The 72,089-nt window shown below is 33.6% G+C and overlaps 2 protein-coding genes, 1 long non-coding RNA gene and 2 pseudogenes across 3 annotated transcripts; all 5 read left to right on the plus strand.

The window, feature by feature from the left end:
• Positions 1-4,602: 4,602 nt before the first annotated feature.
• Positions 4,603-7,484, plus strand: LOC120137432 (subtilisin-like protease SBT5.6; the record flags this gene model as incomplete). Its single annotated transcript, XM_039153181.1, has 8 exons — positions 4,603-4,789; positions 4,908-5,084; positions 5,195-5,306; positions 5,409-5,970; positions 6,044-6,138; positions 6,212-6,563; positions 6,651-6,864; positions 6,952-7,484. Coding segments are annotated over 8 exons (2,232 nt in total), but the record flags the coding sequence as incomplete, so codon positions are not given.
• An 11,562-nt stretch (positions 7,485-19,046) lies between these two features.
• Positions 19,047-21,780, plus strand: LOC120137433 (annotated as a pseudogene).
• Positions 21,781-31,843: 10,063 nt separating this feature from the next.
• On the plus strand, positions 31,844-41,210 carry LOC120137434 (annotated as a pseudogene).
• A 1,554-nt stretch (positions 41,211-42,764) lies between these two features.
• Positions 42,765-56,698, plus strand: LOC120137453. The gene is made up of 3 exons (XR_005517431.1): positions 42,765-42,775; positions 50,369-50,370; positions 56,617-56,698. It is a non-coding gene; the product is annotated as an uncharacterized LOC120137453 (long non-coding RNA).
• A 7,396-nt stretch (positions 56,699-64,094) lies between these two features.
• On the plus strand, positions 64,095-64,679 carry LOC120137450. Its single transcript, XM_039153190.1, has one exon. It carries the CDS (start codon positions 64,150-64,152, stop codon positions 64,573-64,575), a length of 426 nt encoding a protein of 141 aa, XP_039009121.1. The 5' UTR covers positions 64,095-64,149; the 3' UTR covers positions 64,576-64,679.
• The last annotated feature ends 7,410 nt before the right edge of the window (positions 64,680-72,089 follow it).

Consider the following 72,089-nt stretch of genomic DNA (forward strand, 5'->3'; position numbering starts at 1 on the left):
GCGAACCCGTTTGAAGAGATGTCTGAGTTCCATACTCCCTAGAGAAAGAGGGAGCGAACCCGTGTGAAGATATTCGAGTTCTATACTCCCTAAAGAAAGAGGGAGCGAACCCGTTTGAAGATGCTCGAGTTCTATACTCCCTAGAGAAAGGGGGAGCGAACCCGTTTGAAGAATATGTTCGAGTTCCATACTCCCTGAAGAAAGAGGGAGCGAACCCGTTTTCAGAAGATTGTTCGAGTTCTATACTTCCTGGAGAAAGAGCGAAGCGAACCCGTAAGAAGAAGATCTTCGAGTTCTATACTCCCTGAAGAAAGAGGGAGCGAGCCCGTTTTCAGAAGATCATTCGAGTTCTATACTTCCTGAAAGAAAGAGGGAGCAAACCCGTTTCCAAAAGATTATTCGAGTTCTATACTCCTTAAAGAAAAAGGGAATTCGCTTACAGAAGATTATTCAAGTTCTATACTCCCTAGAGAAAGAGGGAGCAAACCTGTAAGAAGAAGATGTTCGAGTTCCATAATCCCTAGAGAAATAGGGAGTAGACCCGATTGTTGAAGTTTGTTCGAGTCTTATACTCTCTGAAAGAATAGGGAGCAGACACGATTGTTGAAGATTATTTGAGTCTCATACTCTCTGAAAGAATAGGGAGTAGACACGATTGTTGAAGATTGTTCGAGTCTCATACTCTCTGAAGGAATAGGGAGCATACACGTTTTCAAAAGATTTTCGAGTTCTATACTCCCTGGAGAAAGAGGGAACGAACCCGATTGTTGAAGATTGTGGGTCTTATACTCTCTGAAGAAATAGGGGGCAGACGCAATCGTTGAAGATTGTTCGAGTCTTATACTCTCTGAAGAAATAGGGGACAGATGCGATTGATGAAGATTGTGGGTCTTATACTCTCCGAAGAAAAAAGGGGGCAGACGCAATCATTGAAGATTGTTCGGATCTTATACTCTCTGAAGAAATAGGGGGCAGATGCGATTGATGAAGATTATGGGTCTTATACTCTCTGAAGAAATAGGGGGCAGACGCAATCGTTGAAGATTGTTCGAGTCTTATACTCTCTGAAGAAATAGGGGGCATACAAGTTTGTTGAAGATGATTCAAGTCTTATACCCTCTGAAGAAATAGGGAGCGAACCCATTTTTCTGAAGATTTATTGAATTCTATACTCCCTGAAAAGAATAAGGAGCAAGTACGCTGATTGAAGATTAATCGAGTCCTATACTCTCTGAAAGAATAGGGAGTAGACGTTTTTTTCCAAAGATTTTCAAGTCTCACTTACCCCGAAGGAGGAGTGAAGGAGATCTCTTATCAAATTTTGAAACAAGAAGATGGAATTGGACAAAAACGCCCAAGTACAATATGAGTCGTCCGAGCCATTTTAAGCTTTAAGAAGAAAGTGGAGCAAACCATCAGATCATCAGATGTAGACGGAAACTAAAGATTCTCGGGTACGAAGAAGCGGAACAATCAATTAAAAGGGTTTGTGCTCATGAGATGAAGACAAAAGTCAAGAAGAAGACTGGAGAAGGGAAATGACGTTGCAATCAGACAAAATTAGGTCATTATTTTTGTCTTTGCCACGTTCTTGTGTTCACACCAACGAGCAAAGAGGGGCAGCTGTAATACCCTAATTTTGTCCGGGCCATTTAAATTCATTTGAAGACGATCGAGAATTAAGTTGAATATGTTTGTGCTCGATGATGAATTATTTCAAAAGATAAATCACGAAAGTTTACGTTTGAAAGCTTGAGGTGTTTAATTGGACTAAGTCGTAGGTTCATTTTGGAAATTAAGGCACAATTTGAAATTTAATCCCAAATACAAATTTAAGTGTCTAAAGACCATTTACGTCTTTGAAGTCCAATTACAAGCCAAAACAAGCCAAATTAAATGAAAGTTCGAGATTCAAGTCCAACAGCAGTCTCAAAATGAAAACCCATTACACCATACTCGACCCATTTGGCACCATTTCCAGCTCTAACACGGTGCTATTGCTGCCCACGTGAAGACATTGGGAACCACAAAACCAAGCTGCCCACATGAAATACCCAATAGCTTGGTTCCCATGGAAGACCATACATATCAGCCAATATGCCCGAGCACCCCAACGAGAAGTCCTCGAGGCTATCAACAGCCCATACTGCTGAAGCTCCACTGCCCATGCCAACACCAAACCTGAGCAGAACAGCTCGGTTCCCCACTTCTGTCACCCACGCTCAGCCGACAGCACGATCACCAAGCCAACCGAGAAGCACCCATGCTGCTCCACTCACCCCGAGCAACGCCAAGGCTCGGCTCCCCATCACTACTGCCCATGAAACAGTTGGGGCACAAGGGACAACATCGAACAGACCCATGCTCTGGCACCTGGGAAACCAAAATTCACAGAATCAATCACAGAGGGGGAGTAAAAAACCAGAAACCACGATACAAAAAGGAGGGAAGCACTAGCGCCGTTCAAAAAAGACCCACTCGTGTTTGTCGGCCATTCACGGAAGCACTACCGCCGTTTACTTTGCTCGAGCGATTCATTTTTGTTTTAAAAGGAGAATCAGAGTGGGATAACCAGCGGCCATTATCAACGAGAGACCCCTAGAATCTATGGGCCATCACCAAAAGAAAAAGGGAACAACATCAGTTATCAGCCATCACCAAACACAACCAAAAAAAAGGTCAAAAAAAAACTTAGCCATTACCAGTAACCCCAAAAACATTCGAGCAACAATACCCTCATCAAACAGAAAGCAAAGCAAGGAAAGAAGCAAACAAAACTTTTACCTTCTTTGTCGTTTGGGGCCCGAATCATAGCCGGTCGTCCAAGGTAACCGTCCTGAACCTTAGGTCCGTGCTTGGTTGAGGGTTTTGTGAGGTCTCGGTGAGGATCGGGTTTAGGGTTTAAGAGGTTAGAAGAGTGAGAAAAGGGTTTACCTGAGCGTTTCTCGTCAGGATAGTTTAGTGGTGGCAGCCACGGCGGCTGCCACGGTTGGGTTTGCTGAGGGTTTCGACCAAGGAAAGCAGAGAGAAGCGAGAGACCATGGTGGTTGTGGAGGCTAGGGTTTCGTTTGGTTTCGTTTGAGAGGAAATCTAAGAGATTTGTTTAAGGCGGCGGTGGCCGTGGTGGCCAGGGAAGTCGTCTGGTCAAGCTGGGGTTGAGAGGCGAGAGAGATAGAGAGAACGGCTGGGGGGGGTTTTCATCTGTTTAGGTTGAGAAGAAATGAGACTAGGGTTAGGGGTATACCCTGATGTCTCGTACGCCAAAACGGCGTCGTCCCGTTTAGTTCCAAAACGGCGTCGTATTGACCTCCGGGGAAGTATTCTGTGTTTTGCTTTGGGGGTAACTGTGTGCAAGCCATTTCAGTTTCAACCTGTTACATTTTTGTCCCTAAACCGAGCTTTATGGGAATTTTAATCTTACCTCCTGGTTTCCGGATTATTTTATTTTGGTCCCGTATCATGTTATGGCCATTTTCTTTCCGTTTTTGCATTGGATATGTAATTTGAGGAGCTTTCAATTTGATCCTATGCAATATTTTGGTTATATTCTGTTTGCAGTACCCAGAAATGAAAATGTTATGAAAAGGTTGTTGTTATTTATTCTTTATGTTTTAGTCCTTTTAATATTTTATGCATGATTGTTAGGTTAATTTAGATTTATTTTAAAATATATGCATGTATATATTATTTTAAGCATGTTGTTCATACGCACGTAGGTGTAGTTTATTTTTATGAGCATGTTTGAATTCGTTCACTTTAATCGCATATTTAATTATTTTTTGCATTAACATCACTTTGTATAATTTTTGCATGATATCCTCATATGCATAACTTGACATTATTGCATAATCGGAATTAAGGGTAATGCCCTTTTAATCTAAAATTATCAGAATGGCTTTCCTTAACTTACAGGAAAGTTGTTTTGACGATTTTAAATTAAAATGGTATCCCGTCAGTAACGCCTAATTAAATTTGGATATGTCATTGTAAAATTTGGGAGCGAAAGAAAAGGAAATATTCGACTATTTAAACTTTTCGAGAAAAGGTCGTTAGAACTGAACTAAAGATCCGGTCTCGATATTTTTAAATAATCGAATATTCTTTATCTTTCTAATGACTTGGTAATTTTAAATTAAATCTATTTTGTTGCTTTGAATGTTGCAAATTTGCATGTTTGTTGTTTAAAGGGATCATTAATCAAATTAAATTTGAACTTGCGAAATTCGTTGCAAAGAAATTAATTAATCAACTAGGTACCGATTTAGGGCGTTGTGGGGGTGCTAATCCTTCCCCACGCGTAACCGACTCCCGAACTTGGATTTTGGTAACGTAGACCGTAAATTTGTCGTTTTAATTAAAATTAATTTTTATTTAAAATGACAACATCTTTGGGTGCCCAATCACACCCTAATCAAAGATTGGTGGCGACTCCTCGAACCATATATTTTGACCGTAAAGGAATTTCCAATTTCTCGAAACGAGAGGTTTTCTAAAATTGCATTGTTTTTAATTAAAATTCGATTGCAAAGATAAATAATTAAAAATGACGCGGTTTTCCAAAATCACCCTCGCCACCGTATAAAAATCGTTTCGACAATATATATAGTATATTTTGGTGAACATGACGGAACAAAAACACTTCACGAAATTGAAGAATTTCATCTTTCATATCTGCTTTCTGTGAAAGAGTCTGAGAATGATGCTAAAAGTTCACTTCTCTATAGCTACAAAAACAACATCAATGGTTTTGCGGCTAAGCTTACTCGGAATGAAGCCTCAAAGCTCTCTAGTAATTATTTTACTCTTAATATTTGTTGAATAAGTCTCAAGTAGTTGGATCGAAATGTAAATCTTAGTTTAGAATTTATGATTGAAGTACTAATAATGATTCTTTATTTTTTTAATAGAAATGGAGGAGATAATATCAGTTATTCCTTCACATGGAAAATACCAAACTCAGACTACAAGATCATGGGATTTCGTGGGATTAAATGACTATTCATGGAGTGGAACTCAAATGGGAGGAAATTTAAGGTTAAATGCTCAATATGGTCAAAATCAAATTATTGGTTTTATTGATAGTGGTAATCCGTCTAACTCTAAACTTTGATTTATACAATTTCCTTATTATTTATATCTGATTTATTATTTGACATTGTTATATGTTTAATGTTTTGGGTCATTTTTGATTTAGGTGTGTGGCCAGAATCACCAAGCTTCATTGATGAAGGAATGGATCCTGTCCCATCAAGATGGAAAGGTATCTGCACAGAAGTAGATGCTTTCAACGCAATCCACTGCAATAAGTGAGTGAAGTTTGTGATAATGGTATCATTGTACAATTGATAAAATATTTGTGTCGTCGCAGAAATCATTGTACAATTAATAAAATATTTGTGTTGTCGCAGAAAAATAATCGGAGCTCGATACTTCACCAATGGTTTTACCAGCTTGTATGGCAAAGTTAACTCGACGGAAGACTATATTTCGGCGCGAGATGCCGACGGCCACGGATCCCACACGGCCTCCATTGCAGCGGGTCGACGAGTCAAGTATGCCGCTGGCATCGGAGGGGTTGCAAGGGGTACAGCCTCAGGAGGTGCTCCTTTGGCCCGCATTGCCGTTCACAAGGCATGTTGGGCAATCCCTGGTAAGCCAAAGTCCGACGGCAACGTATGTGTGCCCGAGGATATCCTTGCGGCCTTTGACGCGGCCATAGGTGATGGTGTCGACGTACTTAGTGTCTCCATCGGCCTCCCCCAACAAAAATCTTTCGACCAAGATGTCATGGCTATCGGATCGTTGCATGCTTTAAGTCGCAACATCATCACTGTATGCGCTGCCGGGAACAGTGGTCCTAACCCATCAACGTTGTCAAATGTAGCTCCGTGGATCATAACTGTTGGTGCTAGCTCCATCGACCGACGATTTTACTCGCCCGTCTATCTCGGAAATGGCGTAGAAATCCCCGTAAGATCCGATCTGATCATACAATATAATTATCATAAATCATAAATTCATGAACCTTTTTTTTTGTTTGTAGGGATATAGCATGTCACAGAACACAAGGAATGTCATGTATCCATTAGTTTACGCAAGCGATGCAGCTCTCCCTGGTGTGTCTACCGACTCTGCAGGGTAAGTATATTTTCATCTCCTCTCGCTTTTGGTTTTGTAATATTGAATAAGATCCACTATTGTTTTACTCTAGGTACTGTCTAGCTGGTTCACTTGACCCTTTCAAGGTGAATGGGAAGATTGTGGTGTGTTTCACCGGAAGTGGACTAAATATAGATAAAGGCATTGAAGTGAGCAAAGCCGGCGGCGTCGGTATGATATTAGCTAACTCCAAATCCGATGGAGATAAACTATCTTTCGACATTCATTTCGTTCCCACAACTGAAGTTATATACGACAGTGGCGTTCAAATTCTCCAATACATCTATTCCACAATGTATCCTACTGCAACTATCGTGCCGGTTCAATCACGAACTTACAAAGCGCCTTTAGTGGCACCGTTCTCTAGTCGTGGTCCAAACCTTATTGATCCCTATATTCTCAAAGTAATTTGTGAATCATAGAATATATTTATATATAATCAACTTTGTATATTGTTTGACTTGATTTCTGGTATTTTTTTTTGGTGACAGCCTGATATTATCGCTCCGGGATTTCAGATTCTAGCAGCATGGAGTCTGGCATCATCTCCTACAAAGCTTCCATATGATCAAAGACATGTGAAATATAATATATTTTCAGGAACTTCCATGGCTTGTCCTCATGTTTCCGGTGTGGTTACACTTCTCAGAGCAGTACATCCCGACTGGAGCATTTCAGCTATAAAATCTGCTCTCATGACTACCGGTAATTAAAGATATTTTAGAAATTAATTTTTAAATCAAATTGTGATTGTCTTATTATTAAATTGAAATTTTATCATTTTTTATGCAGCTACATTGACGGACAATTCTAATAACACCATTGAAGATTTTAGAACCTATATTGCTGCAAATCCCTTTGATTTTGGGGCCGGTAATTTTCGACCTGTACTAGCAGCGGATCCTGGTCTTGTCTACGATGCCTCGTATGAAGATTATCTTCTATATCTATGTGCTGTTAGCCCCGGACTTCTAAGCAAAGAAACTTTGAGAAGTTTTTGTCCGAGTCAAGCTTATTCACTTGACCTCAATTATCCGTCAGTTGTGGTTGCCAACCTTTACGATCCTGTGACAGTATCGAGAACAGTTACCAACGCATGCAACTGTCAGAGTAAATACACTGCTAGCTGGTATCTACCTGCAGGGATTGGAATTATAGTTAATCCAGATGTGTTGTATTTTGACTATATCGGCCAAAAGCAAAAGTTCACAGTAACATTTTTTCGAACTGATAATTCAGTGACCAACCAGTATGTGTATGGCTGGTTCATGTGGAATGATGGACTTCATTATGTGAGAAGTGTTTTTGCTGTTTTTGTGTCCTAGTGAACAGCCAATATTTCTAAGTTTTATTAGATTCGTTTTAGGTTTTGAGGAGTCTTTTTGATTTTTAATAAATATATTTATTTATGGTTTCATATTAATATATATTTTATTTTATTCTGTATAAATATATATATATATATATATATGGATCTTTTACCATCTCTACAGAGGAAATGAAACAAAATATATCGATGTATCAATATATATTGTATTAATATAATCATTACGACTAACTAAAAATAATTTAATGAAAAAATAAATAAGAATTATCATTATTAGAAGCAATGTTTATTGAAGTTATTACCATTATTTGGAAAATGAATAACTGAGATTTAAAGTGAAAACTGATTATTTTAATCAATAAAATTGTTTAAATATCATTTAAATTTAATTCCTATAATATTATCTCATTAATGTTATTTTTAATAATATGTAGTGATTACAAAATCATAACTTTTTAGCTATCTATACCTTATAAAATAAGGTGCGCATATGTGATGAACAATTATTAATCTTGAATGATTATAAATAATTATTAGAAAGGTTTGATTTAGATGTATAACTAGTGACCATCTATTTTTTTTCCATTTATTAGAAGGGTGACACCATTTTTCCTTCAAACCTATATCATTTAAGTTTTAAATTCTAATGTGGATAAATTGATTTTAATAATTAAAAAATTATTGTTATTTATCAAGTACGATGATTACAAAAATATATGAGTTATCATTCTCTAATGATTGAATATTTTTCAAATAAATATTATCTTTATTCATCATAAATCAATAAAGAAAATTTAAACTCTAAATTTTTTTTACTATTAAGTCTACTATAATATTAAATAAATTCACTTGGATTTTTTTGTTGCCCTCCAATTCTAAGGTCTTGCTCTGACTAAACTGGATCGACCCGTGTTGCACATCTGATTTTGGTAGGTGAGTCTCTCAGCGGAGATTTTCTTCATAAAAAGGAATTTGAACATGAGACATTGCTAAACGATATCAAACTACTTACTACCTGAACCAACATCTGTCGGTAAGTTCACTTGGATCTTTTAATCAAATATATTATGCGATTAATAAATGTTAATCCTAATTAGTAAAGCAAATAAGCAATAAATTAGGTGTAAAAAGTTACACAATGTAAAGCCGTGAGCCGCAAGAAAAAGATTATAGCTGCGTTGTTTTAGCCTTTTTGGCGGCCGACTCAATACTTAAACAATCAGAAACAAACACACACAAGCCACCACCCAGATTCAAAATCATTTAATCAACCAAATAAACAAATATTTATAACATTAAAGTAAACAATAAAACACTATTATTACTGTATTTTAGAAATATTTATTTGACTTATTTATCACTAATTCTGTCATACTTTATTTTTTATTTACAATCCAATCACTAGATCGAACGAGAATTTAAAATAATAACTTAAACAAAAATATATAAGAAATAGAAGGTTTAATTATGATTTTAATTTCTTCGATCTTCTCACATTAGAAATTACCAATTAAATATTGTTTGATAATAATATGTGAATGATATATTGAATAATATTTTTAATGGAAACTTTTATTATAATTATTTAATAATGTTATTATAAAATATTTATTTTAGGCAAAAATGCATCATACGTCCATGTACTTTTGAAGGAAAAAAACAATACGGCTCTTGTACTTTTTCCACTCAATATGGCATTCTTACTCAGAAAAAAAAAACATTGTGACCCTTTGACCAACTTTTTTTGTCGTTGACCTTTACAGTGCTGATGCGGCAGTTTAAGGTGCTAACATGACAGTCTACGATGCTAACATGACAGTCTACGGTGCTGAAATGACAGTTTAGGGTGACAGATTAATGTGGTAGTTGAGATGATAGATTGACTAAATTGGTAACTCAAACATGACAGATGAACTGTCATGTCAGCACCAGGGACCATCACGTCAGCATCATGAACTGGCACCCTGGTATTGTAACAACCAACGACTAAAAACGTTGGTTAAAGGATCACATTGGGTTTGTTTTTTAATTTGGAGAGCCACATTGAGAGAAAATAATACGAGAGACAAGTTGATTTTTTTCAAAAGTACAGGGACCTCTGATGTCTTTTTGCCTTTATTAATGATAAAAATTAAATAACTATTTAGATTAAATTAAAAGTTTATAGTTTATATAAAACCTAAAATTATATTTAAAAATTGAAAATGTTAATTATTAGGGGTGTTCAAAACCGGTCGCGTACACGAAATACTGTGTACTCGATTCATTTTTTTTAAATTTTTTAAATTATATTATTTTTAATTATATATATATAATTCTAAAATTTAAAGTTATATAATATATAAATCACACATAAAATTCAAATTACATAATTGCAAAAAATAATAAAATAAAAATATAATTAAATTTCAAGTGTTTCCAAGTTAAAAAAAAAAAATTAGAATGTTATGGTAGGAAATTTAAGAAATTAGGAATTTAGAATGTGATGGTGAAATAATTTGAAAATTATGAATAAACATTTAATATAAAATAAAAATTATATATATATAATACTGAGTATTGGATCGGCGGGTACCCGGTTAAGTAACATTTGGTAACTCAAGCCCGACCCGAAAACCCAAAAAATTTAACGGGTCGAGTACCCGAGTCGAAAAATCGTGTATTTTCAAAATAAATTCCAATTCGGCTAAATCTCCGTTGAAGCATGATATGAAGGATAAAAACCATAACTGGTATGATATGCAAAATATTCGACAAAAGCAGAAGCAAAAGATGAATATATCGATGATGATTTCTTGGACTTTACAAATTTCGCCTTGAGTTGTTCCCATCTTCTGGTGTCGTTAAATATGATTTTGCATTTGCTTCACAATTTTGGAGGTAGAGAGAAATGTCAAAATCAAGGCCAACATACGTAATCTCGTACTGCATAGGGACCGATAATTGACGATAATATCATTTCTCAATGTAGACAACATGCTTCCTCGACTAATTATCTTATGCTTCCCACACATACCAATACCATGGAGCACGTGAATATCAAATATTTGCTTAGGAATATGTTGATGAGATGCAAATTGTCGCAACACTCTATCTACGACATGCATCTCGATAATCGAAAAGTGTAGCAAAGGCGTAACAGCACATAAAAACTCTGATCCTTCAAAAAAATCTCGGTGGCAATAACCGGTACATTTTAACGTTAGAATACGAAATCCAAGAAAACTGTAAACATGCATTAATTATAAAAGTTAGTATAAATAAAGTTAAAAAATTTAAATAATATAATATAATAAATAAAACTAACAGTTGAATGTTTACCGCACGTCGACTAGTTATATCGTTCCTCATTCGTATAGTTTTTTTAGTACACCTCGTAACTTGGTCTCGGTTATTTTATGTTGTCATCTAAGTAATATAAAAATTAAAAATAAAATAAATTTAAAAATGTAAAAATAAAGTAAAAAAATTACCTTACAGCTAGATGAAACTCAATCAGGTCTGGTGTAATTGGCATAAAAAAATGGGAATTGATACCATGTCCAAGACTGTAGCAAGACTAGATCACCCGCTACATCGGTTTTTTGACCCCTTTCGAAGATTGTAGCCTTGTAAAGTTTCCGGTATAAAAATGTCAAAATGACCAACCCCAACAAGTGCTACGACACACAATAAAATTATTCAATATCGGAAGATACTAAATGAGTACCAAATTCCAGGATTTATTCGGTAAAAATATCCCTCTAATCAATTGGAGAAGACATGCTTGGGCTGAAAATATAACATGTTGTTCGGTAGAGCCGTTAGTCACATTAAATTCAGACTCTAACCAAGTTATCCGTATTTGGTGCTCGTCTAAGACCTCTAGTGGTGGCATCTTTCTCAAAACTTGGTGAACAACAACGAATTGGTCAAAATCGTTGTGCCTCATTAGTGGCACATCATTAACCGAAACATTGAGTTTGTTAGCGACATCTTCAAATGTTATCGTCGCCTCACCACTCGAAAAATATAAAGTACGCGTTTCGGGGCCTCAACGTTCAATCAATATCGAAATTAGTGCTGGGTTCACCTTAAAACATGCAAAAATGTCGTTGGATATAGTCTGGACTGTTGTAGATAGATAATAATATGATGATGATGATGATCTCCTAGTGTCATTCCTCGTTGAAGAATACCTCGTTCTTCTTCCGAATTGAGTTCGAGTGAAGAAATATGGATAACATCAAGGCGTAACATTTTTTCTCAGGTAGACATTTTTTTGGGAATTTTTAATTTTTTCTTAACAAAATACAATAAAAACCCTAAACCCTATTCATATCCCAAACCAACAACTCTTTTTTTAAAATCTCACTGAACTCATCACGTCGAGTTGATAACTTACATGCTGATCATTGGAATCTGATTGTTGCAGCTACTCGTTGCCCAACTGCACTAAACGACAGGTTTTTTTTAAAACTCAAGGGAAACTCGTCACCATGACATGACAAGTTTCCCTAGTTTATTTCTTTTTCCATTTTTAAATTATTTACTGAGTTTAAAAAATTAAATATATGACCGGACTCGTCATGTCGACGTGATGAGTTCCTGTTGATATATTAAAATATTGGCTCACATGGGGCTCACTTAGCTGGGACTATTAAAAAAATTATTTCTAAGGAAACTCGTCACCTCAACGTGACGAGTTTCCCTATTACTATAACATTTGTCGTAAATTGCCAAATAAAGTTTGGAGTGGCCGGGCAAAATAATTTCGGTGTCTGCTGTATTGGGCCAAAGAAACCGATAATAAACACCAATGAATTGCCCAGGAAACAAATCAAAAGTTGGGCCTCTAAAAGTCTAAATTTCTTTTCAAGATTCCTTTCAAAATGAAGCTACAAAATAGAAATGAATAAAAATTTTAAAAAATATATATTCAATTCTGTTTATTAAATAATCTAAATAAAAAAATTATCCCATCATTTTAGAAAAATACCTACCTTATTTAAGCTTAAGATGATATGATTCTAACTCAAATAATTTTAAATCTAAAATGTATAGTATAAAATAATTTCTAAATTGATAATATAGTGTTTTAAATTTAATTATATAATTTTAAAATTGATAATTGTGTTCTAAGTTGATAATGTACTATTTTAAATCTAAAAATATTTGTTTAAACAATTAAGATTAAATAAATCATTTTAACTTTAAAATTTATAATATTAGATAATTTTTTTAAATAAAATATTAGATAATCCTAGATTGATAATATAGTGTTCTAAATTTAAAAAGTATACATTTTAACTCTTAAATTGAAAAGTAGTTTAGATATTTAATATTTAATAAATTATTTTTAGATTTAAAAGTTTGATAATATTAGATAAATTTTGAATAGATAAACTAGGTTATTAGGGTTTATTGAAAAGCTAAATACATGACTAAAACTAGTTTACAAAACTTACCTAAATATTTATTTTCTTTCTAAGAAAAATTGTGGACTTTCTAAATATGAAGATATCAATTTCCTATTTCTTTCTTACTCTGTTTTTCATTATCCATTGGTCTTATCATTGGAGAAAAAGTATATTATTTTATTTATATTTGTTCTATTTTATTAAAATATTATAAAATTAATTTTTTTATTTTATCTATGTTGGATTATATACTATATTTTGGTGAACACAATGGGATGAAAACATTTATGAAATTGAAAATTTCCTCTTTCTTATATGCATTACGTAAAAGAGTCTGAGGAAGATGTTAAAACTTCACTTTTATATAATTACAATACAACATCAATGGTTTTGTTGCTAAGCTTACTTCGAATGAAGCATCCAAGCTCTTTTGTAATTAATTTACTCTTGATATTTCTTGAATAAGTCTTGAGTCAAGTTGAATCAAAATCTGAATTTCATTTTAGAATTTGTGATTGAAATATTAATAAATTTTTTTAAATTTTTTTTATGAAAATGGAGGAGATAATAGCAACGATTCCTTCTCATGAAAAATATTAAACACATGCAACAAGATCATGAGATTTTATGGAGTTAAAATATCATTCATCGAGTGGAGCTCAAATGGGAGGGAATTTGTTGACAAATGCTTAATATGGTCAAAAATAATTTATTTGTTTATATTACTCAAGAATAGAATGATTCAAATGAAATGAGAATGACCTTTATTTATATTTGATTCATCTTTTATGTAATGGTCAAATGTTAATTATACCAATGCTTAGAATTAAATTTCACCTACCACAAATAATATAACTAGAAATTTAATCATATAATTCACATGAAATGTTCACATTATTCCAAGTGTGTGTTTTGTAAAATATTTCAGAAACTAAATTAATTATATTATATTTGTCTAGTTAAACCTAATATGCTACAAAGAACTTCTTAGAGGATCATATACATTTTGATGGGGGTTATTGTGCATGACTCATGACACAAGACACTAGTCTTGAAAATGTAGCTTTTTATTGTAAGAGTTCGATATTTTTAATTAAAATTTGGAATTTAATTATTTTGGATTGGGGAAAGTAGTGCACAAAAAAAGGCCATTGAGGTGTTTAATTTAATTTGATTCCAAATATAGTCTAGATCTAATATTATTATCGAACATCATAAAGAAAAATGAAAATATATAAACGAACAAGAAAATGTATCAATGTAATTAATTATGATAGATACGAATAAAATTATCTTAGTGATCAAATGAATGATACTTATTCTTATAAGTCTCGAGTTCGAGTACTAGTGGCTGCAACATGGGTGATTGAACGTTCATTATCAAATGATTGAGAGTATTTAAAATAGATATTACTTTGTAATCATTATAGCTTAATGAAAAGAGTAATCAATGATGAAAATAGCCCAATTTTAGCGTATATATTTTAAATTCAATTTGAATTATCTAAATTTAAAATGTTCTTTTAAATTATAGTAACTTTTAACGCGGTTAAATATAAATAATAAATATGAATAAAACAATCTTTTACGTGTTATTTTTTATTTTTGGATAAATTATAAATTTTATCACTCTTATTTGTTTGTCATTAATCTTAAAAAAGTTCAATTTAATCATTCAATTTTGACATATTCTTTTTTTGGAAACATGATTTTAAATCACAAATGATACGATGACACGATAGATAATCTAATAACATACTTAAATGACATTATTTTAGATCTTAAAAAAAATTAAAATGACTCATTTTGGATTATTTCTTTCTCTTTTTTTACTCTCATTTCTGTTAAAATCCAAAATGATACCATTTAGAAATCAAATTTCTCTCTCCATTTTTTAAGTAATCCATCAAATAATATATATATATGAATGATAATTTGATATGAATTCTATGGATTTTGGTATGCATTTTTTATCAAAAATAAATTTAGCTCGAATTGAGCTTTGTAAAGGGTGAGGTCGGGGTTAGGTTTAGGACGATAAATCTCTTATTTAATTTGGGATTATAGTATAAATTTATTCTATATACTTCTAATTTTTTGATAATATATATATATATATATATATATATATATATATATATATTTGTCGAATCAGATCAAGTCAAATGCAGATTCTATATCTAAAAATCCGTGTTAAATTTTGGATAAAATAAAACCTTCTTAAACTCAAAATAAATCAAATTCGAACGAAAAATATACTCATCGATTTAAATTGACTCAAACACCAACCAATCTCAGCCCATTATCATTCTATACATATGTGGTAGCAAATTTCATGAATCGAATTCAGAAGTCGGACCTCTAAAAGCCCAAATTGCTTTACATTAGGCCTTTCAAAATGAAGCTACAAAATATAAATGGATAAAAATTAAAAATATTCATTCAATTTTGCTTATTAAATAATCCAAATAAAACATTATCTTATCATTTTTTTTAAAAACGTTATTTAAGCTTGATATGATAGGATTCCAATTCAAGCGAAAAAATATCTCATCAATTTAAAAAATAAATAATTAAGATTAAATAAATTATTTAAATTTAAAATATATAATATTGGATTTCTAAATTGATAATGTAGTGTTTTAAATTTACTTATCGTAATTTTTTAAATTCATAAGTGTTCTAAATTGACAATGTAGTTTTTAAATCTAAAAATATTATTTAAATAATTAAGATTAGATAAATCATTTTAAGTATAAAATTATAATATTAGATAATCTTTTTTTCAAAAAAAAATAGACAATTTTAAATTTAAAAAGTATATAACTATTAAATTGGAAAGTGGTTTAGATATTCAAAACTCAATAAACAATTTTTAAATTTAAAAATTAAAAGATAGATAACATTAGAAAATTTTGAGTAAATACTCTAGTATAATAGGGTTTATTGAAAGTATATATATATGAATGAAATTAGTTTACAGAACTTACCTAAGTATTTCAACTTTGTTTTGAGAAAAATTGCATACTTTATATATATATGAAGATGTCATTCTATTATTTGTTTCTTGCTTTGAATTTTATTACACCATTAGTCTTATTAGTGGAGAATAAGGTATATATAGTATATTTTGGTGAACACGACGGAACAAAAACACTTCATGAAATTGGAGAATTTTATCTTTCATATATGCTTTTCGTGAAAGAGTTTGAGAAAGATGCTAAAAGTTCACTTCTATATAGCTTCAAGAACATCATCAATGGCTTTGCAGCTAAGCTTACTCCGAATGAAACCTCAAAGCTCTCTAGTAATTATTTTACTCTTAATATTTGTTGAATAAGTCTCAAGTAGTTGGATCGAAATGTAAATTTTATTTTAGAATTTATGATTGAAATACTAATAATGATTTTTTAATTTTTTAATAGAAACGGAGGAGATAATATCAGTTATTCCTTCACATGGAAAATACCAAACTCAGACTACAAGATCATGATTTCGTGGGATTAAATGATTATTCATGGAGTGGAACTCAAATGGGAGGAAATTTAATTTTTTTAAAATAAAAAATTCATTTTTTTAGAATCAAAATCTAAATTTCATTTTAGAATTTGTGATTGAAATGTTAATAATTTTTTTTTAATTTTTTATAGAAATGGAGGAGATACTATTGACGATTCCTTCTCATGAAAAATATTAAACACAGGCAACAAGATCGTGAGATTTCCTAGAATTAAATGATCATTCATCAAGTGGAGCTCAATTGGGAGGGAATTTGTTGACAAATGCTCAATATGGTAAAAATAAATTATTTGTTTATGTTACTCAAGAATGGAATGATTCAAATGAGATGAAAATGACCTTTATTTATATTTGATTTATCTTTTATCTAACGGTCAAAAATAAATTATACCAATGGCTAGAATTAAATTTCACCTACCACAAATAATATAACTAGAAATTTAATCATATAATTCACATGAAATGTTCACATTATTCCAAGTGTGTGTTTTGTAAAATATTTCAGAAACTGAATTAATTATATTATATATGTCTAGTTAAATCTAATATGTTACAAAGAACTTAGAGGATCATATACATATTGTTGCGTGTTATTGTGCATGACTCATGACACAAGACACTAGTCTTGAAAATAAAGTTTTTAATTGAAATAGTTCGATATTTTTAATTAAAATTTGGAATTTAACTGTTTTGGATTGGGGAAAGTAGTGCAAAAAAGAAAATGGCCTCCTATTTAGGTGTTTAATTTAAGTTGATTCCAAATATTGTCTAGATCTAATATTATTATCAAACATCATAAAGTAAAATGAAAATATATAAACGAACAAGCAAATGTATCAATGTAAGTAATTATGATGGATACAAATCAAATTACCTTAGTGGTCAAATGAATGGTAGTTATTCTTATAAGTCTCTAGTTCGAGTACTAGTGGCTGCAACATGGGTGATTAAACGCTCATTATCAAATGATTGAGAGTATTTAAAACAAATATTACTTTGTAATCACTACAGCTTAATAAAAAAGAGTAATCATTGATGAAAATAACCTAATTTTTGCGTATATATTTCAAATTCAATATGAATTATCTAGATTGAAAATGTTCTTTTAAATTATAGTAATTTTTAACTCATTAAATATTTATAATTAATATGGATAAAACAATATTTTACATGTTAATTTTTTATTTTTGGATAAATTATAAATTTTATAACTCATTTTTTATTTTTTGTCATTAATCTTAAAAAAGTTCAATTTAATCATTCAATTCTGACATATTCTTATTTTTTGGACAAGTAATTTTAAATCATAAATGATATGATAGATAATCTAATAACATACTTAAATGACATTATTTGGATCTTAAAAAAATTAAATCGACTCATTTTGGATTATTTCTTTCTCTTTTTTTCCCACTCATTTATGTAAAAATCCAAAATGATATCATTTAGAAATCAATTTTTCATCTCTCCATTTTTAATGAATCCATCAAATAATATATATATATATATATATATATATATATATATATATATATATATATATATGAATGCTAATTTGACATGAATTCTATGGATCTTAGTATGCAGTTTATTTTTTTAAATACAACTCGAATTGAGTTTTATAAAGGGTGAGGGTGTTAGGTTTAGGTTGATAAATCTCTTATTTAATTTGGGATTATAGTATAAATTTCTACTATATACTTCTTCTAATTTTTTGATGAAAAAAGTATATTTTTATCGAATCATATCAAGTAAAATGCAGTATTTTATCTCAAAATCCGTGTTAAATTTTAGATAAAATAAAACCTCCTTAAACTCAAATCAAATTAATTTTGAATGAAAAATATACTTATCGATTTAAATTGACTCAAACACCAACCCATCTCAACCCATTGTCATTCTATGTTTATGTGGCAGCAAATTTAATGAACGGAATTCAGAAGTCGGACCTCTACAGGCCCAAATTGCTTTCCATGAGGACTTTCAAAATGAAGCTACAAAATATAAATGGATAAAAATTTAAAAAATATTTATTCAGTTTTGCTTATTAAATAATAGAAATAAAACATTATCCTATAATTTTTTTAAAAAAAACGTTATTTAAGCTTGATATGATAGTATTCCAATTCAAGCGAAAACATATCTCATCAAATTAAAAAATAAATAATTTATATTAAATAAATTATTTAAATTTTAAAATATATAATATTAGATAATTTCTAAATTGATAATGTAGTGTTTTAAGTTTACTTATCGTAATTGTTTTAATTCATAAGTGTTCTAAATTGACATTGTAGTTTTTAAATCTAAAAAAATTATTTAAACAATTAAGATTAGATAAATCATTTTAAGTTTAAAAATTATAATATTAGATAATTATTTTTTGCAAAAAACAAATAGACAATTTTAAATTTTAAAAGTATATAACTATTAAATTGGAAAGTGGTTTAGATATTGAATACTCAATAAATCATTTTTAAATTTTAAAATTAAAAGATAGATAACATTAGATAAAATTTGAGTAAACACTCTAGTGTAATAGGGTTTATTGAAAAGCTATATATATGACTGAAATTAGTTACAGAACTTACCTAAGTATTTCAACTTTTTTTTTTTGGAGAAAAATTGCATACTTTATAAATATGAAGATGTCATCCTATTATTTGTTTCTTGCTTTGATTTTTATTCCACCATTAGTCTTATCAGTGGAGAATAAGATATATATAGTATATTTTGGTGAACATGACGGAACAAAAACACTTTACGAAATTGAAGAATTTCATCTTTCATATCTATATTCTGTGAAAGAGTCTGAGAATGATGCTAAAAGTTCACTTCTCTATAGCTACAAAAACAGCATCAATGGTTTTGCGGCTAAGCTTACTCGGAATGAAGCCTCAAAGCTCTCTAGTAATTATTTTACTCTTAATATTTGTTGAATAAGTCTCACGTAGTTCTATCGAAATGTAAATCTTAGTTTAAAATTTATGATTGAAGTACTAATAATGATTCTTTATTTTTTTTAATAGAAACGGAGGAGATAATATCAGTTATTCCTTCACATGGAAAATACCAAACTCAGACTACAAGATCATGGATTTCGTGGGATTAAATGATTATTTATGGAGTGGAACTCAAATGGGAGGAAATTTAAGGTTAAATGCTCAATATGGTCAAAATCAAATTATTTGTTTTATTGATAGTGGTAATCCGTCTAACTCTAAACTTTAATTTATACAAATTCCTAATTATTTATATCTGATTTATTATTTGACATTGTTATATGTTTAATGTTTTGGGATATTTTTGATTTAGGTATGTGGCCAGAATCACCAAGCTTCATTGATGAAGGAATGGATCCTGTCCCATCAAGATGAAAAAGTATCTGCATAGAAGTAGATGCTTTCAACGCAATCCACTACAATAGGTGAGTGAAGTTTGTGATAATGGTATCATTGTACAATTGATAAAATATTTGTGTCGTCGCAGAAATCATTGTACAATTAATAAAATATTTGTGTTGTCGCAGAAAAATAATCGGAGCTCGATACTTCACCAATGGTTTTATCAACTTGTATGGCAAAGTTAACTCGTCGGAAGACTATATTTCTGCACGAGATGCCGACGGCCACGGATCCCACACGGCCTCCATTGCAGCGGGTCGACGAGTCAAGTATGCCGCTGGCATTGGAGGGGTTGCAAGGGGTACAGCCTCAGGAGGTGCTCCTTTGGCCCGCATTGCCGTTCACAAGGCATGTTGGGCAATCCCTGGTAAGCCAAAGTCCGACGGCAACGTATGTGTGCCCGAGGATATCCTTGCGGCCTTTGACGCGGCCATAGGTGATGGTGTCGACGTACTTAGTGTCTCCATCGGCCTCCCCCAACAAAAATCTTTAGACCAAGATGTCATGGCTATCGGATCGTTGCATGCTTTAAGTCGCAACATCATCACTGTATGCGCTGCCGGGAACAGTGGTCCTAACCCATCAACGTTGTCAAATGTAGCACCGTGGATCATAACTGTTGGTGCTAGCTCCATCGACCGACGATTTTACTCGCCCGTCTATCTCGGAAATGGCGTAGAAATCCCCGTAAGATCCGATCTGATCATACATTATAATTATCATAAATCATAAATTCATGAACCTTTTTTGTTTGTTTGTAGGGATATAGCATGTCACAGAACACAAGGAATGTCATGTATCCATTAGTTTACGCAAGCGATGCAGCTCTCCCTGGTGTGTCTACCGACTCTTCAGGGTAAGTTTATTTTCATCTCCTCTCGCTTTTGGTTTTGTAATATTGAATAAGATCCACTATTGTTTTACTCTAGGTACTGTCTAGCTGGTTCACTTGACCCTTTCAAGGTGAATGGGAAGATTGTGGTGTGTTTCACCGGAAGTGGACTAAATATAGATAAAGGCATTGAAGTGAGCAAAGCCGGCGGCGTCGGTATGATATTAGCTAACTCCAAATCCGATGGAGATAAACTATCTTTCGACATTCATTTCGTTCCCGCAACTGAAGTTATATACGACAGTGGCGTTCAAATTCTCCAATACATCTATTCCACAATGTATCCTACTGAAACTATCGTGCCGGTTCAATCACGAACTTACAAAGCGCCTTTAGTGGCACCGTTCTCTAGTCGTAATCCAAACCATATTGATCCCTATATTCTCAAAGTAATTTGTGAATCATAGAATATATTTATATATAATCAACTTTGTATATTGTTTGACTTGATTTCTGGTTTTTTTTTTTTGGTGACAGCCTGATATTATCGCTCCGGGATTTCAGATTCTAGCAGCATGGAGTCTGGCATCATCTCCTACAAAGCTTCCATATGATCAAAGACATGTGAAATATAATATATTTTCAGGAACTTCCATGGCTTGTCCTCATGTTTCCGGTGTGGTTACACTTCTCAGAGCAGTACATCCCGACTGGAGCATTTCAGCTATAAAATCTGCTCTCATGACTACCGGTAATTAAAGATAGTTTAGAAATTAATTTTTAAATCAAATTGTGATTGTCTTATTATTAAATTGAAATTTTATCATTTTTTATGCAGCTACATTGACAGACAATTCTAATAACACCATTGAAGATTTTAGAACCTATATTGCTGCAAATCCCTTTGATTTTGGGGCCGGTAATTTTCGACCTGTACTAGCAGCGGATCCTGGTCTTGTCTACGATGCCTCGTATGAAGATTATCTTCTATATCTATGTGCTGTTAGCCCCGAACTTCTAAGCAAAGAAACTTTGAGAAGTTTTTGTCCGAGTCAAGCTTATTCACTTGACCTCAATTATCCGTCAGTTGTGGTTGCAAAATCACAACTTTTTAGCTATCTATACCTTATAAAATCATAACTTTATAAAATCACAACTTTTTAGCTATCTATACCTTATAAAGTGGAAACTGATTATTTTAATCAATAAAATTGTTTAAATATCATTTAAATTTTATTCCTATAATATTATCTCATTAATGTTATTTTTAATAATATGTAGTGATTACAAAATCATAACTTTTTAGCTATCTATACCTTATAAAATAAGGTGCGCATATGTGATGAACAATTATTAATCTTGAATGATTATAAATAATTATTAGAAAGGTTTGATTTAGATGTATAACTAGTGACCATCTATTTTTTTCCATTTATTAGAAGGGTGACACCATTTTTCCTTGTAACCTATATCATTTAAGTTTTAAATTCTAATGTGGATAAATTGATTTTAATAATTTAAAAATTATTGTTATTTATCTATGATTACAAAAATATATGAGTTTTCATTCTCTAATGATTGAATATTTTTCAAATAAATATTATCTTTATTCATCAGAAATTAATAAAGAAAATTTAAACTCTAAATTTTTTTACTATTAAGTCTACTATAATATTAAATAAATTCACTTGGATTTTTTTTTGCCCTCCAATTCTAAGGTATTGCTTTGACTAAACTGGATCGACCCGTGTCGCACATCTGATTTTGGTAGGCGAGTCTCCAAGCGGAGATTTTCTACATAAAAAGTAATTTGAACATGATACATTGCTAAACGATATCAAACTACTTACTACCTGAACCAACATCTGTCGGTAAGTTCACTTGGATCTTTTAATCAAATATATTATGCGATTAATAAATGTTAATCCTAATTAGTAAAGCAAATAAGCAATAAATTAGGTGTAAAAATTTACACAATGTAAAGCCGTGAGCCGCAAGAAAAAGATTATAGCTGCGTTGTTTTAGCCTTTTTGGCGGCCGACTCAATACTTAAACAATCAGAAACAAACACACACAAGCCACCACCCAGATTCAAAATCATTTAATCAACCAAATAAACAAATATTTATAACATTAAAGTAAACAATAAAATACTATTATTACTATATTTTAGAAATATTTATTTGACTTATTTATCACTAATTCTGTCATACTTTATTTTTTATTTGCAATCAAATCACTAGATCGAACGAGAATTTAAAATAAATAACTTAAACAAAAATATATAAGAAATAGAAGGTTTAATTATGATTTTAATTTCTTCGATTTTCTCACATTAGAAATTACCAATTAAATATTGTTTGATAATAATATGTGAATGATATATTGAATAATATTTTTAATGGAAACTTTTATTAAAATTATTTAATAATGTTATTATAAAATATTTATTTTAGGCAAAAATGCATCATACGTCCATGTACTTTTGAAGGAAAAAAATCAATATGGCTCTTGTATTTTTTCCACTCAATGTGGAATTCTAACTCAGAAAAAAATACATTGTGACCCTTTGACCAACTTTTTTTGTCGTTGAACATTACAGTGCTGATCTGGCAGTTTAAGGTTCTAACATGGCAGTCCACGATGCTAACATGACAGTCAACGGTGCTGAAATGACAGTTTAGGGTGACAGATTAATGTGGTAATTGAGATTATAGATTGACTAAATTGCTAACTCAAACATGACAAATGGACTGCCATGTCAGCACCAGGGACTATTATTTCAGCATCATGAACTGGCACACTGGTATTGTAACAACCAACGACTAAAAACGTTGGTTAAAGGATCACATTGGGTTTGTTTTCTAATTTGGAGAGCCACATTGAGAGAAAATAATACGAGAAACACGTTGATTTTTTCAAAAGTACAGGGACCTCTGATGTCTTTTTGCCTTTATTAATGATAAAAATTAAATAACTATTTAGATTAAATTAAAAGTTTATAGTTTATATAAAACCTAAAATTATATTTAATAATTGAAAATGGTAATTATTAGGGGTGTTCAAAACCGGTCGAATACACGAAATACCGTGTACTCGATTCATTTTTTTTAATTTTTTAAATTATATTATTTTTAAATATATATATATATATATATATATATAATTCTAAAATTTAAAGTTATATAATATATAATTCACACATAAAATTCAAATTACATAATTGCAAAAAATAATAAAATAAAAATATAATTAAATTTCAAGTGTTTCCAAGTTAAAATAATTAAAAAAATTAGAATGTTATGGTAGGAAATTTAAGAAATTAGGAATTTAGAATGTGATGGTGAAATAATTTGAAAATTATGAATAAACATTTAATATAAAATAAAAATTATATATATATAATAAACTGACTACTGGATCGGCGGGTACCCGGTTAAGTAACATTTTGTGACTCGAGTCCGACCCGGAAACCCGAAAATTTAACGGGTCGGGTACCCGAGTCGAAAAATCGTGTATTTTCAAAATAAATTCCAATTTGGCTAAGTCTCCGTTGAAGCATGATATGAAGGATAAAAACCATAACTGGTTTGAGATGCAAAATATTCGACAAAAGCATAAGCAGAAGATGAATATTTCGATGATGATTTCTTGGACTTTACAAATTTCGCCTTGAGTTGTTCCCATCTTCCGGTGTCGTTAAATATGATTTTTCATTTGCTTCACAATTTTGGAGGTAGAGAGAAATGTCAAAATCAAGGCCAGCATAAGTAATCTCGTAATGCATAGGGACCGATAATTGACGATAATATCATTTCTCAATGTAGACAACATGCTTCCTCGACCAATTATCTTTATGCTTCCCACACATACCAATACTATGGAGGGCGTGAATATCAAATATTTGCTTATGAATTTGTTGATGAGATGTATATTGTCGCAACACTCTATCTACGACATGCATCTCAACAATCGAAAAGTGTAGCAAAGGCGTAACGGCACATAAAAACTCTGATCCTTTAAAAAAAATCTCGGTGGCAATAACCGATAGATTTTAACATCAGAATACGAAATTCAAGAAAATTGTAAACATTAATTATAAAAGTTAGTATAAATAAAGTTAAAAAATTAAAAAATATAATATAATAAATAAAACTAACAGTTGAATATTTATCGCACGTCGACTAGTGATATCGTTCCTCATTCGTATATCTTTTTTAGTTACACCTCGTAACTTGGTCTCGATTATTTTATGTTGTCATCTAAGTAATATTAAAATTAATAAAAATGATAAAATAAATTTAAAAATGTAAAAATAAAGTTAAAATATTACCTTACAGCCAGATGAAACTTAATCGGGTCTGGTGTAATTGGCATAAAAAATGGGAATTGATACCATGTCCAGGATTGTAGCAAGACTAGATCACCCGCTACATCGGCTTTTTGACCCCTTTCGAAGATTGTAGCCTTGTAAAGTTTTCGGTATAAAAATGTCAAAATGACCAACCCCAACAAGTGTTACGAAACACAATAAAATTATTCAATATCGGAAGATACTAAATGAGCGCCAAATTCTAAGATTTATTCGGTAATAATATCCCTCCAATCAATTGGAGAATACATGCTTGGGCTGAAAATATAACATCCTATTCGGTAGAGCCGTTAGTCACATTAAATTTAGACTCTAACCAAGTTATCCATATTTGGTGCTCGTCTAAGACCTCTAGTGGAGGCATCTTTCTCAAAACTTGGTGAACAACAGCAAATTGGTCGAAATCGTTGTGCCTCATTAGTGGCACATCATTAACCGAAACATTGAATTCATAAGCGACATCTTCCAATGTTATCGTCGCCTCACCACTCGAAAAATATAAAGTACGCGTTTCGGGGCCCCAACGTTCAATCAGTGTCAAAATTAGTGTTGGGTTCACCTTAAAACATGCAAAAATGTTGTTGGATATAGTCTGGACTGTTGTATATAGATAATAATATGATGATGATGATCTCCTAGTGTCATTCCTCGTTGAAGAATAACTCGTTCTTCTTCCGAATTGAGTCCGAGTGAAGAAATATGGATAACATCAAGGCGTAACATGTTTTCTCAGGTAGACATTTTTTTGGAAATTTTTAATTTTTTCTTAACAAAATACAATTAAAACCCTCAACCCTATTCATAACCCAAACCAACAGCTATTTTTTTTTAAATCTCACTGAACTCGTCACGTCGAGTTGATGACTTACATGCTGATCATTGGAATCTGATTGTTGTAGCTACTCATTGCCCAACTGCTCTAAGCGACAGGTTTTTTTAAAACTCATGGGAAACTCGTCACCATGACATGACAAGTTTCCCTAGTTTATTTCTTTTTTCCATTTTTAAATTATTTACTGAGTTTAAAAAATTAATATCTGACGGACTAGTCATGTCGACGTGATGAGTTCCTGTTGATATATTAAAATATTGGCTCACATGGGGCTCACTTAGCTGGGACTATTAAAAAATTTATTTCTAAGGAAACTTGTCACCTCAACATGACGAGTTTCCCTATTACTATAACATTTGTCGTAAATTACCAAATAAATTTTGGAGTGGTCGGGCAAAATAATTCCGGTGTCTGTTGTATTGGGCCAAAGAAACCGATAATAAACACCAATGAATTGCCCATGAAATAAATCAGAAGTTGGACCTCTAAAAATACAAATTTCATTTCAAGATTCCTTTCACAATAAAGCTACAAAATAGAAAGGAATACAAATTTTAAATTATATATATTCAATTATATTTATTAAATAATCTAAATAAAAAATTATCCCATCATTTTAGAAATAAACCTACCTTATTTAAGCTTAAGATGATATGATTCTAACTCAAATAATTTTAAATCTAAAATGTATAGTATAAAATAATTTCTAAACTGATAATATAGTGTTTTAAATTTAATTATATAATTTTAAAATTGATAATTGTGTTCTAAGTTGATAATGTATTGTTTTAAATCTAAAAATATTTATTTAAACAATTAAGATTAAATAAATCATTTTAACTTTAAAATTTATAATATTAGATAATTCTTTTTTTTTAAATATTAGATAATCCTAGATTGATAATATAGTGTTCTAAATTTAAAAAGTATATATTTTAACTCTTAAATTGAAAAGTAGTTTAGATATTTAATATTTAATAAATTATTTTTAGATTTAAAAGTTTGATAATATTAGATAAATTTTGAGTAGATAAACTAGTGTATTAGGGTTTATTGAAAAGCTATATACATGACTAAAACTAGTTTACAAAACTTACCTAAATATTTATTTTCTTTCTAAGAAAAATTGTGGACTTTCTAAATATGAAGATATCAATTTCCTAATTTTTTTTTCTTACTCTGTTTTTCATTATCCATTGGTCTTATCAGTTGAGAAAAAGTATATTATTTTATTTATATTTTTTCTATTTTATTAAAATATTATATAAGTAATTTTTTATTTTATCTATGTTGGATTATATAGTATATTTTGGTGAACACAATGGGACGAAAACATTTATGAAATTGAAAATTTCCTTTCTTATCTGCATTACCCAAATATAGTCTAGATCTAATATTATTATCGAACATAATAAAGCAAAATGAATATATATAAACGAACAAGAAAATGTATCAATGTAATTAATTATGATAGATACGAATCAAATTATCTTAGTGGTCAAATGAATGGTAGTTATTCTTATAAGTCTCGAGTTCGAGTACTAGTGGTTGCAACATGGGTGATTGAACGTTCATTATCAAATGATTGAGAGTATTTAAAATAGATATTACTTTGTAATCACCATAGCTTAATGAAAAGAGTAATCAATGATGAAAATATCCCAATTTTAGCGTATATATTTTAAATTCAATTTTAATTATCTATATTTAAAATGTTCTTTTAAATTATAGTAATTTTTAACGCCGTTAAATCTTTATAATAAATATGGATAAAACAATCTCTTACATGTTATTTTTTTTGGATAAATTATAAATTTTATCACTCATTTTTTTAGTTTTTTGTCATTAATCTTAAAAAAGTTCAATTTAATCATTCAATTTTGACATATTCTTATTTTGGACACATGATTTTAAATCGCAAATGATACGATGACTTGATAGATAATCTAATAACATACTTAAATGACATTATTTGGATCTTAAAAAAATTAAAATGACTCATTTTGGATTATATCTTTCTCTTTTTTTCCTCTCATTTCTGAAAAAATCCAAAATGATATTATTTAGAGATCAAATTTATATCTCTCAATTTTTAACAAATCCATCAAATAAATATAGCTCGAATTGAGTTTTGTAAAGGGTGAGGTCGGGGTTAGGTTTAGGTTGATAAATCTCTTATTTAATTTGGGATTATAGTATAAATTTATTCTTTATACTTCTAATTTTTTGATGAAAAAAAGAAAAAAAATATATTTTTGTCGAATCAAATCAAGTCAGATGCATATTTTTATCTCAAAATTCGTGTTAAATTTTAGATAAAATAAAACCTCTTTAAACTCAAATCAAATCAAATTCGAATGAAAATATACTTATCGATTTAAATAGACTTAAAAACCAAACCATCTCAACCCATTATCATTCTATGCATATGTGGCAGCAAATTTAATGAACCGAATTCAGAAGCCGGACCTTTAAAATCCCAAATTGCTTTCCATGAGGCCTTTCAAAAATGAAGCTACAAAATATAAATGGATAAAAATTAAAAAATATTCATTCAATTTTGGTTATTAAATAATCCAAATAAAACATTATCTTATTTTTTTTAAACGTTATTTAAGCTTGATATGATAGGATTCTAATTCAAGCGGAAAAATATCTCATCGAATTAAAAAATAAATAATTAAGATTAAATAAATTATTTAAAATATATAATATTAGATCATTTCTAAATTGATAATGAGTGTTTTAAATTTACTTATCATAATTTTTTAAATTCATAAGTGTTCTAATTGATAATGTAGTTTTTAATTTTGTTTTAAATAATTAAGATTAGATAAATCATTTTAAGTTTAAAAATTATATTATTAGATAATTCTTTTTTAAACAAATAGACAATTTTAAATTTAAAAATTATATAACTATTAAATTTGAAAGTGGTTTAGATATTAAATACTCAAAAAATCATTCTTAAATTTTAAAATTAAAAGATAAATAACATTAGATAAAATTTGAGTAAATAATCTAGTGTAATAGGGTTTATTGAAAAGCTATATATATGACTGAAATTAGTTTACAAAACTTAGCTAAGTATTTCAACTTTTTGTTTTAGAAAAATTGCATACTTTATAAATATGAAGATGTCATCTTATTATTTGTTTCTTGCTTTGATTTTTATTCTACCATTAGTCTTATCAGTGGAGAATAAGGTATATATAGTATATTTTGGCGAACATAACGGAACAAAAACACTTCACGAAATTGAAAATTTTCATCTTTCATATCTGTATTCCGTGAAAGAGTCTGAGAAAGATGCTAAAAGTTCACTTCTCTATATCTACAAGAACATCATCAATGGCTTTGCGGCTAAGCTTACTCCGAATGAAGCCTCAAAGCTCTCTAGTAATTATTTTACTCTTAATATTTGTTGAATAAGTCTCAAGTAGTTGGATTGAATTGTAAATTTTATTTTAGAATTTATATTGAAATACTAATAATGATTTTTAATTTTTTTAATAGAAACGGAGGAGATAATACCAGTTATTCCTTCACATGGAAAATACCAAACTCAGACTACAAGATTAGGATTTCGTGGGATTAAATGATTATTCATGGAGTGGAACTCAAATGGGAGGAAATTTATTTTTTTTTTAAATCAAAATCAAAATTTCATTTTTTTAGAATCAAAATCTAAATTTCATTTTAGAATTTGTGATTGAAATGTTAATATTTTTTTAATTTTTTATAGAAATTGAGGAGATAATATTGACGATTCCTTCTCATGAAAAATATTAAACACAAGCAACAATATCATGAGATTTTGTAGAATTAAATGATCATTCATCAAGTGGAGCTCAAATGGGAGGGAATGTTGACAAATGCTCAATATGGTAAAAATAAATTCTTTTTTTATGTTACTCAAGAATGGAATGATTCAAATGAGATGAAAATGACCTTTATTTATATTTGATTTATCTTTTAACTAACGGTCAAAAATAAATTATACCAATGGCTAGAATTAAATTTCACCTACCACAAATAATATAACTAGAAATTTAATCATATAATTCACATGAAATGTTCACATTATTCCAAGTGTGTGTTTTGTAAAATATTTCAGAAACTGAATTAATTATATTATATATGTCTAGTTAAACCTAATATGCTACAAAGAACTTCTTAGAGGATCATATACATATTGATGCGTGTTATTGTGCATGACTCATGACACAAGAAACTAGTCTTGAAAATGCAGCTTTTTATTGTAATAGTTCGATATTTTTAATTAAAATTTGGAATTTAACTGTTTTGGATTGGGGAAAGTAGTGCAAAAAAGAAAATGGCCTCCTATTTAGGTGTTTAATTTAAGTTGATTCCAAATATTTTCTAGATCTAATATTATTATCAAACTTCATAAAGTAAAATGAAAATATATAAACGAACAAGCAAATGTATCAATGTAAGTAATTATGATGGATACAAATCAAATTATCTTAGTGGTCAAATGAATGGTAGTTTTTCTTATAAGTCTCTAGTTCGAGTACTAGTGGCTGCAACATGGGTGATTGAACGTTCATTATCAAATGATTAAGAGTATTTAAAACAAATATTACTTTGTAATCACTATAGCTTAATAAAAAAAGAGTAATCAATGATGAAAATAGCCTAATTTTATCGTATATATTTCAAATTCATTATGAATTATCTAGATTTAAAATGATCTTTTAAATTATAGTAATTTTAACTCGTTAAATATTTATAATTAATATGGATAAAACAATATTTTACATGTTAATTTTTTATTTTTGGATAAATTATTAATTTTATAACTCATTTTTTATTTTTTGTCATTAATCTTAAAAAAGTTCAATTTAATCATTCAATTTTGACATATTCTTATTTTTTGGACACGTAATTTTAAATCACAAATGATACGATGACATGATAGATAATCTAATAACATACTTAAATGACATTATTTGGATCTTAAAAAAATTAAAATGACTCATTTTGGATTATTTCTTTCTCTTTTTTTCCCCTCTCATTTATGTAAAAATCCAAAATGATATCATTTAGAAATCAATTTTTCATCTCTCCATTTTTAATGAATCCATCAAATAATATATATGCTAATTTGACATGAATTCTATGAATTTTGGTATGCAGTTTTTTTTAAAATACAGCTGGAATTGAGTTTTGTAAATCTCTTATTTAATTTGGGATTATAGTATAAATTTCTTCTATATACTTCTTCTAATTTTTTGATGAAAAAAAGTATATTTTTATCGAATCATATCAAGTAAAATGCATATTTTTATCTCAAAATCCTTGTTAAATTTTAGATAAAATAAAACCTCCTTAAACTCAAATCAAATTAAATTTGAATGAAAAATATACTTATCGATTTAAATTGACTCAAACACCAACCCATCTCAACCCATCTCAACCCATTATCATTCTATGTTTATGTGGCAGCAAATTTAATGAACGAAATTCAGAAGTCGGACCTCTACAGGCCCAAATTGCTTTCCATGAGGCCTTTCAAAATGAAGCTACAAAATATAAATGGATAAAAATTAAAAAATATTCATTCAATTTTTCTTATTAAATAATCGAAATAAAACATTATCCTATCATTTTTTTCAAAAAATATAAATCTCAAGTAGTTTGATCGAAATATAAATCACATTTTAGAATTTATGATTGAAATACTAATAATGATACTTTAATTTTTTTATAGAAACGGAGGAGATAATATCAATTATTCTTTCACATGGAAAATACCAAACTCAGACTACAAGATCATGGGATTTCGTAGGATTAAATGATTATTCATGGAGTGGAACTCAAATGGGAGAAAATTTAAGGTTAAATGCTCAATATGGTCAAAATCAAATTATTGTTTTTATTGATAGTGGTAAACAGTCGAACTCTAAACTTTGATTTATACAATTTTTAAATTATTTATATCTGATTTATCAGTCGACATTGTTATACGTTTAATGTTTTGGGATATTTTTTATTTAAGTGTGTGGCCAGAATCACCAAGCTTCACTGATGAAAGAATGGATCATGTCCCATCAAGATGGAAAGGTATCTGCACAGAAGTAGATGCTTTCAACGCAATCCACTGCAATAGGTGAGTGAAGTTTGATAATGGTATCATTGTACAATTGATAAAATATTTGTGTCGTCGCAGAAATCATTGTACAATTGATAAAATATTTGTGTCGTCGCAGAAAAATAATCGGAGCTCGATACTTCACCGATGGTTTTACCAAGTTGTATGTCAAAGTTAACTCGTCGGAAGACTATATTTCGGCACGAGATGCCGACGGCCACGGATCCCACAAGGCCTCCATTGCAGCAGGTCGACGAGTCAAGTATGCCGCTGGCATCGGAGGGGTTGCAAGGGGTACAGCCTCATGAGGTGCTCCTTTGGCCCGCATTGCCGTTTACAAGGCATGTTGGGCAATCCCTGGGAAGCCAAAATCCGACGGCAACGTATGCGTGCCCGAGGATATCCTAGCGGCCTTTGACGCTGCCATAGGTGATGGTGTCGCCGTACTTAGTGTCTCCATCGGCCTCCCCCAACAGAAATCGTTCGACCAAGATGTCATGGCTATCGGATCGTTGCATGCTTTAAGTCGCAACATCATCACTGTATGCGCTGCCGGGAACAGTGGTCCTAACCCATCAACGTTGACAAATGTAGCACCGTGGATCATAACTGTTGGTGCTAGCTCCATCGACCGACGATTTTACTCGCCCGTCTATGTCGGAAATGGCGTGGAAATCCCCGTAAGATCCGATCTGATCATACATTATAATTATAAAAAATCATAAATTCATGAACCTTTTATTTTGTAGGGATATAGCATGTCACAGAACACAAGGAATGTCATGTATCCATTAGTTTACGCAAGCGATGCAGCTCTCCCTGGTGTGTCTACCGATTCTGCAGGGTAAGTATATTTTCATCTCCTCTCGCTTTTGGTTTTGTAATATTGAATAAGATCCACTATTGTTTTACTCTAGGTACTGTCTAGCTGGTTCACTTGACCCTTTCAAGGTGAATGGGAAGATTGTGGTGTGTTTCACCGGAAGTGGACTAAATATAGATAAAGGCATTGAAGTGAGCAAAGCCGGCGGCGTCGGTATGATATTAGCTAACTCCAAATCCGATCGACTTCGGTATGATATTAGCTAACTCCAAATACGATGGAGATAAACTATCTTTCGACATTCATTTCGTTCCCGCAACTGAAGTTATATACGACAGTGCCGTTCAAATTCTCCAATACATCTATTCCACAATGTATCCCACTGCAACTATCATGCCGGTTCAATCACAAACTTTCAAAGCGCCTTTAGTGGCACCATTCTCTAGTCGTGGTCCAAACCATATTGATCCTTATATTCTCAAAGTAATTTGTGAATCATAGAATATATTTATATATAATCAACTTTGTATATTGTTTGACTTAATTTCTGGTATTTTTTTCTGTGACAGCCTGATATTATCGCTCCGGGATTTCAGATTCTAGCAGCATGGAGTCTGGCATCATCTCCTACAAAGCTTCCATATGATCAAAGACATGTGAAATATAATATATTTTCAGGAACTTCCATGGCTTGTCCTCATGTTTCCGGTGTGGTTACACTTCTCAGAGCAGTACATCCCGACTGGAGCATTTCAGCTATAAAATCTGCTGTCATGACTACGGGTAATTAAAGATATTTTAGAAATTAATTTTTAAATCAAATTGTGATTGTCTTATTATTAAATTGAAATTTTATCATTTTTTATGCAGCTACATTGACAGACAATTCTAATAACACCATTGAAGATTTTAGAACCAATAATGCTGCAAATCCCTTTGATTTTGGGACCGGTAATTTTCGACCCGTACTAGCAGCGGATCCTGGTCTTGTCTACGATGCCTCGTATGAAGATTATCTTCTATATCTATGTGCTGTTAGCCCCGGGCTTCTAAGCAAAGAAAATTTGAGAAGTTTTTGTCCGAGTCAAGCTTATTCACTTGACCTCAATTATCCGTCAGTTGTGGTTGCCAACCTTTACGATCCTGTGACGGTATCGAGAACAGTTACCAACGCATGCAACTGTCAGAGTAAATACACTGCTAGCTGGTATTTACCTGCAGGGATTGGTATTATAGTTAATCCAGATGTGTTGTATTTTGACTACATCGGCCAAAAACAAAAGTTCACAGTAACATTTTTTCGAACTGATAATTCAGTGACCAATCAGTATGTGTATGGTTGGTTCATGTGGAATGATGGACTTCATTATGTGAGAAGTGTTTTTGCTGTTTTTGAGGCAAGGTTTTTAAGCTTGGGGTCATGGGATCGAGTTTCACGGAGGGTATTTCATAATTCGGAGGTCTCCTACGGTAGCTGCTCTCAACCTGGTGTTGTGGGTAGCCTACTATCTTACCTCCCATTACCCCATTACATATAAGAATAAGCGTCAGCTAATAAATTTTTTAGGTTTTGAGGAGTCTTTTTGATTAATAATAAATATATTTATTTATGGTTTCATATTAATATAAATTTTATTTTATTTTGTGCAAAATATACATATTGGATCTTTTTTATTAATAGTAAATATATTTATTTATGGTTTCATATTAATATATATTTTATTTTATTTTTATCAATATATACATATTGGATCTTTTATCATCTCTACAGAAGAAATGAAACAAAATATATCGATGTTAATGAAAGCTAATGGTTGGGTATTTTCTTACTAAATATTTTTATTAATAGAGTATTTTTAGGACAAAATTTTACTTTGAAACTTCATAAATTTTTTGAAAACTTCATATTTTAAAAACTAAATTATCGGTATCATCCTCATTCCAATTATTAAGATGAGAGCTTGATAATATTAATGTTTAAAAAATGGACGTGATAGAAAATATAAACTGAATTATATTAATGTTAAAGATTATAAGAATATTATAAAATAATCATTACGACTAACTCAAAATAATTAAATGAAAAAATAAATAAGAATTAGCATTATAGAAGCAATGTTTCTTGAAGTTATTACGATTATTTAGAAAATGGATAACTGAGATTTAAAGTGGAAACTGATTATTTTAATTAATAAAATTGTTTAAATATCATTTAAATTTTATTCCTATAATATTATCTCATTAATAACTTTAAATATCATTTAAAGTGGAAACGGAAACTGATTATTTTATTCCTATAAAAATCATAACTTTTTAACCTATTGACAATATCCCTACCTTATAAAATAAGGTGCGCATATGAGATTAGCAATTATTAATCTTGAATAATTATAAATAATTATTAGAAAGGTTTGATTTAGATGCATAATTAGTGACTGTCTCATTTTTTCCATTTATTAGAAGGGTGACGCCATTTTTCCTTCTAACCTATATCATTTAAGTTTTATATTCTAATACGGATAAATTGATTTCAATAATTAAAAAATTATTGATATTTATTGAGTACGATGATTACAAAGATATATGAGTTTTCATTATTTAATAATTGAATATTTTTTAAATAAATATTATATTTATTCATTACAAACCAATAAAAAAAATTTAAACTCTAAATTTTTTTACTATTATGTCTATTATAATATTAAATAAATTCACTTGGATCTTTTTTTTGTTGTCCTCCAGTTCTAAGGGTTTGCCCTAACTAATTTGGATCAACATGGGTCACATATCTGGTTTTGGTGGGTGAGTCTCCCAACGGATATTTTCTACATAAAAAAGAATTTGACCCTGAGACATTGCTAAACGATATCAAACTGTTTACTACTTGAATTAACACCCGTCAATAAATTCACTTGGATCTTTTAATTAAATATATTATGCGATTAATAAATGCTAAACCTAATTAGTAAAGCAAATAAGCAAAAAAATTAGGTGTAAAAAGTTACACAATGTAAAGCCGTAAGCACAAGAAAAAGATTATAGCTGCGTTGTTTTAGCCTTTTTGGTGGCCGACTCAATACTTAAACAATCAGAAACAAACACACACAAGCCACCGCCCAGATTCAAAATCATTTAATCAACCAAATAAGCAAATATTTATAACATTAAAGTAAACAATAAAATACTATTATTCGAGTGACAAGTGCAATGGATCAAAGAAGCAGAGTTAATGTTTCTGAAGTTGATAAGTGCTCCAAAAATAAAAAGGACACTATTCGAGTGCTTGTTGATGACCAAGGAAATAGACTATAATCTTTTGATGCAATGGCTTCGGAAGTTTTAGCTTTCTTCTTTGACCTGATTGGGACTGCTGATCCTAGGGTCAAAGGTAGTGACCATTTTCTCTTGAAAGATCTGCTAAATTATTCACTACAAGAAAATATATCTTTAATGACACACGAACTATGACACACGCTAATTTATGACTTGCAAAAAATATGTGTCATTAAAAAATGTCATGTTTTTTAAAATTTGAACGATTTATGAATTACAATAATGTGTCATATTTAATAGTCATAATCCAAAAAATTTACAAAAACACGGAGTACACTTTTAATTGTGTCATCTGTAAAAGTCGTCTTTTAATTTCTCCCATTATTTTCATCCTTTCCCGCTTCATGCTTCCCTTTTTTTCTCTTTGTATCAGTCCACTGGCTTCCCCCCTCTGTTATCGTGAAGCGCCAATGATCTCTGTTAACTCCATATATCGATGTCTTCCTTCGTGTTCATCCCCCACTCGACTCAGATCACGAATCGCTTCACTCGTTTTGGCGTTTATTTCCATCTGTGGAAAAAATTCCCCTCGTACTTATTCAGTAACTCGGTGAGTCTGTTGCCCCCGCGAGTTTCCTCCCTTTCTTAATTTTCGTTCAAATTTCTCTTCTTCTAACATCCAACGATTTCTCAGGGGGAATTTCTCTTTCAGGTTAGCTTTAAAAGATTTGATCTTTCCAATAGAAAAATGTTGTCTTTTCTGCATTTCTGTGTTGTTTTTGTGAAATTTATGTAGAATTTTACAATGGGTATTTCCTTTTTCTTCTTGGTGTTGTGTTTTTGGTTTTTTATTGATTGATTTGGTAAGCTATTATTTTTTTATGTGAAGTTTTGATTTGTTGGTTTGATTTCTAATGAAGGGTTTTTGTTAATTTCATGTAATTTTGGATCTGGAAATTGAGTTTACTAAGGTTGATCTGTTATTCTCTTTTGCTATTGCTTCATAGTTTGCATTTTGGTTTTGTTCTAGAGGTTTTGCTTATGTTGTTTATTTAGATCAACCATTAAAAATTCCTATAAATGAATCTGTCTACAACCATTGTCTTCTTAATCTTCTTTATCTCTAATTTCGACACAGTTTTTGCCCTTTTGGCTTTTAGCATAATTTATTTCATTTTCCATTTTGGTTGGCTATCCAGTGATTGAGTTGTTTTTAATGTTGATCATTCATTTTTCTTTTGTTATCATATTTCCTCTACAGGGTATTTTATGCTGACACAACGAGTTTTGAATGTAGCACATCGGTTTGCCTTTTTGTAGGAGATATGTTTGTAACTACATCGAAGATGATGGTGGGATGATATGTTGTTATTGACAAACTCTCCACATAAATGGAACTAGATTCTAGAATCTAGAGCTTTTTGATTTCTTGTTAAAATATAGACTAGATGGAATAAAGTAGCTAGGAAGTTATTACCTCTTGCCTTTTGTTAACTTTTTTATAGACATTTGGAGAATCTTTGGCTCTTGTCGTAATCTGTTGGAGGGACTGTCACTTCAAAACTTGAAATTTCAATAACTTTTAGGAGTATTTATAGTGATCTCTGGATTTAAAGTGTTGTGGATATGTTAAATTCACCTCAAGGACATAAGCATAGCCTCCAAAAATCCATACGAAAAGGCTTATCTGGTGCCTCATATAAAGATTTGTGGCATGCTGTGGGAGAAGGGTCCTTGCCTGATGTAGATTCTACATTGGCGCTATTGAAGAAGAATGTAAGTAATATCAATTCGAGGAACAGTTTGGGTCTGACACCTCTTCACATTGCAACTTGGAGAAACAACATTCCCATTATTTGAAGGCTTCTAGCTTCTGGTGCTAATCCTGATGCTAGGGTGTGTAATTATTATCCTTTTGTTGATCAAATGTTTTTAAGTTCGTTGTGGATGTCTATCAAGTATCCTACTTTAGAACATCGATGATCTTGTTTTAAACATCATGAAGTCGTAGAGATGTCAGATGTATGATGGTGCAATTAACTTCAAGCCACTTTTTTTACTCTTCGTAATCCTTGTTCCAGGACAGAGAATCTAGGTGGAGTAGCCTTCATAGGGCTTTGCATTTCGATCATCTTGCTGTAGCGAGCGTTCTTCTCCAGTCTGGTGCTTCTATTACATTGGAAGATTCAAAATGTAGAACACTTGTAGATCTCCTGTCAGGGCCTGTCTTGCAGGTTTTTGGAAGTGCACAACATTCAGGTACCTTCTACTGTCTTGGCATATCGGAAAGCCTCTTATTATTGCACGAAAATCAAATCTTTTTCAAACAAGTGTAGAAGAGGAACATGGTATCTGCTATTTCATATTGTTAATGTGGCTTTAAAACCTAATTCCATATTTTCATATAATGGGTAATCTTATTTGGTTATAATACCACTATTTGTTGTCATTGAAGATATAGGTGGAAAATGTTTTATTGTTAGAATGTTGTTTGGCGAGTAGATTAACCATTTATATTCACTTCTCTCATATCGTTGGAATTCTGCTGTCTATAACCATAATGTTATGATAGTATTAATTTTTTTTTTGTAACTAACATAAACTTCAATCTGTCGAAACGATTTTTGTACGGGTGGGGGAGCGAGATTTTAGAAACCGCATCATTTTAATTAGGATTGATTTTTTAATTAAAAACAGTGCGATTTTAGAAAACCTCTCGTTTCGAAAAATTGGAAATTCCTTTACGATAAAAATATAAGGTTCGAGGAGTCGCCACCAATCTTTGATTAGGGTGTGATTGGGCACCCAAAAACATTGTCATTTTAAATAAAAATTAATTTTAATTAAAACGGCAAATTTACGGTCTACGTTACCAAAATCCAAGTTCGGGAGTCGGTTACGCGTGGGGAAGGATTAGCACCCCCACAACGCCCTAAATCGGTACCTAGTTGATTAATTAATTTCTTTGCAACGAATTTTGCAAGTTCAAATTTAATTTGATTAATGATCCCTTTAAACAACAAAAATGCAAATTTGCAACATTCAAAGCAACAAAATAGATTTAATTTAAAATTACCAAGTCATTAGAAAGATAAAGAATATTCGATTATTTAAAAATACCGAGACCAGATCTTTAGTTCAGTTCTAACGACCTTTTCTCGAAAAGTTTAAATAGTCGAATATTTCCTTTTCTTTCGCTCCCAAATTTTACTATGATATATCCAAATTTAATTAGGCGTTACTGACGGGATACAATTTTAATTTAAAATTGTCAAAACAACTCTCTAGTAAGTTAAGAGAAGCTATTCCGACAGTTTTAAATTAAAAATATATTACCCTTAATCCAATTATGTAACAAGAGTCGAGTCATGCACGTGAGGCTATCATGCGAATCATACAAAGTGATGTTAATGTAAAGATTAATTAAACATGCGATTAAAGTAAATGAGGCTAATCATGCTTTAAAAAGAAATACACCTAAGTGCGTATGGACAACATGCTCGAAATAATATACACATGCAACATACAAATAAACTACGCTTGACTCTATGCGTATGGACAAAAATGCTCGAAATAATATACGCATGCATATATTTAAAATAAATCTAAATTAGCCTAACAAACATGCATAAAATATTAAAAGGACTAAAACATAAAAAATAAATAACAAGTTTTTTCATAACATTTTCATTTTTGGGTACTGCAAACATAATACAACCAAAATACTGCAAATGACCAAATTGAAAGTTTCTCAAATTACACATCCAATGCCTAAACAACATTAAAATGGCCCTAACATGGTTCTGGACTAAGATGTAACACGCTGAAAATTAAGATACAAACTTAGAATTGTAACAAAGCTCGGTTCAGGGATTGAAATGGGACAAAACAAAATTGGGATGGCCACACTCACAATTACCCCCCCCAGCAAAACACAGTAGACTCCAGCTTCATGAAACGCAACCGTTTCAAACCATCAGGGAACGACGCCGTTTCGACATATGGGATAATAGGGTAAGTCCTATACCTAATTTCATTTTCTCTTCTCATCCTAAACCAAACAGAAGAGCCCCAGCCGTTTCTCTCATCTCTCCTTCTTCAACCTTCAAACCCCAGACGAAGCATGGCCAACGCCGTGGCCACCGCCGTCTAATGGCTCCGATGAGGAGCCGAGACGTCCTCTAAACTTCCTTCGACGACAACCCCTTCAAATACCAACCTAAACCAGTGATCTAAGCCCAAACTAAACTTGAAAACCCGACCGGCTTCACCCTCTAGTAACCTCACAACACTACGGCCACCGTGACCTTTCCCCTCTCTGGAGGACTCCGATGAGAAGTCAAACCCTCGACAACCCTGAACCCCTAGTTCGAGCCTCCTTGGTGAAAACCAGGCCCCCCAAAACCTAGATTCTAGCCGAGTTATGAACCCTAACAAACTAAACCCACAACCACCGTGACTTCAAGGACTCTGATGAGGAGTCAAACCACTACCCAAACCGACCCTCATCACGAACCAAACTTCCAGAAACCTTTGAATACCCACAGTTTGAAACCTAAAACAAACATGCATGACTCTAGAGGTGACTCCAGAGCAAATCGAAGGTAAAGAGTTTACCTTCTCCTAGACGGGGTCCTGATTCCTAGCGAAGACGACGAAAGTTAAAAGGTAACCTTTCGTTTGCCACTATTCTCTCCTTTCTACTGATGGGTCCCGGTTTTCGTTGGTTCTTTGGTTGATAATGGCTGGTTGTTTTTTTCTTAAATATTTGATATTTATTGCTTTTTCTTATCTGGAAAAATATCTGAGGGTCCAACCCTTTACAACATTTTGGTTCTGGTTTATATAGAACCAGATTTTACAATATTTTTTGTTTTCTGATTTCTCTTTCAAAATCCCGTGAGTCTACTGCAAGTTTATCTTCGTTGACTTGGGTTTTGCTGCCTTGAAACTTGGTTCTGAATCTTCTGTCGTGTTTCTCTTGATATTGCAGGTTGCTAAGGTTCACGTGGGATGGTCGACCATCGTAATTGGGTCCAACGGCGGTGGCAACTTAGTGATCGAGATGGGTTGGCAGCAGAACGTGATCTGGACCGTTGGATGGGTCCAGATCCGAAGGTTGCGCTTCAAGGTGGCGGCTGAAGGGTCCTAAAACCCTAATGACTAAAGCATGCATGCCGTTGGATCTCCCTGAATCCAACGACTCCTGATGCGCAACGCTAGAGGGTTATGGAAACCTTATCAAAATTTAGGGTTTCCCTTAGGCTTGGATCAGTTCTGGCCCCAAACGGGTCTTGGGTTGGGTTGCTGGAATTGGATCAAATGACCTTTTGTAATTTGGGCCTGTAAAAATCAAAGACAATGTTTAGTGCATTTTTAATCGTTTAATTATTTACTTATTTACTGCTTATATGTATATATATATATATATATATATTAATAATTATATAATATCACACTTATAATAATATTAATAATAATAAACTCGAATTAACTTTGAATAAGACCCCAGACAAATTGAATATCTACAGCTGCCCCTCTTTGCTCATTGTCGTGTAACGAGAATAGAGAAAAGATCAATAGATGGACAAATTTGTCTGGTCATGAAATATTCAAAAGATTAATCCATTTCACCGCAACTTCAGGATAGTGGGACTTGAAAAATATTCGGAAAACGGGTTCGCTCCCTCATTTTTTAGGGAGTATAGAACTCGAACAATTTTCTGCGAACGAGTTCACTCCCTCTTTCTTCGGGGAGTATAGAACTCGAACAATCTTCTGTCAACGGGTTCGCTCCCTCTTTCTTAGGGAGTAGGAACTTGAAGAATCTTCATCAATCGTGGTTGCTCCCTATTTCCTCAGAGAGTATAAGACCCAAACAATCTTCAACAAATCTTGTCTGCTCCCTATTTCTTCAGAGAGTATAAGACCCGAACAATCTTCATCAATCGTGTCTGCTCCCCATTCCTTCAGAGAGTATAAGACTTGAACAATCTTCATCAATCGTGTCTGCTCCCTATTTCTGCAGAGAGTATAAGACTCCAGCAATCTTCAACAGTCGTGTCTGCTCCTTATTTCTGCAGAGAGTATAAGACTCGAACAATTTTCATCAATCGTGTCTGCTCCCCATTCCTTCAGAGAGTATAAGACTTGAACAATCTTCATCAATCGTGTCTGCTCCCTATTTCTGCAGAGAGTATAAGACTCGAACAATCTTCAACAGTCGTGTCTGCTCCCTATTTCTGCAGAGAGTATAAGACTCGAACAATCTTCAACAATCGTGTCTGCTCCTTATTTCTGTAGAGAGTATAAGAGTCGAACAATCTTCAACAATCGCGTCTGCTCCCTATTTCTTCAGAGAGTATAAGACTCGATCAATCTTCAATAATCGTTGGGAAATCTGCAAACATTTAAAATAATCATGCAATGTCATGATCCTATTCATGCCTACGATGTATGCAATTATGCAATTTAATGCACTTTCTTCTTCGAAAGAATACTATCCCTTTTGATTTCAATGGAACTCGATTTCGTTTCGGGTACAGAGCATTTGACCCGTTCACCCCAGCTAACACTCTCAATACCATATCTTTTGGCTCGACAGGACTTTGACTTCTTTCTTTCTTGAAACCTGCCGGTACACATGACCAACTTCTTGATAAATGACAATTTCTTTGGGTCATCTATTAATGGCTAAGATTGTCTATGAATTCCAAAGTTTTAGCTTTTCGCAACCCTACAAGCTTATGGGTAAAACCATTACTAGCTTCAGAATACCTGCATTTCCAAAACCTTTTGCATAATAATACAAAATGATCTCATGTACCACAAGTTAAGCTATGCGTTTTAACTTTTTCAAAATTAGATGCTTGTAAAAGGGAAATTAAGAAGGGAAAATATCTCTTTATTTATATAAATGCAAAGAATTTTTAGGCAACTACATGACAAACTTTTAATCGGAAAAGAACCAAAGGATAGGTGTCTTCAAATATCAATAACACAAATGCTTTTGAACTGGCACGCCGTCAGAATGACTCGAGTGTAGCTTCTGTCAAAAGGATCTCCAAAATGGTGATGACACCTAAGAGTGCAAAACTCTTTCTGAACCCCAAAATCTCCCATTATTAGATGCCATAAACCAATATTAAATCTCACGTGCATTCAATTCCTCCTCTGGTTGTCCCCATCGAGACTCATTAATCTTTGGTCTCAACCCCAATGGCCATTGTCGTTACCCATGTCAGGAGCTCTTCCTACTCCCCAAAACAATTCAGATCCTCCACCATACACGAACTCTGAATTTAAAACTCAAGTCGCCCTTTACGGGTTTTCGACTCGACCTCCTTTGGTTTCAAGACGCCCTTTTCGAGTTTTCATCTTGAACCCTCATTTTTTCATTCATTTTTTATTTTTTTATTTTTTTATTATATTTTTTTCACTCATTTTTATTCTTCTTTTTCTTCAAGCAAAATACTTCTTAACTGCGTCAGAATTCACTGGATAAGGTAATTCAGACCCATCCATCTCAGTTAAGACTAGAGCTCCCCCAGAGAAGGCTTTCTTGACAACATAGGGTCCTTCCCACTTGGGCATCCATTTCCCTCGGAAATCTTTTTGAATGGGCAATATCCTTCTGAGCACCAAATCTCCTTCGTGGATTTCTCGAGGGCGAACTTTCTTATCATGTGCGCGTATCATCCGCTTCTGGTATATCTGACCGTGACAAATAGCCTTCAATCTCTTTTCTTTAATCAGATTCAATTGGTCATATCTGGCCTGTACCCATTCTGCCTCATTTAGCTTCACCTCCGATAAAACCCGGAGCGAGGGAATTTCCACTTCAATAGGGAGGACAGCTTCCATCCCATAAACTAGAGAAAACGGAGTTGCCCCAGTTGACGTCCGTACAGAAGTCCGATAGGCAAACAAAGCAAATGGCAACTTCTCATGCCAATCTTTATAAGTTTCAGTCATCTTCTCTATAAGCCTCTTAATGTTCTTATTAGCCGCCTCCACTGCCCCATTCATCTTTGGGCGATAAACCGTGGAATTATGATGCTTTATTTTGAATTGCTCACATACAGATTTCATCATCTTGTTGTTTAAGTTCAACGCATTGTCAGAGATAATTCTCTCTGGTAAGCCATATCTGCAGATGATTTCTTTCTTCAAGAACCTACATATCGTTGACTGGGTAACACTTGCATAGGAAGCTGCTTCTACCCACTTGGTGAAGTAATCTATTGCTACCAGAATGAAGCGATGACCATTTGACGCTTTCGGAAAAATTTGCCCAATAACGTCCATGCCCCACATAGAAAACGGCCACGGAGCTGTCATCACATGCAACGGATGAGGAGGGGTGTGCATTCTATCCCCATAAATCTGACACTTGTGACACTTTCGGGTATAATTGATGCAATCAGTTTCCATGGTTGACCAATAATACCCAAATCTCATAATCTGTCTGGCCATTACATGCCCACTAGCATGGGTGCCACATATTCCTTCATGTACTTCTTCTAGAATCATTTTCGCTTCTTTAGTGTCCACACACCTTAATAAGACCAGATCCATCCTTTTCTTATATAAGGTCTCATCATTAAGCACATACCCTGCTGCCATTCTTCTAATGGTTCTTTTGTCATTCTCAGTTGCCTGTTCGGGGTAACTTTGATATCTTATATACTGAAAGATATCATAGTACCAAGGTCCTCCATCATCTTCTTCTTCAATGTTAAAGCAGTGGGCTGGATACTCATAAGCCTTCATCTCAATAGGCATCATACTTGAATGCTCGTTCATCTTAAAGGCCGCTGCCAAAGTAGCCAAGGCGTCTGCCATTTGATTTTCTTCTCTGGGGAGGTAATTGAAAGTCACTTCTTCAAATTCTTCAATAAGTCCCAGAACTAGTTTACGATATTCCACAAGTTTGGGACCTTTTGTTTCCCATTCACCTCTGAGCTGGTAAATTACCAAAGCTGAATCCCCATATACCCTCAGCATTTTTGCTTTGAGTTCAATAGCTGCTCTAAGACCCATAACACAAGCCTCATATTCAGCCATATTGTTTGTACAATCAAAATTGAGCCGACTGGTAAAAGGATAATGCTCTTCCCTTGGTGAGACCAAGATTGCCCCAATCCCATGCCCCAAGGCGTTTGAAGCACCATCAAAGTTCATCTTCCAGTATTTACCGGTGAGCGCAACTGTTTCTTCCTCCGAGATAGCCATTAAATCCTCATCTGGAAAATCGAAGTTCAACTGTTCATATTCTTTTGAAGCCCTACTCGCAATGAATTCTGCTATGGCGCTCCCTTTAACTGCCTTCTGGCTTACATACTGGATATCAAATTCGGACAACAGGATTTGCCAACGGGCTAACCTTCCAGACAATTCAGGTACCCCCATTAGATACTTTAAAGGGTCCAGCTTAGATATGAGCCAGGTAGTATGATACAACATATACTGTCTAAGTCTTCTGGTAGCCCACACTAAAGCGCAACACAAATTTTCAATTGGTGAGTATCTGGCCTCACACTCAGTGAACTTCTTACTGAGATAGTAGATAGCCCTCTCCCTCTTCTCAGTTTGATCATGTTGCCCCAACACACATCCCATTGAATTGTCATAAACGGACAAGTAAAGAATTAAAGGCTTTCCTGGGATAGGTGGTGCTAGGATCGGAGTATTCGAAAGATATCTCTTTACTGCCTCAAAAGCCTCTCGGCAATCCTCACTCCATTCTCCTGAATCATTCTTACGAAGAAGGCGGAATATGGGATCACATCTTTCGGTCAGCTGCGAGATAAACCGAGCGATGTAATTTAATCTCCCCAAAAATCCTCGAACCTCTTTTTGTGTTATTGGGGCTGGCAAATCTTGAATGGCTTTTACTTTATCGGGATCTATTTCAATTCCCTTTCGGCTCACTACGAATCCCAACAGTTTTCCTGATGTCACCCCAAAAGTACACTTATTTGGGTTAAGTTTTAGTTGGCACTTCTTTAATCTTTGAAAGAGCTTCCTCAAATTCTCGATATGTTCCTCCTCCGTCTTGGCTTTGACAATCATATCATCGACATAGACTTCAATTTCTTTATGCATCATGTCATGAAACAACGTCACCATGGCCCTCTGATAGGTTGCCCCTGCATTCTTTAATCCAAACGGCATGACTTTATAGCAAAACGTCCCCCCACATAGTGACAAACGTTGTTTTCTCCATATCTTCAGGGTACATTTTAATTTGATTATAGCCGGAGAAACCATCCATAAATGAGAATAAGGAATTTCCAGCAGTATTGTCCACTAACGTATCTATATGTGGCAAAGGAAAATTATCCTTTGGACTAGCTCTATTCAGATCTCTATAGTCGACACACATTCGTACCTTCCCATCCTTCTTTGGTACTGGGACAATATTTGCTACCCACTCAGGATATTTGGCCACTGTGAGAAACCCAGCATCAAATTGTTTATTCACTTCTTCTTTAATCTTGAGCAGCATCTCGGGTCTCATTCTTCTCAGTTTCTGTTGTACGGGCTTACAATCAGGCTTTATTGGTAATTTATGGACAACCAATTCTGTATCCAGCCTTGGCATGTCCTCGTATGACCAAGCAAATACATCCTTGAATTCTTGAAGTAATTCTATCAAGCTTTGCCTTCCTTCAGCAGACAGGGTGGTACCAATATTTACTTCCTTTCTATCCTCATATGTACCCAGGTTCAAGATCTCTGTAAGCTCTTCGTGAGGCAGAATCTGCTCATCTTCCTGTTCCACCATATTTAGTAATTCTGAGGGTGGTTCACATCCCTCATCATCATCACAACCTTCGATTTCCCCTTGACATATGGACATCTCGAAATCAATCTCCGGGTCAGAGTCATTAGCATTCGTTTTATTGATATATGAGTTCCTGAAAGGATAACGAAAAATAAGATATATATACATATATACATATGGGAGAATCTTTTCCCATATAAACAAATAGAAAGAAATAATATATGCGTGTATTCAAACAAAAATGCATGAGGAAATGTTTGCCATTTGGGAATTAACAAAACACATCTTTTATTGAAAGCAAGTAAAAACACACAACTTAACCCTTTACATCAAATCACCTATTGTCCCAGGGTATGAACAATAGGGAAGAGTTCTAGTGTATTACTCTGCAAAAGATTTGTAAACTACAGGCAATTCCTCCGCAGTCCAGTTGTTCAACACAAAGCCCAGTGGCGCAGGGTAAATGCCCGTAGCTCTCATTTATTTGAACTCCTCATCGGTTATGACATTAATGCCCAAGTCCTCCAAGGCATTCTCAACTATCACTTTACTGCTTTCCAAAGTCCCTTGAAACATATATCCTCCTGATACGAAAATGTTACTCAATGGCGGGAATGTCATGGGCTCCCAGCTTGGGTCCTCACCAGTCAATATTGCCTTTCTCAATTCCTGAATCTTCTTGATGCTTCTCAGTTTTTCTTTTAAAGTCGGCTGATACCCTAAACCGAACCTGTCTCTTTTAGTTACAGGGTAGATTGGGCCCACCGTCCTTGCAACCGACGTCCAAACCCTTTGTCAATTTTTGCTCCTCTTCCAAGAGTCAGCTTAAGCCCCATTTTGGTGCAGTTTGACAATCTAGGCTTCGGGATCTTCTTTCCTTCTGCCACAAACATGGCATTGACGTATTCCAACGATCTGAAAGAACATTCAACAGCTTGCTCTTCCACTTCAACGTATGGAGCAGTAGTAGAAACCGAAGCAATAATGTCTTCCTCAGCATGAATGCATATAAGCCTCCCATCAATTGCAAATTTTATCCTTTGGTGCAACGTTGACGGAACCGCACCGGCCTGATGAATCCAGGGCCTTCCCAATAAACAGTTGTATGTAGGCATGATGTCCATCACAAGAAACTCCACTTCGTATATCGCCGGGCCAATAGTCAAAGGGATATCAATCTTGCCTAGAACTTCTCTCTTCGTTCCATCAAAAGCTCGAACCACACTTTGACAGCTTCTCATCAAGGTGCTGTCCACTGGCAGTTTTTTCAGGGTCACTAAGAGCATCACATTTAACGCCGAACCGTTATCTATCAGTACTCTGGATAGAACATGCCCTTTGCACCTAACTATGATGTGTAGAGCCTTATGATTGCCAATCATCCCAGAAGGGATCTCGTCATCAGAAAAAGATAAAAAATTATCGGCCTGGATGTTGGCAACTAGTCGGTCCAGCTTTTCTGTGGGTATCTCCTTCGGGACAAAGGTTTGGTTTAAAACTTTTAACAGGGCGTTGCGATGAGCCTCTGAACTCAGAAGAAGTGATAGGACAGAAATACGGGCAGGCAGCTTGTGCAGTTGCTCAACAATACTGTATTCACTATGTTTCAAAAATCTTAAAAATTACATCGCTTCATTCTCTGTTACTGGCTCATTGACGATGGGTTCATCTTCTTTTATCTGCACATCGATACTTTTTCCTTTCCCGACAGTAATCTTCTTCTCAGGTTCTTTGTGATAATATCTACCACTCCTGGTCATGTGTCCCACTTCATCTACCTCTTCCTGTTGCTTTGCCACCTCTCCTATTTGACAAGTATATCTCCAGGGTACCTGTTTATTGTCTTTGTACGGGAACGGAGAGGGAGGTGTAATAATCACCTTTGGAGCTACCTTCTCAGCCACTCGATTCTTGGGAGTAATGACGAGGGGACAACTAGCACTATAGACCCCTTTGGATGATCCCTCAGAGGTGTAAACTTCCGCTTCTTCTTTCTCAGCCCCTTCTTTGAAGAACTCGATTTCCTTACTATCCATCATCTCTTGTACCAGCCCTAAGAAATCAGAACACTATTGTATATTGTGTCTTGTGCAGTTATGGTAGTGGCACATCTCTTCATTGTTGAAATGTTCACATGGCAGATTAGTCTTTAATAGTCCTACCTTGACCATTTGGCACCACACCCAAGACATGGGTGACATCACCTCCCTAACATTTTTTACAGTCGTTCTTCCTTTCTCTTCAGCGACTGTATTAATCCCGGCTCCTGCATGGTTTGGCAATGGATTATGGGCTATGTTTGGCTGTTCACTGTCACCAAAATTGATGACGTTTCTTCTTCCCAGAGCTTGGACGACCTTTTTGAAAGCGGGACAATTTTCAATAGAATGTCCGGAAACCCCTGCATGGTATTCGCACTTAGCACTAGCATCATACCACTTGGGATACGGGGGTTGTATAGGGTCCACATGATAAGGTGAGACTACATGTCGATCATATAATTCGTGGAATAACTCCTTATAAGTCATAGGAATCGGATCAAATTGAGGCCTCTCTCTCCTTGGATCTCTTGCCCCTTGCCTATTGTCAATTTGGGGTGATGCTACCGTTCCCTGTGGTCGGGACACTATGATATTATGGGAATCATACTGCCTTATTTTGTTGACTTCGTTTTCCTTCTTCCTCATCAGCTGTTTCTTGCTGGAATCTCCTCCCTCAAGCTTCCCGCTTTTAATCGCCATTTCAATCATTTCTCCCGCCGTAACTATATCAGCAAAACTTCGAGAAGGATTACCAACAAAATGTGAGAAAAATGGAGCCTTCAAGGTATTAACAAAAAGTAGGTTCGTTTCCTCCTCTACCAACGGTGGGTGGACTTGTACTGCTACCTCTCTCCACCTCTGAGCATATTGTCTGAAACTTTCATTATGCTTCTTCTCCATTGCTTGCAGCACCATTATGTTAGGCCTGACGTCCTTCACATGCTTATACTGGTCGAGAAAAGATTTGGCCAGGTCTTTCCATGTCCTGACATCAACTCTCCTTAGTTGATTATACCATCGTAATGCTGAGCCTACTAAGCTTTCCTGGAAACAGTGGATCAACAGCTGGTCGTCCCCTACGTAACCAGTCATTTTCCTGCAGAACATTGTGATATGGGCAGAAGGGCATTGGGTACCGTCGTATTTCTCGAAGTCAGGGGTTTTGAACTTGGGAGGTAGGACCAGATCAGGAACTAAACTCAGTTCCTTAGCGTCGAGACCATACAAGCTGGTATCTTCTTTCATAGCTTGTACTTCATTTGCTAGCTGCTTATATTGCTCCTGCAACAACTTGTTTTCGCTCTTCTTTGCTTCTTCATCAAGGTCCGGGACCTGGTGATATGGGCTTTCTTCGGGATACGAACAAGATCCAGGTTGCGGATTAACTGCAATGCCGTCAGGATTTATGTGTACTTTGGTATGGACAGATGTTCCTTGGATATTCGGAGACTGTACCGGGGTAAACCCTGGAGGGTAAAGTGGTTCTTCACTTGTTTGCTCATGGGCCTTTCCGTGCTCTGGATTTCTCCCTCCCAGCATATTTGCCAACTTAGACAACATATCCTCTTGAGCCTTAAGCATATCTTCTTGCATTTTTCTCAGATCATCTTGCAACTGCAATTGAGTTCTTTCTATTTGAGCAATCTTATCATCCATGGCCTTCCTTGTGTTATAGTGATGCTTGAAATTTCCCAGTATTCTGTAATGTATCCCTTATTGTTAATTTTAATGCTTTGAGGATGAATGCAAATTATGTAAAGTGTGATAAAAAATGCAACACAAAACTTAAATTGCAAATAAAATGCAAATGCATACAGAAAGGCATTGATTCATAAGACGCGATCAGTCTTAGAACAACTTTCATTTAGGACAAAAGCATCATCTTTACAAGAAAAGTCCATTACAGAAATGGCCTAGCTCTCATGTTCAGCTCTACTATCTGATTGACAAGCCAATCGACCCTCTTTCCTACACCTGATGCTGGATTGGTATAGCTCTGGATGACTTTTGCTTGGAGGTCCATCTCTCCCAACTGCCTCGCAACGCCGCTTAACTGATTCATGGTCTCTCGGATCACGTGATTCACGTTTGTCTTCCAGCCTCTAAAGTGATCGTTTGAGTTTTGCCATTGCAGTCTGGTGCCTTGGACGGTGCGCTCGAGACCAGCGATTTGTGTCTGGCAGCTTCGTAAGGCAGCCTCTAAATCATGAATCTTCTTTTGCAAAACAGCGTTCTCCTCGAGGCTAACCCTTTGATCCACTGGGCAACGCTGACTGTTTTCTGCAGATAAGGAACTTTCAAGCTACATAACGTAGGCACTGTACTCTTCATTCTTTGCCTTGGCTCGAGCTAACTCTTCCTCATGCCTTGATTCCATTTCATGCATCTCTTGATTGAGTACCTCTATCCGTTCGTTCTTTGCTCCGCACCTCTGTATCCAGAGGAATATTTCATCCTGTTTTCCTTGGAGCACACTCTCCCGATGTTGCCTTTCTAATTTTAGCTCTTCTTTGCTTTGCCTCTTCTCAGTTTCGAGCTCGTCGATTCTTTGCTTTCTAACCTCAAGTTCAAGTTGCATGTTATTTGCCTTCATTCTGAGTTCTTCAATATTAGCATGCAATTCTTCTTCTCGCTTCTTGCTCAAGGTGTACCTTTGTCTTAACTCTTTAGCCTCTGTCCTTTCGCTCTTCAGTGCCCTAACCCAAGACCTTCTCTCAGACTCAAGTTCTTGATTTCTTTTCTTCTTCTCTGTCTCTACTTCTCTGACTCGGTACTCTCTCTCGGCTCTGACGTCTCTAACTCGACGATCCCTCTCAGCCCGGAGCTCTAACCGCCACTGCTCTGAAGTTCTCCCGAGGCCAGCAATTGCCCGTGCTCGACTCATCTTTTGGTAATCGCTCTGTAAACTAGTGAGATTGGCCTCCACTTCATCATTTCTCTTGCGCATAAGCTCAAACTGTGTATTATAGAACCCCCTATCGATGTCCAACATGAAATTCTTTTGTCTAAGGGCCTCACACTCTGCTTCCTTCCTGGCGATTTCCGCTTCGAATTCACTCTTTAGTATCTCCAACTTAGACGGTACGTATTTAAACTGTGCTTCCAAAGGAATTGTTTGGTCACGATCCGCCAACGGAAGGATATCATTCTTTCGCACCGCCCTCCATGCCACGTAATCTGGTGTCAGCATGACCTCAGCTGCTATGAAATCAGTTCTAAAGGTTGACTTCCACGCCTCTGACATTGCACGAGCAGTCTTCTTGTAGTGATCTCCACAGTACACAAATTCAGATGCCTTCAGACCGGATGTAGCTGGGATGAATTGGCGTGCCCCAAATTGCCTCAGTACCATCAGTGGTGCATAACCTACTCCACCCCATAACCCTAATAGGGTTACCTAATCGGAATCCCCGTATTTGTACAACACATCCACAAAATCTAACCAGGGGACACGCCACACTATATCATGCTCCTGTAAATTTCTGAAGAGTGAGACCCAATCCTTCCTCGTGAGATGCTCTGGCCACTCTTTAGTGAGGAAATCTTTTAAGGGTGAATAGGCCGTAGAAAACCGTCGACTATACTCTCGGTCAATTTTCCAGAAGTGACTGCGTATCCAAACAGTAAGCAACTGGACATACCCGGTGAAGCGGCTACTCTCAGCTCTTCTGCAACTGCTAAGTGCTCTGAATGTTTCAGCCAAAACCGCAGGAACAGGGTTTACCTTCCTTTCCAAACACTCGAATAAATCGACCACTGCGGCTTCCACGTGATAAAGAACTTTCGGGAAAATCATCAAACCATAAATTCCCAAGGCAAACATCTCCATGCTCTTCTCGATATCGCTATGCTTGACAATGAGCTCCTTGAGGCATGACCAAGGGAAGCAATCGGACTCTCCCTTCTTTTGGATTCGATCAGCAACCCACTTCTCTCCCATCCCAGTAATCCTTGCGAGCTTGCTCTTAAAGGATTGTGTCCTTGAGGCTTTTGAGTAGATTCGGTCCAAGTGTATCGTCTCGAAATGAAACAAGGAGGTGTATTCTTCTAACGTGGGAGTCATGTATTCCTTGTTGAAAGTGAAGCAGCTATATGCGGGATTCCAAAACTGGACGAGAACTTTGATTAGGGGTTCGTTTACTTTCACGTACAACAGAAGGGCGATGTCACCATACTTTTGCCAGAAAGAGTATTTCACACCAGAATTCCAACTTTCCCAAATTTCGCGTAACTCTTGCAAATCGTTTTGCTTTAGACTGACCGGAGCAACCTCTGGTAGTACTGATATGTAATCTTCAGTCAAACTGTCACCTTTCTTCCTCTGATTTTCCTCGGACCACGACCTCACTTCTGCGTTATCCACTTCCTTGTTATGAAAGCTCTTGTCCATTTTATGACCGCCTTCTACTTTTATGACCACCTTGTGAATCAACACCTTTCTTCATGAATGATGATGCAATGCAGCAGTAATAAATAAAACACAAAACACAAACAAAAATAAAACTGTGTTAGTATATACAATGAATAGTCGAAGAATACATAAACAACATGGAGATAGAAAATATATACATCTTAAACCTTATTCACATGATATCTACCCAACATGATATCTACCCAATCATGCTTTAGTAGATCCTACCCAACATGGTATCTACTCTCAGGTTTCGTTATTCATAAAAAATCCTAACCGCATGGTATCTAATTCACATGCCTGTTCGAAAAATAAACCTAACCACATGATCTCTAGTTCGCATACTTTTTTGCAAAAAATAAATTCGAGGGAAAAGTTAGAATGAGTTTCCCCTTTGTGTCTGCGGACAGAGATTCGACATAAGATGGACAGAGTTTCAGTATTTCTAAAAAGGTCCTCGAATTGTCCTTTGCTGGTGCCCCCTTGGGCTTGCCAGACCCTCGATCCTCGCCCATTATAGGCTTAAAACGGATCAAGTTCAATTTCGAGAGGATACATTTCCCTATGTCTATGCGAGGAAACTCAATGTTTCACTCGTAAACATAAGGCATGTACCCCAGAGGTTACTAGCTAAAGCCCATGTGGAGAAAAGTAATTTTTCTCACGTAAGCGTAGCTTTCACCCCTACCTAACGGGACAGAGCACAGTTAGAGTGCTCTAAATATTAAAGGTTTACAGCAACAGTGGGGAAACTCATAATCCTTTGCCTCGATCCAAGAGAAACAATAGACTAAAGTGAAAGTCAGAAAACTGAAAACATGTAGATCACACATTAGTACAACTATTTACTCATTAACCCAAATTACAAATTAAGATGCACACAAAACAATTCAAACAAATAAGGGATCAAGAACCAAATCAAAGCGAACTTATAACTTTCGTTTGCAAAGACAATTAATTAATCGACTATAGGCCTGACTCTCTAAAAAAGTCACCAGTGGAGTCGCCAAGCTATCGAAACGATTTTTGTACGGGTGGGGGAGCGAGATTTTAGAAACCGCATCATTTTAATTAGGATTGATTTTTTAATTAAAAACAGTGCGATTTTAGAAAACATCTCATTTCGAAAAATTGGAAATTCCTTTACGATAAAAATATAAGGTTCGAGGAGTCGCCACCAATCTTTGATTAGGGTGTGATTGGGCACCCAAAAACATTGTCATTTTAAATAAAAATTAATTTTAATTAAAATGGAAAATTTACGGTCTACGTTACCAAAATCCAAGTTCGGGAGTCGGTTACGCGTGGGGAAGGATTAGCACCCCCACAACGCCCTAAATCGGTACCTAGTTGATTAATTAATTTCTTTGCAACGAATTTCGCAAGTTCAAATTTAATTTGATTAATGATCCCTTTAAACAACAAAAATGCAAATTTACAACATTCAAAGCAACAAAATAGATTTAATTTAAAATTACCAAGTCATTAGAAAGATAAAGAATATTCGATTATTTAAAAATACCGAGACCAGATCTTTAGTTCAGTTCTAACGACCTTTTCTCGAAAAGTTTAAATAGTCGAATATTTCCTTTTCTTTCGCTCCCAAATTTTACTATGATATATCCAAATTTAATTAGGCGTTACTGACGGGATACAATTTTAATTTAAAATTGTCAAAACAACTCTCTAGTAAGTTAAGAGAAGCCATTCCGACAGTTTTAAATTAAAAATATATTACCCTTAATCCAATTATGTAACAAGAGTCGAGTCATGCACGTGAGGCTATCATGTGAATCATACAAAGTGATGTTAATGTAAAGATTAATTAAACATGCGATTAAAGTAAATGAGGCTAATCATGCTTTAAAAAGAAATACACCTAAGTGCGTATGGACAACATGCTCGAAATAATATACACATGCAACATACAAATAAACTACGCTTGACTCTATGCGTATGGACAAAAATGCTCGAAATAATATACGCATGCATATATTTAAAATAAATCTAAATTAGCCTAACAAACATGCATAAAATATTAAAAGGACTAAAACATAAAAAATAAATAACAAGTTTTTTCATAACATTTTCATTTTTGGGTACTGCAAACATAATACAACCAAAATACTGCAAATGACCAAATTGAAAGTTTCTCAAATTACACATCCAATGCCTAAACAACATTAAAATGGCCCTAACATGGTTCTGGACTAAGATGTAACACGCTGAAAATTAAGATACAAACTTAGAATTGTAACAAAGCTCAGTTCAGGGATTGAAATGGGACAAAACAAAATTGGGATGGCCACACTCACAATTACCCCCCCAGCAAAACACAGTAGACTCCAGCTTCATGAAACGCAACCGTTTCAAACCATCAGGGAACGACGTCGTTTTGATATATGGGATAATAGGGTAAGTCCTATACCTAATTTCATTTTCTCTTCTCATCCTAAACCAAACAGAAGAGCCCCAGCCATTTTCTCTCATCTCTCCTTCTTCAACCTTCAAACCCCAGACGAAGCATGGCCAACGCCGTGGCCACCGCCGTCTAATGGCTCCGATAAGGAGCCGAGACGTCCTCTAAACTTCCTCCAATGACAACCCCTTCAAATACCAACCTAAACCAGCGATCTAAGCCCAAACTAAACTTGAAAACCCGACCGGCTTCACCCTCTAGTAACCTCACAACACTACGGCCACCGTGACCTTTCCCCTCTCTGGAGGACTCCGATGAGAAGTCAAACCCTTGACAACCCTGAACCCCTAGTTCGAGCCTCCTTGGTGAAAACCAGGCCCCCCAAAACCTAGATTCTAGCCGAGTTATGAACCCTAACAAACTAAACCCACAGCCACCGTGACTTCAAGGACTCTGATGAGGAGTCAAACCACTACCCAAACCGACCCTCATCACGAACCAAACTTCCAGAAACCTTTGAATACCCACAGTTTGAAACCTAAAACAAACATGCATGACTCTAGAGGTGACTCCAGAGCAAATCGAAGGTAAAGAGTTTACCTTCTCCTAGACGGGGTCCTGATTCCTAGCGAAGACGACGAAAGTTAAAAGGTAACCTTTGTTTGCCACTATTCTCTCCTTTCTACTGATGGGTCCCGGTTTTCGTTGGTTCTTTGGTTGATAATGGCTGGTTGTTTTTTTCTTAAATATTTGATATTTATTGCTTTTTCTTCTCTGGAAAAATATCTGAGGGTCCAACCCTTTACAACATTTTGGTTCTGGTTTATATAGAACCAGATTTTACAATATTTTTTGTTTTCTGATTTCTCTTTCAAAATCTCGTGAGTCTACTGCAAGTTTATCTTCGTTGACTTGGGTTTTGCTGCCTTGAAACTTGGTTCTGAATCTTCTGTCGTGTTTCTCTTGATATTGCAGGTTGCTAAGGTTCACGTGGGATGGTCGACCGTCGTAATTAGGTCCAACGGCGGTGGCAACTTAGTGATCGAGATGGGTTGGCAGCAGAACGTGATCTGGACCGTTGGATGGGTCCAGATCCGAAGGTTACGCTTCAAGGTGGCGGCTGAAGGGTCCTAAAACCCTAATGACTAAAGCATGCATGCCGTTGGATCTCCTTGAATCCAATGACTCCTGATGCGCAACGCTAGAGGGTTATGGAAACCTTATCAAAATTTAGGGTTTCCCTTAGGCTTGGATCAGTTCTAGCCCTAAACGGGTCTTGGGTTGGGTTACTGGAATTGGATCAAATGACCTTTTGTAATTTGGGCCTGTAAAAATCAAAGACAATGTTTAGTGCATTTTTAATCGTTTAATTATTTACTTATTTACTGCTTATATGTATATGTATATATATATATATATTAATAATTATATAATATCACACTTATAATAATATTAATAATAATAAACTCGAATTAACTTTGAATAAGACCCCGGACAAATTGAATATCTACACAATCCTCTTACAGAGTTCATTAATCTTATTTCATCAGAGTCCAATAAAGTTTGTAACAGAGAGGATAAACGAACAATAGCACCTGAGCATGTACTCAAGGCTTTAGAGGTTAACCTACACCCATGTTTTAATTTTCTTCTTTATGGGTGTTATTTGTGAACATTGCTTTGTTAGGGTTGAAAAGTAATGCCTCGAATATGACATTTGGATATACTGTTATGGTTCATGAGCGCCTTTCTCTTTAAATTTTTGTTTCCATATCAAGCTATGGTTTTACTAGAACTATCTATTTTTTTGTTATGCATGTTTTATAAGCTCATGGAATTGATCGTATTAGCAAAGTCTAGGTGCTAAAGAAAAATATTATGCGCTTTTCATTAGTTTCATATGTATTCAGATATGGTTTTATATCATGCTTTGTTATCATGAATATTTAGCCACCGGTTCATTTCTCACAGAAGTTCCCTAATGTGGATCTCGGGGCTCTTCGCCTACTTGAGCTCTTACTTGCATTTGATCCAAAAGATCGTCCCACAGCTGAAGAAGTAAGATTGAGAATTCTTAGTATTTAATTTTTTCTTTCAAAAGCACTAAAAAGGAAACAAGGTATGCATACAATAGATAATCCTGAAATTTACAGAAAAATGGGGTTTCTTGCTAACATTTTTTTATATTCAGAAAACATAAAGGATATGCTTCCTATAGAATTAAAATCCATGAATGGGTGATCTTGAATGCTACAAATTTTGATTTGATGTTTTGTCAGCATCATTTCATCAAGATATGACAATTATTCTCATCATTGGCATTAAATTAACTACAAATGATAAATATGACAGTTAGATCATGACTTACAAGCTTCTAATATTCCTAATGGTGTTGTTATACGCTGGCAGACATTAGTTGATCCATATTTTTATGGTTTAGCAAATGTGGATCGTGAACCATCCACTTAATCTATTTCGAAATTAGAATTTGAGTTTGAGAGAAGGAAATTGGCAAAAGATGATGTTAGAGAGCTGATTTATAGAAAGGTACTCCACATTTGTTGCTTTGGTATTATCTGGTTTCTATTTATCATATAGCTTAACCAATTTGTGGCCTAACAAATATTAGAGTATCATCCCTAGATGATGCAGGAGTACCTCCACAGTAGGGATCAGACCAACTTCGTGTACCTTTCAAGCTCTTAACTTTTGTTGCTTAATATCCTTTAAAAATCCTCTTGTTTCTTAATATGATGTCCAAGATTGTCCTTATACGGTTTAGATACAGCTTAGTAAAGTAATACTTTTTGAGTGGTTTTGTAGATCGAATCCTCATTTCAAGTTATGTAGTGCTTAAGCGAAATATAGGGGGTGGGTGTCTGGAAATTATAAATTCCAGTTGATAACATTTTCTTTTAGCATTGCAAATAATTGTATTTTTTTTCTTTTTTTTCGATCAAATAGTGGCGTTGAGCGATTCAAACGAAAATTTGCACATTTGGAGGAGCATTATGGTAAAGGTGAAAGAAGTACTCCACTTTTGATTTTTCACAAGACTCCCCTTTAGTAGATCTTGATGATGATTTCTTGTGTACACGCCCGGATGGCGAGGGCATATTAGTAGAACTTTATTACACCGTGATATTTTGTATCAACATATGATTACAATATTTTTGATAACTTAATATGAATATATTGTATGCAAATGGATTGCTTATATATAATATGATATGATATATATATTTAGCATTATGAGGCATTAAATGTGATTTAGTTTGATTATTTGTCAATCTACAATATATATATATATATATATATAATTTACGAAATACAATCACGACGCACGAATGTGTGTCATCTTCATTTATGACGGGGGCTTCAATGACACGCAATGTAAGTCATACATGCGTGTCATAAATTTATGACACACAAATGTGTGTCATCTTCATTTATGACGGGGACTTCAATGATGCTCAATGCGCGTCATAAATGCGTGTCATAAATGTGCGTCATAGATTTATGACACACAATTGCGCGTCATCAAAAATTCATGTCGATGGCTTCAACGACTGGCATTTGTCTGTCATCCAAACCCATAGATGACGCGCAATGCGCGTCATTAAAGGGGTTTTTTCTAGTAGTGATTCATTGCCTCCTGAATCTTTTTCTAGCCTTGTCAAGGATGTTACCCCAGAGGAGATCAAAGAGGCTATTTTTTGCCAAGGTAATGACAAAGCCCCTGGCCCTGATGGATTCACTCCATGTTTTTAAAAAAAATCCTGGTCCATTGTTGGTGATGATGTGGTGGTTGCAATAAAATTTTTCTTCCAACAGTCTTCTCTTCTGCCAGCTTTCAATGCAACTACAATTGCTCTGGTTCCTAAAGTTCCTAATCCTTACAAAGTTAAAGATTTCAGGCCTATCTCTTGCTATTCAGTGATTTACAAGACTATTACTAAGATTTTAGTCAAAAGGCTTACTAGTTTTATCCCAGGGATGGTATCTCTCAACCAGACTGCTTTTATAAAAGGAAGGAGCATCGTTGACAATACTCTTCTTGCTCATGAATTAGTTAAAGGCTATGGAAGGAAATCCTTCTCTCCAAGGTGTTCTATGAAGATTGGCCTTCAAAAAGCTTTTGACTCTCTTCACTGGGTTTTATTTCAATAATTCTAAAAGCTTTTGATCTTCCATTGAGTTTTATTGGTTGGATTGAAGCATGCTACACTAAAACAAGATTCTCTATTTCCTTTAATGGGAGCTTGATTGGATTCTTCAAGGGAGCAAGGGGAATAAGACAAGGTGACCCTCTTTCTCCTATCCTTTTTGTTCTATCTATGAATGTCCTCTCTAGAATGCTTAATTTGGCTGCTGCTAGAGGCATATATGGTTATCACCCTAAATGCAAGAAAATAGGGCTCACTTATCTTTTTCCGATGACTAACTGATCTTTTATAAAGGAAATGTGGAGTATGTTGTTTGAGTCATTTATGTTCTTGATTATTTCTATGAAATGTCTAGCCTTAATTTTAATGCTGCCAAATGTGTTTTTTTTTTTTTGCTGCTAGAATCTCAGTCAGTAACCTTGGGATTAGTAAACAAATAACTAGTTTCAATCATGGTTGCTTGCATGTGAGATACTTAGGAGTTCCTTTAGTAACAAAGAAACTATCTGAAAAAGATTGTGAGATTCTTATTGATAATATTAAATCAAGGCTCCTATTCTGGTTTGGTTAACATTTGAGCTACGCTGGTAGACTAGAGCTCATCAGAGATGTTCTATTCAGCGTTGCTAATTACTGGTGTAGGTAACTTCTTCTGCCTCAATCTATAATCAACACGATTGAACAACTTTGCTCTCGGTTCTTCCGGAAAGGTTCTGACAAGGCTGCTTCTGGTGCGAGAGTTAGTTGGGCTAAAATTTGCCATTCGAAATATGAGGGAGGCATTGGTCTGAAGAACTTATTAAACATATTCTTGCAGGAGATGGATCTTTATGGGTTGTTTGGATCAAAACTTATGTTTTAAAGAGAACGACTTGTGGCTCATAGAAGGTGGTGCTAATCTCAGCTGGTGCTTAAACAAAATTCTTAAATTAAGAATAGAAGCATTACCAGCCCTTTAAATGGAGCTCTAAATATTAGGGATATTTGGCAGGAGATTAAGGTGAAGGGGGACAAAGCCCCTTGGCATATCTTGATTTGGTTTCCTCTTCACATTCCTAAACATAGTATGATTACATGGATGACTCTTTTAGACATACTTCCTACTCGTGATCGGCTTCAACGAATAGATATTACTACTATTGGGAATTATGTTCTTTGTAATGAAGCGATGGAAACTCGAGACCATTTGTTCTTTGAATTCCCCTTGGCTTCCTATTTATTGGAGGCCATATTGCTCCTAAACGGGTTAAAGAAAGTCACTTTGTCATGGGAGGATATGTTAGATTGGGCTTGCGGAGCTTGGAAAGGCAAGTCTCTTCTTACTACCATTTTAAAGCTTGCTTGGTGCGCACGTATCTATGCCTTGTGGGAGGAACGAAATCGAAGAATTTTTCAAGGTTGCTCTAGATCTGCTGATGATATTCTTAAAATTATTAAGGAGATTGTAGGTATCCAACTAAAAGGAAGGAACATTAATAGGCTTGATAGTGTTAATATAAATCTTTTTAATTCTTGGGGTATAGTTTAAACCGATCAATTGTTTTGTAAGTAGGTTGTACATAAGGTTATTGTGATCGGTGATTGGTTTTGTAGTAGAACTCTATTTCTTTGGGTAATAAAATGAAATTTTAAAAAAAATACTATTATTACTATATTTTAGAAATATTTATTTGATTTATTTATCACTAATTCTGTCATACATTATTTTTTATTTGCAATCCAATCACTAGGTCGAACGAGAATTTAAAATAAATAACTTAAACAAAAATATATAAGAAATAGAAGGTTTAATTATGGTTTTAATTTCTCCGATCTTCTCACATTAGAAATTACTAATTAAATATTGCTTTATAATAATATGTGAATAATATATTGAATAATATTTTTAATGGAAACTTATATTAAAATTATTTAATAATGTTATTATAAAAGATTTATTTTAGGCAAAAAAATGCATCAAAGGTCCATGTACTTTTGAAAAAAAAATCAATATGGCTCTTGTATTTTTTCCACTCAATGTAGCATTCTAACTCAGAAAATAAACACAATGTGGCCCTTTACCAACTTTTTTTTGTCGTTGGCCATTACAGTGCTGATGTGGCAGTTCAAGGTGCTAACATGACAGTCTATGGTGTTGAAATAACAGTCTAGGGTGATAGATTAATGTGGTAGTTGAGATGATATATTTACTAAATTGGTAACTCAAACATGGCAGATAGACTACCATATCAGCACCGGGGACCATCACGTCAACATCATGAACTGACACACTGGTATTGTAACGATCAACACCTAAAAACGTTGGTTTAAGGGCCACATTGGATTTATTTTCTAATTTGGAGGGCCACATTGAGAGAAAATAATACGAGAGACATTGATTTTTTCAAAAGTACAGAGATCTCTGATGTCTTTTTGCCTTTATTTTATTAATGATAAAAATTAAATAACTAATTAGATTAAATTAAAAGTTTATAGTTTATATAAAACCTAAAATTATATTTAATAATCGAAAATGTTAATTATTAGGGGTGTTCAAAATCGAGTACCCGATTTTTCACGTACCCGAAATACCGGGTACCCGATTCATTTTTTAATTTTTTTTAAATTATATTATTTTATATGTATATATATATATATAATTCTAAAATTTAAAGTTCTATAATATATAATTCACGCATAAAATTCAAAAATTCAAATTACATAATTGCAAAATATAATTAAATAAAAAAATAATTAAATTTCAAGTGTTTCCAAGTTAAAATAATTTTAAAAAATAATTTAGAATGTTAATGTGAAATAATTTAAGAATTAAAAATTTGGAATGTTATGGTAGGAAAATTTAAGAAATTAGGAATTTAGAATGTTATGGTGAAATAATTTGAAAAAATATATATATAATAAACTGGGTACCGAATCGACGGGTACCCGGTTAAGTAATATTTTGTGACTCGGGTCCCACCCGAAAACCTGAAAAAGTTAACGGGTCGGATACCTGACCCGGAATATCGTGTATTTTTTTAAAAAATACCCGATATTTTTTAACCGAATCGGTGGGTAATTAGGTCGTATCAACCTATTTTTGAAAACCCTTAATAGTTATCCGTTTTAAATATGAGATTTTAAGATTATTTATTGATATATATTTTTTTGCTTCTATGACTTCCGCTTTACTTTATATTGACCACGTTTGTAAATTCTTTAACGAATATCATGCAATCCAATTTAAAGAAAACTCTTTTGACAATATTATAAATTGAATTCTAATTACTAAAATCAAACAATTATATAATCTAAATCCTTGAAATTAAGAGTAAAATAGTTCGAATAGTACATGGATTTAGAGAGTGTAATTATATTCAAATAATATTGGGTACAATATACTAATAAACTTCATTCAGTTATGTATAAAAGTCGTTTTAATTACTAAATTTTATAAATTATAAAATAATTATTAAATTTAATAAATTATTATAAAATAATCATTAAAATTTTAAACAAAGTTAAAGTTTTATATTAAGACATTGTGAATGAATAAATTAGATTAACAATTATTTTTAAAATATTTTAACAAAATCACATCAGAGGTCTTTGTACTTTTAAAAAATCAAATATGATTTTCTTCTTATTTTTTTTCTTAACATGATCCTCCAACTCAAAAAATAAGTCTATTTGACCAATGTTTTTCATCATGTGATCGTTACTATACTGATGTAGCAGTTTACAGTATTGATGTGACGGTTCACGATGTTGACATAGTAATCCGCAATAATCGATAATGTGACAAATAATATAGCCGATGAGATAAATTGATAACTCAAACATTGCATATGTATTGCCATGTCAGTATCGTGGACCACCATATCAGCACCATGAGCTGTCACGTCAGCATCATAACGGTCAAAACACAAAAAATGTTGGTCAAAGGGTGACATTAAATTTATTTTTTGAGTTGAATGATTACAATGAGAAAAAAAATAAATAAAATGAAGGCCGCTTTGATCTTTTTCAAAATTATTGGATCTCTGACGTCTTTTTGTCAAATATTTTTTTATTATTCTTGATTTTAGAAAAAATATAAAAGAGTGGAGACTGCAGACGTCATCTGGAGCAACATGAAAATTTCAATCAATAGGGTAATTAGTACGATTCAGATTCGCTGTTATAAATCACCTTCCTTTTCCCTCGCTGTTTGTTTGCAAAAACCATCCAATCTCTTCCTTCATTAAAAAAAAAACTACAATAGTCGAATCAATCAGATCTCGCCATGGCTGCTGAAGAATTCCAAGAGTCCGAGGTTATATTTCCCGACAACACAAGCGACATTCACGCCACACATCATCGACAACACGATGGCGGCGACAACTTCGATCACCGAGCAGGATTCTCCAGAAACGGCAGCGTTTCACGTAGGAAAAACACTGAGATTACAAAGAAGAAGGTAACTATCGGTTCTCGTCCCGTCAATATTCCACGTCATCATCGCGACAGTGTTTTTCACTGCGGCGGAGATTTTGAGGAAGACGACAACGAAGAAGGAGAAATAGTGCCGCCGTACGTAATATTGGGGAGGAGAATCGCCGGAAAAATGGCGTTTTCCGTTTGTACGGGCAAGGGAAGGACGCTCAAGGGAAGATATTTGAGTGAAGTTCGGAATTCGATTCTTAGAATGACGGGATTTTTGGAACCATAATCAAATCATATTCTTCCGTTTTCTCTTTTGATTCTTAAATTATTCATTGTGGCAGAGGAGAATTGGATTAATTACAGTAACACAAAATCAACACGTTTCTCTTTTCTCTTTTTGCCTCCTGATAAATTTATAGTTTTTGTGCAATGATTAAATTCTGCAAAATTCCAGCAGCGGCAACGCCATTTTAAAGGAAAAAGAACACAGTTGGAGTTTTTGTCTTGGAATGGGACATGATCCCAACAGGAACAGCTGGTTTTTTTAATTGAGAAAAAGAGAAGAGAGATACGGGAAAGCAGATGTGATAAATTGATAACTGTCTGCTTTCTAAGACTGCAATGGAGTTGATGAGATCTAAGTTACCTGTTCTTTTTTTTTTTTGGTAATTAAATATCAGTTTCTCTAACGTTGAATAATTATCTATGTGAACTCGTCAGAACGAATGTATGGAACGGATGTTATCAAATTCATTACTGCATCATAATTAGTATACTTCACTCCATCATTCAACAATTCGTTCCACCATCTACCTATGTATGTTCGGATCATATTTACATTCTTAAACACATCATTTGAAACGATTGGAATTATCCCCTACTTTCCACCAAACCAACGTCTCATTGGCTACTATCTATCTTTTAACTGGCTATTAAAAATAAAACTTTAAATAGAATACGCCACTTTCAATTAATTATTAGTATATTGTAATATGTAGGACAGAGTTGAACATGTAGAATAGGGTGTTACGAGGATGATAGGCTCAATAATTTGGACATGTGATTTCCAATTCTTATTAATTACTCCACAATAGATAAGCATTAGTTCAGTTTTCCCCCGAATAAACTACCGCAATTTGACAACTTCCAACTATTACTAATTCTTTCCATGAGAATTAGACAATTGGCAATGTAAACCATTTTTTTATATATAATAATGTGATCCGTTTTATTATTCGTGGAAATTAATAAAATTAAAAAGTAATTTATTAAAATGAATCATTTTTTTAAAAAAATGGTTAGTTTTATTTGATATACGAGAAACCAAAAAACAAAAGATAAGAATCTTATTAAAAACCCTTCTTACACTTAATGAAGGAAAAAGAGTGCTCATGTCAATACATAGACCAACTTGAACCCGGACTAGAAACCGAAACGATTAACTAGATGATGAAAATATGATACAAAATGGAGGGTGTCAATAGGAGTATAGGACACGTAGAAGGTAGACACAGTGTGCATTGTTATTGTCCAGCACTGTCTTTTTCTTTTTCTTAATTTTCTTAATCTTTTAGATAAAGATGAATATTTAATTGAATAAAGTAAAAATTGATTTAAATTTAAATCAAATAATTTAGGATAAATCAACGGGTTTGTTTCAAGTGCTAAGTAGCTTGATATCGCTTAAGTAAGGTCTCAGGTTTGAGATTATATATACAAAAAATTCTTGTTGGGAGACTCACCCACCACAGTCAGGTGTGCGATCTGGGTCGATCCAGATTAGACAGGACGAAACCTTAGAACTAGAGTTTAACAAAAAATAGAATAAAAATGAATTGATTTGAATTTGGTCACGCCTACGTTTAAGTTTGCAAGTCGAATATTTTGGGATCGACCTTAGGAAGGAATAAAGATTAAAGATGCCTTACATTTATATGGTGTAAAGCTGAAAATTTTCTGTTAAAGTTTGCAAATCCCCAGAGATTTAATGATGAGTTAAGAAAACCAAGTATTTTAATCACATTCTTGCATATTCACCCATATAGGCTATCATTATAATATCAACTAAGGATCAAATTATAGAGATATGAATAAAGAAGATCAAAACTAAATTTATATTGCAAAAAGTTAAAATTAAATGAACTCTATAATTACATGTTAATTAATATGATAACCTAATTGCATGCTTCTTTTCTTTGTTTTTTAAAAAAACGTTTTGTATGATTTTATTGATCAAATGCATACAAAACAATACAAACAATTAAAAAAACTTCTCTAGACCTAAGTGAAGGAAAAAGAGTGTACTTAACGATGTCGGAACATGGACAAAAAGTAATAACTCGATACATAAATAACCACAATAGCCACCCTAGGATCACATGGGGGCACCCATGACATGTCAAAGTCTACCAATAACCAAGCATCCCAGAAAAATGAGAACACTACGAAAGCCCTTGGTCGAAAGCAAAAAGAAAGAAAAACCGAACATTTAACACATCGCACTCAACAATCTGCCGTAGGGCCGGAAGGACCCTAAGAAGAGCAATCAGCCGCAGTCATTATTCGACACAACCAAAGGAAGCCATGGATCAGGCATCACTTACATAAGTGTACACCAATTTTATCCGCCCAGAAGCACCAACTTACACTCCATTCTGGAGCTTTAGAACCTGCAAACCAATCTTCGAAGAAGCGATAACGGTTCACAAACAAGAAAACCCTGAACTGCCGATTTTCTCTACTGAATTAAACTAAAGGATAAGCCACTAACAGCCAACAAAAAGCTCAGCTAGATAATCCGAGCCACCAACAACCAACGCCGAAAGCAACAAACCCAACCAAAACAACAGGAAATGACCCAATAAAAGAACCAAAAAAACTCCTTGGTAAGGACGGCATTAGGCAAACTCAGGGATCCACAACAGCTTGAGACACCATGCGAGGCATTAAGCAACGTGTAAAAAACAGTTGTAAATAGTTATTCTGTTAGTACAGTTAGAAAGTTAGTTTGTTTTAGCTAATTTGTAAGTCAGTTAGATATCTAGTTTTTGTATAAATACATTTGTATGTAAGTTTATTGGTGTGAGAAATAAAAATTGAGGTATTATTCATTTTAACACGATTCCCATTTCCTTTAAGTACCTCTAGAACAGACAACCCTTTTCATTTAATCCATGTTGATCTTTGCGGTCTTATGGAGTTTCTACTCATAGTGGACATCGTTACTTTCTCAATGTTGTGGATGATTTTAATCGTATGACTTGGGTTTTTCTGTTGCGACTCAAAAGTGATGCAGTCATTCATTTAAAGTCTTTTTTCTGATGATTCAAAATCAATTCTCTACTTCTGTTAAGATAATTCATAGTGATAATGGGTCATAGTTCTCAATTCCGTGTGTTCTCCTTTGTTTTCTTCTCTTGGTATAATTTACCAGTCTAGTTGTGTTCGTACTCCCCAACAGAATAAGGTAGTTGAGCGTAAGCATAGCCATTTACTTGAGGTTGCTCGTGCCCTACGTTTTCATTCTAAAGTTCCTTTAAAGTTTTGGGGTGAATGTGTTTTGTTGCCTGCTATTTGATCAATATGTTACCCTCCTCTGTTTTGTCTTGGCTCACTCTTTTTGAATTGTTGTATAAAACGTTGCCTTCCTTATCTCATATTCGTGTGTTTGGGTGTCTTGCTTATGTAGCTCAGACACATTTAATTGATAAATTTTGTTCAAGAGATATTCCTTCTGTGTTTCTTGGGTACTCATCCACTCAAAAAGGTTACCTTTTATTTGATATTGAAAAAAGTTTTTTTTTTGTTAATCGTGATGTTGTATTTCACGAATCTGTTTTTTTAGTTTCCCTAAAAAATCTTATTCTTTTTCCCTACTCGGTCTTATGTGGATGATTCAATTTTTTTGGTTTTGTCTCAACCTCCTATATCTCCTGTTACTTCATTATCACCAGTTTTACCCGAATCATCAGGTTCCTCTGTTGTTCCTTTGCGTAAATCTTCTCGAGCATCTAGACCTCTAATATGGCTACAAGATTATTTGTGTTCCAATCAATCTTCTTCTTCTTTTCCCACTTGTAAGTACCATCTTTCTCACAACATTTCTTATGACCATTTACCTGTTCATACTCAATTATGTTATTTTAAACCTAGTTTGGATTAAAGCCATGCAAGAGGAAATTCAAGCCTTAGAAAACAATGGTACTTGGCCAGTAGTGTCTTTGCCTCAAAGAGTGACTCCCATTGGTTGCAAATGTGTATTTCGCATCAAATACAAGGCTGATGGCACAATTGAGCATTTTAAAGCACATCTTGTTGCTAAAGGTTATAATCAAAAGGAGGGTGTCAGTTTTGTTGAAATATTTTCTCCTGTAGCAAAATTAGTCACTATCAGGACTGTTCTTGTTCTTATTGCTATGAATGATTGGCCTCTTTTTCAAATGGATGTTCATAATGCTTTTCTCCGAGGTGATCTCTTTGAGGAGATATACATAAAGTTGCCTGAAGGATTTTGCAGCCAGGGGGAGATTATGGTATGTCGGTTGTGAAAATCTCTTTATGGTTTGAAACAAGCTTCACGACAGTGGAATTTGAAGCTTACTGAAGCATTGGTTGCTGCATGATATCAACATAGTAAGTTTGATTATTCAATGTTTACAAAAAAAGGAAGGTAAAAGATTGGTGGTGATGTTTATTTACGTAGATGATCTCCTATTATCTGGCAATGATTTAGCTTTGATTAATGAGTTGAAAGATATGCTAAATCGTAATTTTAGGATAAAAGATCTAGGAAACTTGAAATATTTCTTGGGGCTTGAGGTTTTGAGGTCAGAAGAAGGAATTTTGATGAACCATAGGAAATATGCTTTAGAGTTATTAAAGGAGACTGGTCTTGAGGGAGTTAAACCAGCTTTGACTCCTTTAGAACATAACTTAAAGCTTACCTCCACAGAATATGATGAACACTTGCAACAAATAGAAGATGAAATATTAGTTGGAGAAACCAACATTTCAAAGGTTGATTGGAAGACTAATATACCTAACACATACTCGGTCAGATATCACGTTAGCAGTTCATCATCTCAACCATTTTATGTAACAACCAAAAAGAACACATTTAGAGACAACATTAAGAATTGTTAAGTATTTGAAGAAAGAACTGGGACAAGGAATATTGTTAAAGAAAGCAAGCAAGAATCAATTGATAGCGTATTGTGATTTAGATTGGGCTTCATGTCCTATGTCACGTAAGTAGTAACTAATTTTTGTATAAAATTGGGTGATTCCTTAATATCTTGGAAATCAAAAAAGCAAAATACAGTAACAAGATCCTCAGCAGAAGCTGAATATCGAAGCATGACAGTTGTTGCAGCTGAAATAGTGTGGTTGAATTGTATTTTGTAGGAGTTACAAGCTGATGTCTCACGACCAGCAAGGTTGTAAAGTGATAGTAAAGCAGCTTTGCAAATTTCAGCAAATTCAGTGTTTCATGAAAGGACCAAACATATTGATATAAACTTCCATTTTGTTAGAGAAAAGATACAAGAAGGGATAATCAAGGCTAAGTATATACCTTCTGCAGAACAGCTTGCTGATGTTTTAACCAAAGCACTTGGGATACAACAAGACAATCATTTGGTGCGCAAGTTGGGGATGAAAAATGCTTTAATCCCTCAACTTGAGGGGAGGGTAGAAAACGGTTGTAAATAGTTATTCTGTTAGTACAATTAGAAAGTTAGTTTGTTTTAATTAGTTTGTAAGTCAGATATTTAGTTTTTGTATAAATACATTTGTATGTAAGTTTATTGGTGTGAGAAATAAAAATTAAGGTATTATTCATTTTAACACAACGGAAAAAAACCGCGAAAGGATCCCACATTGGTGCTTCTTTTCTTTGTTAATTACTGTTCATGTACATGTTTAACCTATCCGATCATTTCAAAATTAGTTGCATATATTTTTTTTAAACTTCTCCAATGTTTTTTAATGATTGAATTTTATTCTGTTGTAACGATTTAAATCTTTTTCGTTTCAAACGTGTGGCTAAGGGGAATTTTATTCGTTCGATTACAATAATTATTTTTTTCTAAAGTGATCCCCACTTTTTACTTTGCGGAAGTTACAAATTCTCTGCAGTATTCAAAAACTATTTCTTCATGACAGTAGTGGTGGTCTTCTCCGACCATCACCTTATCATTTTTAATTATTTTTATCATATTTACTATAATAAAACTTTTGGTATTTTTCTGTTGGCCATTTTGGTTGTTCTTTAAGTTTTTCTCTTACTTGTTTGATGCTCGGAGCCGTTGGCGTGTTCAGTTTATGTACGTTGCTTTATTTGTTAATGGTTTTGTTTATAGGCTATCTCTAAGCAATCATTGTTATATTTTATTTTCGATAGTCACGACTGTATTTGTTTAGTCTGTAATTGACAAGAAGTTTATTGATACAACTTTCGATAAATGAAATATCTTGGTTATTTAAAAAAAATTGTGTAATTATCGACCAATATAATGATTAAATAATTAATAGATTCATGTTTTTTCTAATGTTTAATAATCTTATCTGTCTCAATGTTTGATCGTAACTTCGTTTCTATTAACATGGACTTTGTTTTATGTTGGAAGGAGATTGCATTTCAGAAAAAATCTATGTCAATATTTAACCAGAGTAGCTACTACTTAGAGCAGCTAATAAAAGTATAAAAATAATAAAGATTAAATTATATCAAATTAAAATATAAAGATTGAAATCAAATTTTAGCATAATAAAATCACAAAATCATAGTTTAGATTTAAATAATATAAAAAATATTTGTTCAGCCAGTGAGACCATGTTGGTGTTGGCAAAGTTGAGGCCCCAACTCTTGAATTGCTCAATTTAGAATTATTTTGACCTAAATCTGAATAGTTCTATATGTTTATTTATGTATCATAATAATTTATTTTTTAATAAAAAGACAAATATAGCATTTTATGGATGTCCATTTGACCTATCTTTAAGAAAAAGAGAAGAAGACAATCCAAAACATATTCATGCAATATGTACACGATACTTATACATTTTAGTGTCTGAATTTATATTTAAGATTTAATTTAGTATACAAATTTATTTTGTCTAATTAAATATATAAAGTTATTTTTGTTCAAGTTAATACTTTAACATAACTTCATGGTTCAAATTAATTTAAACAAGTCATTTATCATAAGTATCAATTTGGCCTAAAAAGAATTTTAAGTACTAATTTGAATTAGAAAATTAAATTTGAGTACTAAATTGTATATTTACCCATAATATACATAAGAAGCAGTTTGTTTTAAGGAAAACTAGCTATCAAGCACCCAATGATTTGTGAAGTAAACTAAGTTAAGATAAGAGTGTGTTTGGTTCATAAAATGTAAAATTACCTTTGAGAATAAGATTATCGGAATGTAGTATTACTCTGGGAATGTTGTATTACCCTGTTTGATTTGTTTGACATGAATGTAAGATTACAGTGTTTGGTTAGAAGAATATAAGATTATTTGAATGCATATTTTATCAAATTATCCTTGTGATATATAGTTTTTAGCAAGTAAGATTTTAATATTAAATTATAAATATTTGAATGAAAATTTATAAAAATATTTTAATTATTACACTATCTATGTTTAAAGAAAATATACATTTAACATATAATTAATACAATTAGTTTATTAAACTTATAAATTTAAATAAATTTCACAAGTATTTTATTTATTTATACAAGTATAATATAATATGAAGAATAATATTGTGATCTCAAGTGGACAAATATATTAA

The sequence above is a fragment of the Hibiscus syriacus genome, unplaced genomic scaffold (assembly GCF_006381635.1).
Source record: "Hibiscus syriacus cultivar Baekdansim isolate YM2019G1 unplaced genomic scaffold, ASM638163v2 tig00110670_pilon, whole genome shotgun sequence".
NCBI classification, from domain to species: domain Eukaryota; kingdom Viridiplantae; phylum Streptophyta; class Magnoliopsida; order Malvales; family Malvaceae; genus Hibiscus; species Hibiscus syriacus.

What these genes read in the sequence shown, in the direction of transcription:
- LOC120137450 (XM_039153190.1), top strand. Translation starts at nt 64,150, where the DNA reads ATGGCTGCTGAAGAATTCCAAGAGTCCGAGGTTATATTTCCCGACAAC.